Source organism: Sciurus vulgaris, assembly GCF_902686455.1.
Source record: "Sciurus vulgaris genome assembly, chromosome: 17".
Classification (NCBI taxonomy): domain Eukaryota; kingdom Metazoa; phylum Chordata; class Mammalia; order Rodentia; family Sciuridae; genus Sciurus; species Sciurus vulgaris.
Window position 1 is genome coordinate 41,034,252 of NC_136478.1, and position 72,089 is coordinate 41,106,340.

The 72,089-nt window shown below is 47.2% G+C and overlaps 1 long non-coding RNA gene across 2 annotated transcripts; it reads right to left on the minus strand.

The window, feature by feature from the left end:
- Window positions 1-8,540: 8,540 nt before the first annotated feature.
- Window positions 8,541-41,485, minus strand: LOC306648034. Of its 2 annotated transcripts, none has more exons than XR_013760253.1 (3): window positions 41,384-41,485; window positions 19,686-19,788; window positions 8,541-9,254 (listed from the first exon to the last, which is right to left on the minus strand). It is a non-coding gene; the product is annotated as an uncharacterized lncRNA (long non-coding RNA). The 2 variants fall into 2 exon arrangements; XR_013760254.1 differs by lacking the exon at window positions 41,384-41,485 and adding an exon at window positions 24,879-25,057.
- Between the last annotated feature and the right edge of the window lie 30,604 nt (window positions 41,486-72,089).

Below are 72,089 nucleotides of genomic sequence, written 5' to 3' on the forward strand. Positions count from 1 at the left end.
GTCACAGAAAGATGGCAGGGCAGCAGTCCCATGAGGAGGAAAGTCCACACAGGGCACATTGTGCCAGCACTCATCCCGAGCTATTTCTGGAAATAGGAACAAACGCACACTATGGCAAAGACACTCTGTATGTTTTGCATGTCCAGTAGAAACAAAGTCCCGTCAGGGACACAGTGCCATATATTTCCTAAATCGACTTTGTGACACCAGCCGGTAAAACAGAACCTAGAGTTGCAGGCGGTGATGTCAAAATGAGCCAGGACCACCCACTGGAGGCAGAAGAGAGTGGTGGGCTAAAGGCTTCAGCTCAGCCATAGATTTTGGAGACCAAACCACGGCTCTGCCACACCCTTGCTGGGTCACCCTGGGCAAGTGACTCAACAACTCCTAGTCTGACTTTCTTCATTGTGACAAAAGGGATAGGGATTCAATAACAGCCCCTGCCTGTCAGGATTTTTGTGAGGTTTAAAGGAGCCAGTACATGCAGATCAACACTTTCTCATTTTCTCTCTCTCTCTCTCTCTCTCTCTCTCTCTCTCTCTCTCTCTCTCTCTCCCCTCTTTTCTTTTTAGTTGTATATAATAGTAGAATCCATCAGAAGTAAATGGAGGAACAAAAGTTAACCAACATCATGAAAGCAGAAAAGAAATTCTGAGTGAGCTATTTCCCAAAATCTTTCCCATAGAACCATAAGGATGTTAATAAGTGTTCCAGAAAAGGAATAAAAAGTGACCTGGTCCGTGAAGAAAGGGATGAGCTGGGCAGGGGCATAAATAAAGTTGACCTGGCCTCTATTTCTCTTCAACTTTAATAGGTTAAAGAGTGTGTGACTATCTCATGACCGACTAGGGTTTTGTGAACTCAATTTGGAAATGCTGAGCTAAACAAGCCTACAAATGAAATGTCTAGCACATTCCAGAAGCTTCTGAGGATGGACTTTTGTCAAGAGCTTTGGCATGAGGCTCAAACAGAAGCAGGAAGATGTCCAAGATAGAACTGACGCCACCTCCGAATTCTAAAGGTATCGTCAGAAAAAGCACAGGGTTTTGCTTAGAGGAAGAAACAAACTCAAAAAGGAAGTTTGAGTTCAAGGGAAATACCTCCAGAGACTGCTAAGGATGTCAAGTGAGGCATGGAAATGGTAAATCCTTGACATTTGTTTTGACCTCTCATAGGAAGTATGAGTTTAATGGGAATGGAAGCTAATGATGATTTCTTTTTTAAAGTTGTGGCTTTTCCAAGATGGCCCTAAAACAAAGCTCCTAAGGGAATCTTCCAGATGACTCCTGAGGCCCAGGAGATCTTCCACCAAATTCTAAATGGAGATCCCAATGACTAGGTCTTTAGCTCAATAGTTAGGTCTCCACCTTCACCCTCGGGTCCCAAACATCAGTCATTTTTCCCTCTGGGACCCAAACATCAGTCATTTTTCCCTGTGGAACTCCTAGAACAAGTGTTCAGTTTCTGGGATGGGCAAAGGACAAGCATTTCTACCCACCGTCTCCCACTTCACTTCTCCCGGAAGCTATTTCTCACCCAAAGTGAACAACCCACATTGACCATCAGCGTGAGTGAGGCTCAGCATGATTTCTGGCCATTCCAAACCCCACTTCATATCTTCCATAATGAAATCCTACCAGTAAAAACAAACACGTTCCTAAAGCGGGAATGCAGAGGACAGAGTCTAAAATTGCTGGTGGCGATAATAGCTTCACTTTGAGAAGTACATGGAGTTGAGGACTATTTCAGGAGGACGAGTCTCATCGACTGGTTTTAGAGCATCAGTCTTGTCATGTCACAAAAGTGCATGGAGTTCCAAATGTGATACACCATGCTGTCTCATTAATTTCTATCAAACAGCCTCGGTTTCTTTTCAAATTGTATTGGAAAGTCAAAACGGGTGTAGGGAAACAGACTTTCCATCAGAGTCTCCCAGCGCGTCCTTTCTCTCTGGGATCCCCCAAGTGCACCTAAATCAGCATCGAAGGAACTCCTGGAATGAGCTGGTTTTAAAGTCAGCCCCTTCCCCTCCAAGAAGCTATGACAGTCTTACATTGAAGTTTTAAATAATGAGCAGGGCAAATCCTGATGTGCAGAAAAGGTGACCAACTTCAGTGTTTCCCCAGATGAAGCCGATAAGACTCTAAGGAGGCCTTTTCTTCACAAAGAAACGTGTCTTCCTGAAGAGGGAACCGTGCAGCGATTAAGACATCCCCAAGCATCAGCTAACCTACTTACAGGCATCATTGCTCCCTTGGGCCTTGGGACCCCTCCACCTTCCTGAACGGAGTAGCTGAATAGGTAAATGGGTTATATCAGGCCAGGAAATCAATGTGTATACTGTGTTCTCAGCCACAGATGAGCATGTCGAAGCCATTTTATTATAGCTCTAGGAGCTGTATTGATCCAGCTGTAACTACTCGGAGGTGGCCGGCAATCCAATGGGGCTGCATCCTTCTGTCCATCCAGCCGCCTCTTTTCCCCCGTAGTGCTCAGAGACTAAGCGTTTGCAGATTGGATTAATTTAATGTTTGCTTAATCAAAACTGACTACCCTGGAACTTAAATGCTATTAATTACTAAGAGAATCCAGAACTAATCCTCTAACACTGTGAGGCCAGGGAGGAGCGGCAGCGATGCAGAGAAAGGGGGCACTCTTAAGGAGATTCTGTTTGTCTTTCTCTCCAGATGTTCGTTTTGTTTCCTTCTCCTCGTCCATGGCCACCCCTTTCCCGCACAGCCTTAAAAAAAAAAAAAAAAAAAAAAAACACTTGCTACCTTTGTTTTTGCTCTTTGTAGCAGATATGCTGAGTGCATTTGAATGTGCTGGCTGGAAAAAAACAGCTCAGACCCCTGATGTCCTGGCAGAATGCTCTAGACAGTCTGCTCTGATTAAATAGCACCCTGTGCTGTAGATGGCTTTTTTCTAGAATGCTAAGAGCTCCTTAAGAACAAGGGTTGTGCCTTATCCTCATCTGCATTGTCCCCAGCATCTACCTCTGAGCTTGCCACATAGATGGCATCAGCAAGTGTTTGCTGGATTGAATTTTGGGAAGAGACAATAGCCAGCACCAAAGGTCCCATGTTTACAAAGCTCTCTGTTATATTGACACCCCTCCAGGGACAGTGTCTCCTGGGCATCAGTTCACCTGCCACCTCCATCAAATCCACCACCTTCCCTGTCCTTGGGAAAACAGAAAACTGTTCTTAGAACCAAGATCCAAATGCCTATCTTGCTTATGGATTAAATGCCAGCGCAGGAGAGACATGAGAAGGTGTATCTGCCTCCAAATCTATTGCACTGCTTAGCCAAAGGGTCACCCAAGACTACAAAATGACATGCAGTTCAGTCAGGAGGCTACTGGGAGCCAGGAGGGATACTGCTGAAGTCTAAAATGTGTGCTTCGTCCTGGCAATGCCAGGGACTCTTAGTAAAATGTCTATGCCTCTGTGGTATGGCCAGGAGCACATGCCAGGTCTCCATTAACAGTGAGTGGTCCCCCTCCCCACCACAGCTGTGGATTGTGCACAAGAAGCTTTCAAAGGACCTTCACACCACAGGGCAGGGAGCTCCTGTGATGTACAATGGTAACGGCAGAGTCCTGCAGTGCTTCTCAGTCCCCACTGACCAGTCACAAACTCAAATGCAAACCAAATGGCCAAGCCAAGTAAGGTGTGTGTCAATAGGGAGTGGCGAGGACCACAGTCAACTAGGCTGCACAGGTTGCTCCTCCAGGGGCCGCTGTCCTTGGCTCTCCACTGTCTCCCTGCAGAACGCAGGCTCGGTCTGAACAAATCTTACTTCTGCATGACGTCACCCTGATGGGAAATGCTGGCGGTCAACTCAATCATCAGAACATATACGTGTCATTCAAAGAAGGTCTATAGTGTAGTCAATAATATCATCCCAGTGTCAATTTTCTGGTTTTGATCGTGTGCCGAGATGGTCACCTTGGTGTTATCACTTGGGAGGGGTCCGGGGCTGGGGAAGAAACACATGTGAAGTTTTGGTGCTAGTTTTGCAACTTTTTGTGAGTCTTAAATTACCCAAAGTGAAAAGTTAAATGTACAGACACACACACACACACACAGAGTACAGGGTGAACTACAGACCTCAGCAAGTCAGAGATAGCCTCCTCTGTTTGTTGACACCCCTTGCTACATGCATCCAAAGGGGCTGGTCACAACTATCCCTCACAGACCAAGTGGACAAGGACCTCAAGACCTGAGCCAAAACCCTTCATATATGGCCAGGCTCACCTGTTGACCCTTTTCTGGAATCTCTCCCTTGAAGGCGACACCTGCCACAGATTTAGTTCACTGAATTCCCACCTTTTCCAGATTTCTGAAATCAGATGTCCACAGAACCACATAATACCTATTAATTCATATGCATTTCGCACCATAACTCTCGCTTGATGAATAGAGCGCCAGACTTACAATTCAGTCGTGGCCGTGGCGTGGTAAATTACACTGGCCAGATTAACTATGTAAAGAACACGTCTCAAAACAATGATTTCACTTCAAGCTAAGGAGGAGGGAGCGCCCTTTCTTTCATTTCTAAATTACATTTTCAATCATAAATATTGAAAATTACATTTCTGATCACCGCTGTCACCTGGTGAGTAGTGGCACAAGAGCACCGCGGACGCATTGGTTTTTACAACAGGAAAGCCAGGGCCATTAGAAGACCCAAACCACTTTGAGTTTTAAAGGGCTTGTTCCCCCAGCCTACAGATTATAAAGATGGCGCCCTTCGGAGTTTGTCGTGGCAGGAAGTGGCGGCCCTGTTGGCATGTGGGTTGTTACACATGTGAAATTATTGCTTGTGGGTGCATTACACCACCTTTATGTGTGAGCTGTTCCAAGTGCTTATAGGCAGGTGTGGCCACTACCTAGAGATAGAGCCACTGCCCTAGAGATATGGAGATGGACAGAGAACATCCTTCTGCCTGGTAGCGCCCTGAAGCATCTCAGATTTTGAGTTTATGCAAATGAACCTTTTTTAATGCCTAAGGTGGGCTACAAGCTCATCTTCCTCTCAGAGAATAACCAAAGTCAAAGCTATTGAGATGGGCCTTCAAAGGAAAAAGAAAGGCATAACAGGAAAGAGTCAAAGGCCCATCATCCTGGCTGGGAGGAAGGAGGGATGGAAGAATCTACAGAAAAGTGTGACTGGAAGGCAGTGTCAGTCTGGAAGACTTAGATGTCCATCCACATCCCCCCACCCCGAGGTCTCCAGGTATAACCCCCACTAGCTCTAACTCCTCTCTGGACACTCACATATTGCATTAATCTCTCCATCTACCCACTTACATCAAGGACCTCTCTACCACCCCAAACCAAGGCAAAACCAAGCCATGGCAAAGTTACACGTGGAATATCCCATAGTGTAAAGATAAAGCTCACGATATAGTCCTATAAATCTGCATGGCAGAACCTCCCTTCTCCAAACATATAGGCTTACAGTTTCCGATGACAAAGTGTTATTTTTTAAGTATAGAGTCTTGCAGACCCTAACATGAAAGTATTTTTATGTCACCACCCATCCCTGTCCACTTCCCCTCAGCACTCCCCCTCAAGTGTATATCCAAGGGTGTTCCTCCTGCAAGAATGCACCAGAGTCGGTACCCCAGGCAGCCCTCTACCGGTGGCAGATAGGAGCGGTGGATTAGCATCAGGCATCTCCTTCAGGCAGAATGATTCAGTCTGGATTTACACTCTTCCTAGGTCCTCAGTCACTGAGCAGAAAACTTCTTTTTCTTCCATTTCCAGAAGATCAGACAGGACAGGGTCTTAAAGACTGGCTAAATGAGCCAGTGTTCTCCAGAGAAACAGAACAAATAGGATGTACATATAGAGAAAGGTTTTGTTGTTGTTGTTATTGTTGTTTTTTAAGGAATCAGTCCACTTGATTAGGGAGGCTGGCAAGTCCAAAATTCACAGGGTGGGCCTACAAGACTGCAGAACCAGGGAAGAGCCACATAACTGAGTGTTTTAGTTAGCTTTTGCACCACTGTGACCAAAAGACCTGGGAAGAACAACATAGAGGAGGATAAGTTGGAATTGGCTCACAGTTTCAGAGGTCCAGTTCACGGCCGGCTGACTCCATAGCTCTAGGTCTGCAGCGAGGCAGAATGTAAAGGTTAAAGGTCATGACAGAGGAAAGCAGCTCAGGACAGGGCGACCAGGAAGCAGAGAGAGAAAGAGAGAGAGAGAGAGAGAGAGGAACAAAATATTAACCCCAAAGGCATACCCAATGACTTACCACCCAGTTGATTCATTTCAATGGATTGATCCATGAAATGGATCTAAATCTACTCATTTCACATCATACTATCCTTGCATTGTCTGACAAATGGGTTTTGGGGGGATACTTCATATCTAAATCACACCATACTATTATAGTCAAGGTGTGGAGGTTGTCTGCTGGCAGAATTACCCCTTGCTTGGGAGAGGTCCACCCCCTGTACTTTTAAGTCTTTGACTGATTAGACAAGGCTCACCTACAGGGTAATCTGCTTTACTCAAAACTCATCCATTTAAATGTCAGTCTCATCCAAAAACAGGCAAAGGCAACTCAAAGAAACATCCAGAATAATTTGGAACAAATATCTGGGGACTGTGGCCCAGGCAAGTTGACATAATAAAATTAACTATCATACCTCCCTTCCTGGTCCACTACCAATTTGTCCTGAGATCGCCACTCAAAGAAACAACTTGCTCTCCATCCCTGTAACAAGGTTTGCTTCTGGGGAACCTAACTTAAAGACACTGTATTTTAATATAGTTCTGATTGGGAAAATAAGTGCAAACATCCAAGTTGTCATTTGTCTTTCAAAAGCCCACTGGCCCAAGAAAGAATTTGGCCCCCAGTTTGGGAACTGCTGTATCACAGGTGCTGGCGTTTAATGCCTGGAAAAGCCCACACAATCTCTGAGGCAATGTAAACACAGATGTTTCCAAAGTCATCAATCATGATTTTTAGAAAGACCACAGCATTCCTAAAATGACAGATATTGGGACCCTGCTGCCAAAGAAGTCCCTCTGCTTTCCTTTGCACATCCTACCCTGAAAGTTAGAAATATCCTGGGTAGATAAAGACTCTTCTCTGAACCCATCATGGTGCCTAAAGCAGCAACAATTCCACTTTACAACAACACCTTTATCCAAGGGCTTAGAAGATGTTCACAAAAGAAAAGGCATTTTTTTTTTTTTTTGACATCCCTAAAAATACATGGTCAGATCTGATGTGGCAAGACGGAACCAAGTGACTCATCGAAGTCACAAAGACTGTCAGTTGCAGCATTGTGGTCTTTGAATGGAAATTGCCAGAAGACTCATGTTTGGTTGTATCTCAAGAATCCTACGCAGTCATTTGCCGCATCACGAGACAGAATCTTCTGAAGTTGAAGATCATCGCCTCCTCTTTGTATTTCATTAGCAGAGATCAGGTTAATAAAAAGTTTAAAAGTTGACTGCCTTCCCCTGGAGATTTATTAGGCCTCCTCCGTGGAGCTGAGCTGGGAATGGCAGCCGACACTCTCATTTCTCCAGAGCTCGGCTCTGTCATCTCCCTCTGTGGTCCCTGAAGTCTGCCAATTAAAAACCTCGGAGATGACATTCCGCTGCTCGAGTTATGCACACATAAATCATTGTAATAAGAGAAGATTGTTATGTTAACCTTCGTCGTACAACCCTTTTCCTTTTGTGAGAAATATGAAAAACATTCATTTGTCTGGCACCAAAGAAGCGATTTCCCAGCAGATGCCTGGGAGGCCCCTGGGGTGTTGCCCCTTCCTTGCGGTTACGTAGGCGGTGCCTCGTGCACCGGCAGGCATTACTCAACCCGAAATGCGCAGCAACCAGGCCATAAACCAGGCAGCATTACGTCAGAGACAGGATGCTCTGAAATAAATGGGGAGATGGTTCGATCTAGAGGAACATTTTTCCATGTTTAACCAAGCAAAACTAGACACATTACTGAGCACACAGTCTCAAAGGTCAATTCGTAAGGAGACCAGTTCTGGGGAGGGGGAGACCTGCACTTCAACGCCGGCGGAAGGAACCACCGAGGTGGCTGAAGATGCACTGTCAGGACGAGGGGCTGGTGTGCAGCCACTGTGACTTCTACTCAGACGTGAAAGATGACATCCTGGGGCCGAGTCCCTTCAAGTAGGCAACCGAGGCAGAGGACTGGAGGCTCAAGGTGGCTACCCCAGTGTGGTCCCTTATCCTACTGCAAATCTTCATGGGCCGGTCACGAAATTCCGTAGAGATTTATCTTAAGCCAAAAGCAAGTTAAAAAAACAGAAAGGGAATTCTTTATCAACAACGGAATTAACAATATGTTAATTACTTATATCTACACGTTAACTTTTGAAGATGAGGTATATCATGGAAAGCCTTTTTTTTTTAAATCTAGTTATGAATGAGCCGCTTCTCACTATATTCAATCATTTGAGATTAGCTAAGCCAAGGTAAGCTGAGGAGACAGCTCAACCGAAAAACTAGAATCCAGTTGTCATGGAATGTCCAAGTGATGTCGCCAGCCTTGGTCAAAAAAAAAAAAAACCCAAAAAAACAAATCTGACAGAGCTGCAAGTCAAAGACATCTACCTTTGTGGGCCAACAGCTAAAAATAAATTAAAATTAAGACACAATCCTGGTTATTTATTCTCAAATCACATTAATCTAAAGGGGTCAAATATCTCAAAAAAAAAATGAAATAATGTGTTGAAGAGGTTGGTGGAGTGGGGACAGAACACAATTTCACAGTCAGAATGAAATTTTAGTCTTGTTCCCTCCAGAGCAAGCCACTTGCCCTTAGAATATCGATATGTCCTATAAAGAATGTTCTAAAATAACAAACAAGCACCTGTTCCACTGAACTCTCGGCACGGAATCATTTTTTTTACATTTCAACCTCTTGTTTCCTGTTTTTATCCCCCTACAAAATATGAAGGCCTGAGATGCCTTTCTCTTTAAACTTGGATGTCCATCCCCTCCCCCCGATGTGCTTGGGACATGGAACTTTCAGTGCTAAAACCTATGATGTCCCAGGCAAAGGGAGAGCCAGTCACTTCCTCGAAGCGATTGAAATCTTAGTTTGAGCCCGCCAAAACATGACCTATCAGCAGAGTTGCAGTTTTGCAGCGTCAGCCATGATGGCATGTTCCCAGGCAGTGGGACGTACATCTGCTGAGCAGAGGTGAGGCCTAGTCGGTCTTCATTGAGAGCGATTTCCACCTCCTGCTGGAGGAAAAAAATGGAAGTCTTTCAGCGGCTACTGCACTAGTCCAAAGCAATAAGTGATACAGGCTTGTGGGAGGTTGTTGCAAAGCAAGGGGCAGAGGAAGCAGGCCCTCCCTGCAGAGGCCTTGCAATGGAGACAATGTTCCCAGTTGCCACCAGCCCCCATCAGATGCTATGTTTTACATGTGTGTGCAACATGGCATGCCACTCCCGTCCCTGGCATATGCAACCTGAGCACTGCCTTATTGTAGTCTCTTTATTCTTTAGTCAAAATATATGGGAACAATTCAGAGAATAGGACCAATATATCTTATGGACTCTTCATAAGGCAAAAAAAAAAAAAATCCAAGTTTAGGATTTCATGAGCTCTATGCACAAAGAATCAATAGGTGTGCAATCTTTTAAATACCTAGAATGTAATGCGCCTCTACCCACAAATCCAGTGGAATGCCATGGTGTGTGCAGCCCACAGCCCCCATTCGCCCTCTGGGGCCTTCAAAGGGAGACTTCCATAGGGCTCCTTGGGGGCATCACCTTTTATAAATTATGTTCTTCATTAAATCCTTGTTCTTTTTTTTTTTTTTTTTCTTTATGCTTTAAGTTGATATTAACTGAATACCTGGTTCTTTTTTTTTTTTTTTTTTTTCACTAATCTCTGATCCAAATTAGACTTTTCATTCTATAAATGTTGGGCTAGAGGATGGAAATAACCGTGCGGAGAAGGAGGAGAAACCACTAATACTGCCCTGCACCAGTCGTTACCCTAGGTGCCTGTGCCCCGCGTAAAGAGCTTCTGTGGGTGCAAGTTTTGTTGCAAGCTGGTACTTCGTCTCCCGTTGTTCCTCCAGCAAGTGCACCAGTACCGTCGGATATCGCCCTCCTCCCACACGGGTACCCTGAGGTTCTAGAAGAGCCTAGTTCCAGCGTGTGCCAGAGCCCAGCTTGCTCCAGGTCTAATTCCAGAGACTGTTCTCAACTATTCCCCCTCAAGTGACCCTTTAGGACTCAATGCCTTGGCCCTTTGGTGTTCTCCCTACCTTTCTCCAAGCCACATGCCGCTAACTGCAAGACAAGCTAAGAGGATCCAGAAGATGGTACTGTGCCTATATCCACACGCACAGGCGACGGTGTGGACTGACCACCTGGGAGAGTTGTGCCTCTTCCCTGCTGAGGTGGGAAGCTGGAGCTTATGAACATGAGCGTACAGGGACATTCTGTGCAGAGCCAGGCAGGGCTCCTCGGGGAAACACTTGTCCCATGAAAACATCCACACATCTGGACCAAAGATGAAGCCTGGGAAGGACACGCCATAGCCTCGTGTCCTCTCTTTCCTTCCAGGCAGCCATGGCCAACCACCCCAGCCCAGTAAAGCCCAGAAGCCCTTTCACTGAGAAAATCCTGATGCGCATCACCATCTCACCACCGCAGGGTGGGTCCATGGGCCGACCGTCTTCTCCTTGCACTTGTTTAAGTTTGTTTAACAGTTTGGACCTTGCCTGTTCAACCTTGAAACTATCCCAGCTATGTATATACTGTGTTCTGAAGAGCTTCCTCAGACACTATTTATTAAGTCACTTTGATCTAATTCATCACACACAAAAATCTCAAACAAGTACCAAGTGTCCTTTTGGTGTGTGTGTGCCAGGGGGTGCGGGATCATGTGAAGGCAATAAAAGGATGCATAAGCCCCCATTTCCCGTGGCTTGAGCTGTTGGTGCCACGGGTTCAAAAATGTAATTAAAAGAAGACTGTCAATTTCACCGTTGTCAAAACTCCACGTCACCCCTCGAAGGAGAGGCACGCTTTGGTCAATTTCCCCATCCTTGCCAAAGTTTCGGAGAGACCCTTCACTTTATAAATCAACTCACAGCTTAGAACATCCTGGCAGCCCCTTCAAGGAACCGATCGGAATGACAGGGAAAGAGAGGATAACCATCATAGCTTGACTGGATACAGGTGTTTGCGTTTACAGACGAACCACAAACGCCTGGATCTTTGACAGGCGTTGATGCTATCAGTGAATCGCAGCTATTATTGGCTCTGGTCGCCAAGGGCTGGGGGGCCCTTCCCTTAGCAACATCTCCGAGGCTGATAACATTTGGCTGAACTTTTCAGATCGTAACCTCCCTTCTGACTTTCCGCAGTCAAACCCGCCTAAACTGATCAGAAGAAGAGACACGCAGTGAGAAGACAAGTAAAATATTATTGACTGCACTGTTTCATGTCTATTAGGAAGAAAGAGCAAAGAAGGGAGGGAGAACCTTACAGCTTGACAGGCTTCAAGATAATCAGGGGAGGAATCAAGGCTGCACAGTAACCCTCAGTGAGGCTGGAAAACCACTGGCTTACAAGAGGTCATTGTTCTGTGCCGGGAACAAACAGGGCACCGGGCACACAGGCCAAAATTGCATTTCTCCACGGGAGCCCCGCTCCACCTCGCAGGCAACCCCCTCTTCCTGCAGCAAAGTAGGGGGTGGGAGACAACAACGGGGAACCATGTGGTTCAAGGAAGAGGAGGGTCCTCCTCATCCTTGCCCCGAAGGCTTTGGTTTCTGGATGCAGCAACAGATCCTGGCCTCTCTGCGTACCCACTGCATCTTTGCGCAGGGCAGAGATGGGACCTGTAGGAACAGGCAAACCTGCTCTTGAAGAATTTGGCTTTGGCAATGGGTACTTTCAATTTGCATTTTATTCCCTTGCTCTTTGCCCTGTTGCCCCAGAGCCAACCTTCTTCCTTCCTCAAGTGCATGTCCTGGGTATGTGTGCCCAGGCTCCAGTGTGTGTTGGAGAGATGGTAACTGGGAGGGGGTCCACTGCCCTGAATGACCTGAGGTCAATTGCCAATACCTCCTGGGATTCCACAAATGAGACATTTGGTAGGAGACATGCTTTCCATTGTCCCAAGCCCACTGGGGATGACCATACACCCTACTTGAAAACCAAGTTGCCAGATAAAGCTCATTATCTGGGGCAGAGGTCAAGGTCTCAGACCTTGACTCAGAAAACGAGAGCGCAAGGCCATGCCCAGCACTGGCCATGTGTCCTTCCCCAGTCCCACACCCATTTATACCCAGCCCCTGGGTTCATCGTAAGAGCACTAACACAGAGATACTGCTCAAGGAGACCCCAGGAAATCCGCACCACCCTCCCATCACCCTGGGGGCATCATGCACCTTGGAGCTCCCTCTTTGAGGGCAGAGCCTATTTGCTTCCTCCAAGCCGCTCCACACTGTATTTCAACAGCCCTGATGTGGGTCAACACTTTCCTAGTGGTTGTCCACAAAGCACCATCCTTTAGGAAAGGGAAGCCCCCCATGTCCCTAGAACCATGTGGCTTTGTCAACTGGAGCTTCCTAGCCTGCAGGAAGAATGGGTGGAGTGGCATTTCCAGAGAGACCTGGACTCAGAAGATGGCAATATTGGGAAGAACTAAGTCATCGTTTCTGATTCTTTATCCCACAGATGGGGAAACAGAGGCACCAGGCAAGGCAGAAATGATTGAGCCTACAGAGGCATGGTAAATTCCCCTGTGGCCCACCCCTGCCTCATCCACACCACTGCCTCCCAATACATTTAGGTATGCACCCATGCTCCAGACACCCCAAGACAGGACCCCACCCAGCAGGAGCATTCACCAGCTGCCTAAGACCTGACCAGGCTCTACTAGCTGGACCTGGGTCAGAAACTCTAGGCCAAAGAAGCTCCATCTCTCTAACACACAGTGTCAGCAGGCTCTGGGGTTCTCTTCCTCATGCCCTGACCCCTAAACCCACTCCCATTCCTATGTACTTATCAACCTGCACGTCCTCATTCCTAATTTTTCCCCTGCTTATCACCCTCCCAATCCTTACCAAAGAGCCTTCTAGAACCCTGGTTCTGTGACATCAAGCAGTGATGATGAAGGAGATAATAATCATTAATTAGGCATTATCCTGCCTAAGGCTCCACTTGGATCATCCAATCCCCAACCCTTCCACTTTGCCTGATGGTACTAGCCACCCGGTCATGGAAGCAACATGATTATTTCCATTTGCATAGGAAACACAGAAAGGTGAAGCAACACACTCAAGTTCACACAAGAGAGTTAAGATTTGGACTAGTCTAGTTCAACCACCCTTGCCCATAACTGCCTCGGGATGGTGTCACTCCAGGGGTAGCTGGTCTCTGAATTCTTATATCCCGTGACCAGCTCTCTGTCCACAGTGGCCTCTCTTCCCAGTCTCCAGGCATCCAGCTTTCTTACTGGAGACCTGCAAGAACATGATCCAACTCCCTGCCCCTCACAGGAGCCCCCTCTTCTCTGCTCCCCTTTCCCATTCATGATGATGAAGGAGATAATAATCATTAATTAGGCATTATCCTGCCTAAGGCTCCACTTGGATCATCCAATCCCCAACCCTTCCACTTTGCCTGATGGTACTAGCCACCCGGTCATGGAAGCAACATGATTATTTCCATTTGCAGAGGAAACACAGAAAGGTGAAGCAACACACTCAAGTTCACACAAGAGAGTTAAGATTTGGACTAGTCTAGTTCAACCACCCTTGCCCATAACTGCCTCGGGATGGTGTCACTCCAGGGGTAGCTGGTCTCTGAATTCTTATATCCCGTGACCACCTCTCTGTCCACAGTGGCCTCTCTTCCCAGTCTCCAGGCATCCAGCTTTCTTACTGGAGACCTGCAAGAACATGATCCAACTCCCTGCCCCTCACAGGAGCCCCCTCTTTTCTGCTCCCCTTTCCCATTCAATCCAGAATCCACATTGATGCATCCGAACTCACCGCTACCCATTGGACACTCAGTTCTCTGGCCTTCTCCATCTTTTCCCAATCCTTAACCTACAATTTTAACCCTGCTCAATCCTCCTTCTCCCAGCCTCAATCCATGAGACCTCAGTGTCTCATGGCAACCCAACAGCAAAAGACCCTGTCCCTTTTGGGGGTCCTCAGCTACACTCTTAGTCCCCCCCATCAGGTCTCTCTTCATTCCTCCCTGTGACTCTTCCCTGCCCCATGTTTCCACCTACAAACTTAGCAGCCTTCCCAGCAATCCCTCCCTCCCCGGTCTCACCAACAGTCCTGTCGAAGACCAACCTTCCTACTCTGCTCTATCCTGACTCCCACGGTTTTCTCTTTCCTCTACTTTGGCATCTCCATCACCACTGACTCAAGGCTCTCCCACTCCAAGACCACAGACAAAGCACCCTTCACACACAACCCTGAGCCCCTCGCTTGCTTGCATCATCAATGATCATCCCCTAGCCAGATCGAATGGATTCTCCTCAGTCATCCTGATGGACATCTCTGCTACATGTATCACCTGTGACCATTCCCGCCATCTTGAAACTGTCTATTTCCTGGGCCTCTGGTTTTCTTCTTTCCTCCTTCAGTTCCATCCATTTCTTCAATTCAGGCTTAATTCCATCCATTTCTTCCTCATTCTCCACCTGTCCCTTGATGAGGGTGTCCCCCAGGCTTCCGCTGACAATCCACCATTTCCCTCCACACACTCTTCCTGCTCACAGTGTTAACTGCCACCCCAGGCGCCAGCCCAAACTCTTCCCACAGACTCCAGGCTTCTATCCAAATGGGTTGGACATCGCCAGTTGCCTTCAGCCAAAGAATGTGTCATGATAAGGGCCCCAGTGTCTATGATTTTCTTCATGGTGATTTGATAATGTGGTTTCAGATTACAGCCTGGCTTCCTGGGGTGATTGACCATGAGGATGAAGTGTGCTGATAATGCCAATGGGTGCATTTCCAGGTCAAGGTCATTACATTTCTCATAGCAAATTAATGGGTAATTCCCCCAGCACCTGCAGGTGATGAGAGTCTGTCTCTGCTCCGATAACCCAGGCTCTGCCAAGGATGTGACCAGAGGATTTTCTTTTTTCTTTTTTTTTTGGTTGCTGATGGACCTTTATTCTACTCATTTATTTATGTGCAGTGCTAAGGATCGAACCCAATGCCTCACGCACGCTAGGGTAAGCGCTCCACCACTGAGCCACAACCCCAGCCCTGACCTTAGAATTTTGAGGGAAGAAAAAAATCAGCCACCTCCTCTCCTATGATGCTGTGCAGTCATGTCTGTCTGTCGGTGCTCTAAGCTGATTTCCCCTGTGGCCATTCTCAACCTGAGCCCTTGATTTAAAGAGGAGAAGAGGATAGATGAGTGACCAGAGCCAGCCCCCAGCTTTTCTGGCTCAGCATTTCCAGTGTACTTAGAAGCACATGTGAGCCATGCATTATTCCACTTATGCTGCTGCCCCTCATTTTCACAGACTTCACTGGGAATGGGGTGACCAGCAACTCCTGTTATTCGGCACCACAGCCTGGGAGAGTGGTGATGGGCAGCCATTGAAGGAACACCTCCTCAAGCAGGTTTGATGCTGCTCAGCTCTCAACTTCACTGTCCCTAATTCGTGTCATGCGCAGCCATTACTTCTCGCTGCTAGGCCTCTTGGAAGCTCCATCCAGGTCTGAAAACACAGAGGGCCATTGAAGGAAGGATAACCAGGAAGCCTCCATTCAGAAGTCCTTCCCCTCTGTCACTCACTGGCTGGATGACTTTGGGAAAGTGACTAAGTTTGTCTAAATCTCAGAATCCTTATCTAAAAAAATTTTATCACAATCCCACCCAGCATCTCACCTGGTTGATTCAAGGCCCTAATTTGGCTTTCCTCAGGGGTCAAGAGCCAAGGGACAGATGATGTAGCCTGCAGGGATGGAGTCTTTCCAATCCTTACCTCAGCTGTCCTGACATGATTGCCTGTGCTGGTCACTCATCCATTGCCAGCTCTTTCTCATCCTCCGGACTTGAACTCATGAGTCTCCTCCTCAGAAAGGACATCCTGCCACCCACTCTAGGTCGCCCTTACCTTCTCATTTATTGCTCCTTTGCATTTTCTGAAGAAAACAGGAACAGCAATTTATCAACTAGAATTTTAAAACTCATTATATTTCTTACTTGTTTATTAGCTGGTCGTTTGTGAGCCGAAGTTCATCTTAAGCACTGAAGTAGAAGCTGACTGGCGCATAGTAAGTTCTCAATAAACATTCAGTGAATAGCTAATGAAGGAATGATTGAGCCCACATCCTGTGCCTGAGGCTAAATATCAGGGTGTAGAACCTGATTTCTAGTTTCAGGGGGTTCTGCTTCTTGTCACCTTCTCCCCAGTCACTAAAGTCCATGTTCCTTTTCTTTTTTTTTATAGGAACCCAAGGCAGCTTCAATCCTACTCTGGGCTCTTAGCCCCTTCAGAAGAGCCAGATCTGAGTATAGTCCCCCAAGACTCCACTGTCAGTCTGTCCCCTATATAAAGTGATAAGTCCTCCATTGCAGATATGAACACACCTTGTCCCTGAAGGAAGTTTCTTGATTACCTTCTTGAAATAGTGGACTCACTACCAAACAGAGCCGAGACTTTTGTTCCCTAAAGCCAATTCTACATAGCAGGAACAGACACTCATTCCTTCCCAAAGCCCTTCATTCCACCTCAAACTGGTGAGGAAACAGTTACTATGGTTTACCCCAAAGCTCCCTTGTTAATACAAAAATGTCCCAGAAGTAAAATGATTAGATTATAAGAATTATACCCTTTATCAGTAGATTAATCCATTTTGATGGATTCATAATTTGAAAGGATTACTGAATAGGGTAGTAGGTCTAGGCAGGTGGGATATGGTGCCTCGAGAAAGTAAGTCTCTGAGGGTGTGTCCTTGGGGATTATATCTTGTCCCCCTGGCTCCTCTCTCTGTTTCCGGGCTACCATGCAGTGAGCAAATGTCCACCACGCCTTTCCACCATGATGATCTCTCACCTTGCGCAGAGCAATGGAGTCAGCTAACCATGGCCTTAACCTCTGAAAGTATGAGCCCCAAAATAAATTTCTCCACCCCGAAGTTGTTCTTGTCAGGTGTTTGTTCACAGCAATGAAGGACTAACTAACATGACAGGGATCCAACATGTTATTTGACACGTGCAACAAATGCAATTAGTGTCCGGTGTCATTGCTCCCATCTCTGAACATCGCATGGAGTTATGCCCAAATTCCTGGCTGGAGAGAGCTCTAGACTGTCCTTCCTGTGTCCTTCCTGTCACCCTTTCTCTCCTTTGGACTGTGACCCCTTAGTGGTTTAAGTTTGGGCTGTCTCCTTCAGCTTCTTGGGTATAACTTGCTTATAGTAAGTAGACCAATGAGCCACTTTATTTGACTAAAATCTATATTTGTTCTGCAATTTGGCCATCTAGAGGAAGGAAGAAAGAAGAGTGATTGAGAAAAACACAAGAGATAGACAAACTGGAATGAAGGAGACACACACCCAGGAGTGGAGAAAAGGCATGGGAAAAAGAAAACTGGAAAGTTAGTTTAAGAGCGTCACCATCCCCATGAGCTACATCCTCTGTCCCTTGGCTTACTACCCTGTAGTATCCCTGAGATGCAGAGAAAAGAAGCATTTTGTCCTTCCAGATACCACTAGGCTTTTGGAGCAAAGGACTGGATTTGAATTCTGGTGTGGTCCATGGAGACGGCTGCGGACCCTTAGAGCCTATTCTGCTGTCCCCACACACAGCCTTCCTTAAACTTCTGAGTGATGTGAAGAGTGGATCAGCCACACTCGAGGCTTGAATCAAGCAGGTAAGATGCAGGGTAGGACTGTGATATGAGTTCTATAGATAAGGATTTTGAAATTCAGACAAACTTTCCCAAAGTCACCCAGCTAGTGAGTGACAGAGGGGCTTCTGAATGGAGGCTTCCTTGTGGTTCCTCTTCCTCCATGGCTCTCTGTGTTTTCAGACCTGGATGGAGCTTCCAAGAGGTACAGTAGGGAGAAGCTATGGCTATGCATCACCTCCATGTCATGACGTAAACCCAGGGCAGCATTGTTGAGAGCTGTGCAAAAAGAGTCATCAAAGGAGCAGAGGAAGATTAAGGGAGGAAATTCACCAATATCTTTCCAGAAAGGCTATTTTTTAACCTGAGGGAGGGAGGGGATATGAACTGAAGGCTAAATGGCATTGTCCAATTGGTCTGAAGGGTCTACAGTCTTAAAAGCACCCTGCCATCTGCCATCTGCTTTGCTCTGTGCTATAAACTCTATGAAGCTTCATTCTACTCTGATGACCCAGAAGCACAAAAGTAGAAAAATTGTCCTCAGATGCAATGACTGTTGTCAGAGCAATGTCACCTTGAATCTTGAAGAAACTCAGGTTTGCCTAGAAGAAACTTGAACTGTCCTCGTCACTGGCCAGAAATTTACCAGGCTATCAGAGGAGTTACCATTGCCAGGAAGCCAGAACAAAGCTCTCCTTTTCCTTTGCACTGACCCAACCCCACCCTGGCCTGAGGAGAAGCCAGAGACTTGAAGTCACAGAGAGAAGCCCCATGCCTCACACCTGAGGGGTGGGCGCAGGAGTTCTCTGATTTCCCTCGCTTCACATCACTCAGAAGTCTAAGGACGGATGTGTGTGAGGAGCAGCAGAATGGGACTCCAAGGGTCCACGGCCACCTACGTGGACCACACCGGATTTCAAATCCAAACCTTTGCTCCAAAAGCTCAGTGATATCTGGAAGGTCCCCATGTTTGTCCCCTCTGCACCAAGAGCCTGCCCTTTTCTGCACGTTTGAAAAGGACTTTTCATAAACACGGACTCCTTCAACAGCAAGTTTGAATTTATAAACAGTTACTCTTATTCAGAAAAGCAGCGAGGAGCAGTTTTATATAAAAGTTACATCTCCATTTAAGAAAGAATATATAATTCCACATTCCACTGTCCCTCGAACTTTATTCCCGTTTATGTAGATCTTAATACAGTTATATAGTCGCGGGGCTAACGTCCCCTCCGGATGGTAATGAGGTCCTCTCGAACCCTTTAGCTGCTATAAAGTATGCAGAAGTTAAATGCACAGATGGAAAAAAATTTGTCTCAATTTTATACTTCTGCAAAATGGTAATTTTGTACTTAAAATGTACAAGATGGATGTTCAGAAATATAGGCTGATAGCCTAAATTATATTTGGTCATAATTTATGTAGTACAGTCCCAAAGAGATACAAAAAGGCAGAGCATAATTTATCTGCTGGAATCAGTGATAGCTTTGCTAAAACTCCCATTTATTCCATCCCCCATAGTTTTAAGCAGCCTCTGTCCTCAGGGCTCACTCTATTTAAGTTTCCCATACTGCTGTTTGATCACATATTGTAGTCTATAATTTGCCTATCATCTGAAGCAAATTTAGGTCCCAGAAGTTATGATCTCTACATAGCAACCACTTTATTTGGTAAATGCAAAATATTTATAGCAATATAAAAACCAGATGAAAATAAAATTTCTATAATCATTGGAACATACACACTTTATCATTGGGGCTCATAAGACCATTAGTGTAGGAATAGCATGTTGCCTAACACAATTACCTTTGGACACTCACTTGAATTTGCTGATGCTTAAGAACCAGAGAAACTTTTTCTCCAGCATCCCTTCCATCTTGTCAATGGGAGGAAACATCCGGCACAGGCTCCAGATGAGTTGCCCTAAGGAAAATCAGATGGAAGACAATGGCCAGGTGAGAAGCCACTGTGCTCAGTTGTGGGAAGGAATTTCCAAGGAGAAAGAAACCACTCGGTGAGGGCACGTCCCTGGAGTGGTTCACTCCTTATATCCCAAAGCGGTAGACCAGACCAAGGGATGCCAAACATCAGCCACCTTTGAGCCAATGTCAGTGAATTCCTGCATTTATCAGATGCTGCGGCACCTTCTTTGAGCCTCCCTCTACTGCTAGACTCCAAATTATGTCTCATACCGCCAAATTATGTCTCCAAAATAATCCTCAGAGATGCTAGGCTATTGCGAGATGTGGTCCATCAACGGCTCCTCTGTAAAGCAACTTGCTTTTCAAAAAAGTGTGGGGAGGGACAAAAGAGGTGGGGAATGGGCCCAAAATGAAATGACCTGTTGAGCAACAGAGGGGGTGATATTCCATATGGTCCATTATGAGCTCTTGTGAAGCAGTGGTTCCACATATTTTGTATTCCCCCTTCCTCATCCCTACAGGATAGAGCTCATCATATGATCTACATCCAAAAAAGGAAACTGAGGGTCTGAGAGGCCACCCAGCAGAGTAAGTGGTAGAGGTGAGACTAACACCCAGGACAGGCACTATTCAAGCCAGCAGTCTCCCCTATTGCATTGTGCCATGAGAATGCAGGATGCTGACGTTTTCAAGGCATCTCCGTGGAGATATGGCTCCTTTATCCTCAGACCTCTCTCCACCCACCTCGGCCCCCTTCCATCCAGCCCTCAAGGCTGCCTTCAGCTCACTGAAGATGAAATAAAGCCTCAGATACATCTCTCTGATAAAAACTTCAACTGAAGCCTCATATATTTTGCAGATACTAAAGATCTCATGGCTCTTTGAAGACGAGTGTTAGTATTAATCATCGTGGTTGTTCAGATTATTTTCTCATTTTTAACATTGTCCAAACCCTACTACCAAGGAGCCGCCATTTCTGTGTCCTAGGCAGCCAGACCCCATGCGATGCCCTCATGTCTTCAGTTAACTTCTTTCTTTGCAACTGAGTTCCAACTCCTACTCCCAAAGTTTAAGAGATTTTCCCTATTTCAAAAAATTTTCCCTAAACATGCTTAATCAGAAATCACCTGAGCACCTATTTGAACAAACGCTGCTGAAATCCAAATATTATCCTACTATGTCTGCTTTGACCATTGTTTTATATACATCACACTGGAAGGAGAGAGGAAAAGAAAGACAGAAATGGAGACAGAGAAAGAATAGTATGACCCAAAATGAGCTGGTAAAAAGAAAACAAAAAATCAGAGAGGACATAAGAGCAGAGGAAATACCTGGGTCTCCATCTTCTCCTGACTGTGATTATTTCAAGACGAGTTAGAGTCTCATGAAGTATCAGAGTAGGAAGGAAGCTCGACGCATAAGAACTGTTCATTTTACAGTGAGGGAAACTGAGGATAAGACAGAGAAGTCAAATGGCAGTAAGGAGAACAGGGAGGTCTTTGTCTGGATCTCTGTTGTGACATGTAAGCAAGGGGTATGTCACCCAAAGGCACCGATTACTGTGATCAGTTGGGATTTCAAAGCTATCAGACTTAGAGAACCTTCATGACTGGTCCCGGCTGCTCCTCCGGCCTTGGAGATACAGATATTCAGGCAAGCCTAAGGGGAGGGATGTAGCTTTCATTTGCCTGTGGCCTGTCAGTCAACATCTTTCTCCATACCTAGGTGGAGAGAGCACGTGCCCTGCCCTGCACACCCATGCTGGGCACTTGGTTTGCACTCTCCCCTTACCCTCAGACAGCTCTGTGTGTGGCTCCACTGAGGTTCAGTAAAGGCCAGTTACTTTCCCAAGGACACACACAACCCAACAGAGCACTCTAATATATAATGTTACCAAAGAGATGACTTCAGAGGGAGGAACTTCTAATGGTACCTGGGGGAGTAGAAGGCAGTGTTCCAGCTTACTCTTGCAGTGTGAGGTGGTATTTGCATGCCACAGACAGTTTCCAAAGACTCTAATAAATATTTGCTCAAAGACCATGGTCCAGGGAGGGGACAGATGTGCACAGGCCCAGAGGAGAGAGACTTTAAAATCTACAGGAAGCTCCTCTCCAAGTGTTTAGCAAAGAGGAATGGCATTCATCACATTCTCAGGACACATGCAAACCAGCCCTTCCTCCCCGCCACCCGCAGCCAGGAGCTCTTGATGGGCAATATTACAGAGTGCTGGAGTGAAAGGCACCACATAAAATCAAATTCTCTTCTATTTTAAGTTGAGTGGTGCACCAGTTCAGCTTTAAAACCTAATTTCTTAAAAGTTTCAGAGGGGAAAAAAAATGTTCCTTTGCAATTGGAATCGAGTCCACATAAATTAACAAGCCAGCTATACGTATCCATCTTTCAGAACTTTCCTTGATTGTTCATTTTAATCAAGCGGCCCACATTCTTTGACTTTTCATCCTTCACTGCCCAGAATGATGCACTGCGGCTACTGATGACACACAAATGTTAATTTTGTTCAAGTTCAAATATCAGCCAAAAAGGGCCTATTTTAAAGACTGCTTGGCAAACACCAGCTGAAAATGAGGACGGACCGAATCAAACACCACCAAAGAAATTCAGGGGAGGGAAAGTTGCAGCCTTAAACTCGGAAACTCGCAAGCTTTCATCTCTAGGTCCTCAATCTTTCCAAGGCCAAGAGTAGAATCAGTGATTTCAACAGCTGGAAGGGAACTCAGACATCATCTCAGCCCTGCCCAAGGTCATGCAGCCTGGTAGTGAAGGAACTAGTTAATCCACACAACAACCATCAGCCGCAGAGGTTTCAGAAAATGCAAAACAACACCTTGAGTCTTTCTGTCATGTACCAGGTTTCAGAAATAGCAGGGCATATATCTCACACACTTGTGCGCACGCCTACACACACACACACACACACACACACACACACACACACAATTTTTAACTAAGGGGCTTATTTTAGAATCCTGGCCACCCTTTCACCAACCACTCACTATCCCTCCCCTGTCCCCTACAGGGGACAAGACTGCCCCATGAGGGCACAGAGTGACAGGTAGTGGAGTTCCAACAGGACTTGTGCACTTAAATGAAGAGAAACTATCCAAGTTCGTATGTCTTCATAGCTGCAATTAACTGAAACTTGTCACTGTTTATTTGTTTGCCTTCCCACTAAGGAAAATGTCATCCAAAAAAGGACCTCATCTGTATTAATCACTGCTGCATCCCCAGATCTACAATAGCTCCTGTGTGACCAGTAAGCACACAAAGAATATTTTGATATGAATGAAAGAATAAAAGAATTCTGCTCTATTTCTCACCAGGATTTTCCAAAGCAGGTTTGAAATATGTAAAGTCTCTGAGCAAAGAGGTCAAGGGTCTGAGGGTCTCCAAAACTTTAAGAACCATCTCACAGAAATATGGCCCCAGAGAATAAATCCAGCTGAAGATAGTTCCAGAGATCTCAGTGATTTTGCCCCTAAAACACCAGCATCATGTAAACAAGCCATCAGCAATGACGATCACCAGTTTCTGGAGTCCATCAGACTAAACCATTTGCTGTGGCAGCCCATCTTTGGGAAGAACAGATGACTTCAAAAAAAATATGACTGTAGCTATTCCCTGAGCGATGTCTCTCGATCTTGAAAAGCAGAACATGTTTCATTTGACTTATAATAATTGCATTCTGTCTTTTAGCCCTCAACGTGTTAAGTATCATCATTTCCTCTGGGGATGGAAAGATCTGGGGTTAACAACTTTCTCTTTTAAAAATTCATAAAGGTGCAAACAAACAGTATTACATCCAGTGGCTACACATCGCAAGAAGCCAAGGGAGAAAGAAGGAAAAAAAAAAAAAAAGGCAACAACAACAACATTACCCCCCACAGGATACTTGGCAATTAACTCCAGCTATGTCAGCAATTTTTTGAAAAATTTCCTAAACATGGAGAAGGCTCATCTCACCATATGAAAAACAAAGCTACTGCAGTGACTCTCCCATGCATTACAATGTGTGTGTCTTACTTCTTAACCAAGCCGCTAATCACGCAAATTATTGCAACTAATTACATCTGAAGGTCTAATTAATTCTTTCAGTACCACATCATTTAGTACGCATTCACAACACAGCACCTGTTTTGAAAATCCTTGCAGTTAATTTGTTTATAAACAAACACTATTTGCATAAAATGTTTAATGAATGGTTTAACCGTTAGTACAATACTCCAGTTTTGTCTTAGTAGATTTGAGGTCACCAAAGGCCACGATAAATTAATTTTAAACTATACAAATTAATTTAAATAGAATGTGTGAATTTCTCATTAATAAAGAAAACATTTCCAACATGTTAATTAATATCTCTGTAACAGGCTAATTACTCTCTGCACAACAAGTACATCTTGCAAGCAAACCTTGAAGATTTGGGGGGCAAAGGAGTGGGACTGTTTTTATGCTGGGGAAAAAAAGGGCAATTCAGAAAAAAAAAAAAAAAAAAAAACAGCACAAGGCCCATTGACAGTGGGCCATTCACCATTTAGGACCAGGAAAGGAAGCCATTCCCTTATTTTAAGGATACAACACATTACAGTCATCCAGAATGAGAGAATTGAAAAACATTTCTTTTGCAGGTGCAGTTCTCGGCAAAAATGTTTAGAGGATGCCTGCCTTCTGGTAGAAACACACAATTAATGAAAATATTAGTTCTTCTGAAAGTAAAGTTCCCTCCTATGAATTTAGGGCATATTAGCTGTATTTGTGCTCCAATGGTAAATATGGATTTCATTAAACAAATCTGCATCTTAACACCAGAGTCTGAGACTCAGCCATTATCATTCTCCCTGTGGCAGACCATGGAAAGACACCTCACTCGGAAAGTAAAGAGGAACAACGTTATTGCTCAGCAGTGAACACAGCCCCTGCAAAAGCCATCTCTGAAATATGTTCCCAGCCCTAAAGTTTGTTTCTGATTTGCAAGCATTTTCACATTTGATAAGCACCTGTTGTAAATTTACATCCACTCAGGAAGTATTCTTATGATAGGGAGCCGAGCGTTGTAAAGCATATTTATATTCTTACCCTTGTGTGGCGTTGCCCCTTAATGCACAGGCTGATGAAGTGACTAGCTACCCAGGACCCAGAGGGACCTGCTATACCACCTGCTTCTCTAGGAATCCGCCCCTGCAGAGCCACTAGTTCCCTCCTCATGGAGAGGGTTTTGTCAGCATTGATCAGCAAGCACTTGGTTTCGTTTTAAATCTGTTCAATTTGGGGGCGGGGAGAGAGAGAGAAGGGTGTAGGGTAGAACAACAGAGAGACAAAGAAGCACAAATACAGACTTCACACTTCCCTGGAAATGCCCATATATTCCCAAGAAAACAATGGAAAAACTAAGTAAAAGTCCCATCCAAATAGCACTAGAGAAAAACAGGAACTCGCCCGGCCTCTGATTGGACCCAGATTTGCAGGGTGGTGCTGCAGTCCATTGAGGAACACACTGACCCTCTTGTCCCTCCGTCCCAATGCCCCTTTGGAGGGGCTAAAGAACGAAACTGTCCCAAGCAATCGTCCTTGCGAGGAGCCCAGTAGAGTAGGAAAACCTTTTTGCTTTGCTGTTTGGACACATAAATACCAGGCACTGTCATTGTCCCTGAGAGCCTCGAGGGGGTGGGGGTTCAGCACACCTGGGTTCCACTGGCCCTTGGCTCTACAACAAGGCCAAACATTTCTTATAAACCTCCAGCTCCACAGGAGACTCATGGAATGTTCGACTTCAGAAAGGGCAGGCACTTCCCACTCTTTTTTAAAATTCTTTTTAATTCTTTCCAAGTTTCCCACCACCAGCCCTGCTGTAAAAAATTCAGTGCTTAAGGGACAAACGTTTTATGAGTACAAACTGTGATGAATAAGCCATTGAACCTATGTCCGGACACAGATGTATGCCTCTTTACCCTGAAAATGTGGAAAAAATAAATAGATAGATAGATGATAGGTAGGTAGGTAGGTACATAGATATTGACTGTTGGCACGGCATTCCCGAACACAGGCCCATTTCCACATTGACTTGTTTGGGGAAAGATAGTTAGGAGAGAAGTGAGAGGACTTATTCCAGGTTCCAGCCCCATGGATCAGACATGGAGTGCAGGGTGTCCCCTGACCTGGCCACAGGGTGGGGGCTGGGATGAGAGGGGATAGTTTTAGACAAAAAAATCTTCCCTCCCAGAACAAGCAGGAAGAGGCACTCCACTCTGAAATACCAGGGTCAGAAAGCCCTGCAGTATGGCTGGAACCCGGAAAACCTGCCCCACCAAGCAGCCGCTGGCGCAGAGGCCTTGTTTACACCCAACTTGGTTCCTAACTCATTCCTAAAGTCGCTGGAGGCGCCCCACCAAAAGCATCCAGATTACACACTCCTGCCACCCCTCTGGCACGAAATCATTCCCAGATCCAGAGCCTGGCTTTCTCTCTGCCTATTAAAAATCACTAGCATTGCGCAAATAAAGGCGATCACCATGTGAAAAATTATCTTTTAAAATAGAGTTTAATTTGCATATAAGGAACGAGAGATTTATGACGAGCAACATCGTCCAGTACTGCATCTGCCTAGTATCAGTCGTAATTTAGATTGTTTGTGACTGATCTTAAATTCTAAAGCTGGGAGAAGATGAAGTGCTCTGTTGCTGTATTATTGTCAGGAGTCTAAGACTTACCAGAGATTTATTAGTAATCTTATCACAAACATGTCTCAAGTTTTTGCTTTTAATATGTGCCAAGCTCCTCTGAGGAATTGTCCTACTGCAATTATACTCCTCAATGCATGCATTCCAAAGCGTAGTTGATTTCCTTCCCAAAATAAAGCGACCTATCATTACACCACACCAGCTCTTGTACATTTTTCCTCTGCTACTTAATAATCAATGTATTCATCATTAAAATCTGAGCCCTGAAGCAATGGTTTTTAGCATATTCTAATGACTAGCGACTTGCAAATTACAATGACCTTTCATGTACATTCTGTAAGCACCTTGTTCTAATGTGTACTGTATTTATAGTTTGCCAATACAAACTAGCCAAAGATTGGATAATTACTGTAATCTATTAGCTCGATTGCTTTCCCTGCTCATTTATAGCATGTGCCACGCAGGCCATTTTCAAAAGCTGGCCTATCTTTCATCTCCCGCAAGCTCAGAAAGTAAGAGATAGTTCATCTTCACAATATACACACTTAGTAATGTCTTCAAGAGCAGCCCATCTCAGCTCAAGGAGGTTTCAAAAATAAAGAATCATCCTTCCTATTAGTGTCATAATGCTATTTGTGACTGACAAAAACCACCACTCCAAGAGTGTAAACTTTTGTTGAAGAATGTCAAGGCCAGTCCCATTTTCTGCCCATGACTCTGACCTCCCAATAGCGTTTAATAAGATCTGCTTGTTTCCTTGCTTTGAGAGAGAGAGAGAAAAAAAAAGATCAAGGCACTTCTCTTAAACAAGAAACCTCTTTTTTTTTCTCTCTCTCTCTCTCTAAGTCAATGTTTCAAGTAAAGCATTAAACTTTTTCTCTCTCTCTCTTTTTTTTTTTTTTTTTTTTTTTTTTGTTAGAATGTTCCTGTGACCTGGGAACCGATAAGAGCTATGTATGTGTGGAAGTATAAGTGCAGGTCGCCTTCTGACCCTCGGTGACGGTCTATTTCAGGCAGTTATGGATAGATAACATTACAGACACTGGTAATTAAAACAACACTAATTTTGTCTCCGTGGCCACGCTTTGTTGTTAGAAGCCATCTATCATGGCCTTCACGCATCACACAATGAGAAGACATTTGTCCACGTACATTGTGCTTGGTCAACGGTTTTGCAGATCCCCCATGTACCTGGACACCAAGGCACTTAAAGACATAGAGCTCTCATTTTTACTCTATTGCTCTGATTAAGAAAACATTTTGCATGCTTAGTCAAAACACGCAGCAATCTTTTCACTACGTAGATTCATGGGGGAAAAAAACAATGCTAATTCCTTTCCTTTTGAAAGAAAATAACAACAAAAAAAAAAAAAAAGAAAAGAAAAAAATTCTCTTTTGGATCGAAAGAGAAAGAAAAGAATCAAACATGGAAATATTTGCCTTCTCTGTAAAACAGAAAGCAGCCTAATGGAAAACATAATATTAGAACACACACATAATACAAAGCAGCCCCTTTAAGACTATGTATGTTTTTAACTCTACGTATTGTTGATTCTTTTTCATGCGTCCATTTGTTTGATTTATGGACACTCGATTTCACTTCACCTTCTGCTGCAAGAGCCACAGTTACATTAAGAGTGATAACAAGTCAAATGTTTTTATATTTGGGTAATAAAAAAGGAAAAAAATCCATTCCATAGACCCTTATAGGAAATTAGGGGTAGTCGAAATGCAAGATGACTAGTTTAGTTCTGTTGTAATAAACTAAAAGGAAACTGTAATGGTGCATTTCAAGGGATCTTTAACAAGTGACACAAACAAGAAAAGAAGCAGACAGGACCATTTAACTTCAAACTCCACCGAAGAGAGCTGAATCGCAGGCTTCCCCCAGCAAGCCCGCTGGCTGTTATGTGGCAGTCTTCATTTCTCAGCGGAAAAGACACCCCCTTGAGACTCTCCAGGCACCCCCAACTGCATTTTTTATCAAATGTCTAAAAGGTGGGAGCTGTTAGAATCCTTTTCTCTATTCACAGATGATCACAGCCCTTTTTCCCCCTTTAGCTGCAGACACACATGTAGTTTCAAATATTAGCTAGAACTCCAGCCCTTACCAGTCCCTAATTGCTCTCTCAGGGAAGGTATCATAAACGCAGGTATGGATGACACAGATGTAACTTCAACTTTATGCAGGCAGGAGTGCTACATCAAAGCTATTTGCAAAGTGACATAACTAGTTATTAAAAAGTACATTTTTATTATATTCCTTGGAATTTGCATTCTTTCAGAAAACCATGTATTTTTTAACGTAGTCACAGAAATGTTGGGGTAATAGACCGTTAATGGCATCTGCAAAGGAAAGGCACCTAAATGTTTTTAAAGCCAGTTTAATAAATTTGAGTGTTTCTGTCATGCAAGTAGCTCAATCATTTCAATAAGTTAATATTAGCAAGTCTCTTCTGCCGGCTGCTAGAGCAGTCCAGCTGCTGTCATTAAGCAAAAAGGCCAAGACAATGTGAGTTTATCTGGTCCAACCTGCATTTCTACTCCTGATTCTACTGAAACAAATGGGAAAGAAAAACTTACTGACTTTTGGCAAACTACAAAGGTTAACTCTATTCATCATGGAAGAACCCATGCTAAGTGCTTTCTATCTGTCCATATATTTTAAAGATTTAGAAGCACCTGGTAGTGTTCTTAGGAGGGGGGAAGGCAGGAGCTTTGGTCTCTGGCACCGTATGCGGAGGATTTCTGGTAGTTTCCTCTTTGTATCGCTGGTACTTAGGAAATCCTTCCTGGACTATAGAATTTGGGAAACAAGGTTATTTTTCAATGAGATAAAAAGCCAAAGCGTTTCCTTCTTAATACCTTTCCTGAGTCCTTTAAGGTTAGTGGCAAGGTCTGAAGATACTGTTAACCCTTGGAGGAGAAATAGGTCGATAGTTTCAGTGGTAGGAGAATGCAATTCTCATCACCCATATTGTAAGAGAAGGCTCCTCTCCCAATACCGATAAAACCTACCCCGAGAAGATTTCCAGAGACTGTCCGAAGCTAATGAAAGGTAAACCCACAGGAAACACCAGGTGAAAACAAACAGGCGACCTGGTTCTTACGTCTTAAAGCAACAGCTCCAAAGTTGAGAGCCCAAACTGCAATCTACAGCATAGCCTGACAGGGGAAGGGGCGAGGAAGTTAAGAATCTGACAACTGCCAAAACAATCCGAGTGTTTCCCAGCATCGGGTCGCACAGCGCACCGCACCAAACAAATCTTTTCACTTTTTATAACTCATTTGCATGAATTTACTTTTTTGCCTTAAGAGGTTGTTGTAATGTGTGTTAAAACACACAGTGCAATTTTATCTCCATAATATCACGAAAGAAATATTATGTTAGTATAAAGTTAAAAAAAAAAAAAAAAAAAAAAAAAAAACAAGAAAAAAGAATGCTGCGAGATCTGCAGCGCGACTGGCGGCAAAGCGTTGCTCAAAAGCGCCACCCAAAGGCGGCAGCGGGTAAAGGCATTCGGGGAGTGATCGCTTTTGTTAATTTCAGCAATCCGAATGTAAAAAATGACAGCGCCACGCAAGTTGACGGAGGCTTTTGATTGAATTGACTGATTGCCTCAGCTGCACCTGCGGAAAATTGATGGCAATGCTGTCTAAACCATTCATTAGGATTTGGAACTTTACGCAGATGAATGCTGGATTCATAAATTTGCTAGACATGTGTTGTAGATAATTTGACAAAGCACTGTTTTCAAATGAACATTTCTTTGACCTAATTTTATCAAAATCATGCAAAGGAATGAAAGAACATTTGTGCCTGAACTCTTTGGAAACAGCTGCAAGTGAGCGCTCTCTCTCTCTCTCTCTCTCTCTCCCTCTCTCTCTCTCTCTCTCTCTGCCCCCTCCCTTCTCCCTCCTTCTCATTTTTGTCTTTCAAATACATTTAAGTGAAATACATTATTTGGAATACCTCCGCTGGTACGATGTGAAATATTTGTTAGAATGATAATGCATTTTTTTTTTTTTACTGATTACAATGTTTCTCTCTGCCAGCTGAAGGAAAATTATTTTGAGGTTCCCCGAGCCCCACATTTGCTAAATTGAACACAAGTGGAAAATAGATTTTAAAAATAATAATAACGTCCTCTCCACAGACATCTTGGGAGGAACCATTTCAGTACCAACTGGCCATGCATTTCTGTGAGAATTATACTGCCTGCAGGCTTCGAAGGGAAATGAAATCCCTTTAAAATATTGACTCTTCTGGTCAAAAACGGTGGAACCAGAGAAAAAAATGATGTCTATACACATTTTATATAAGATTCCTGACTTGCTCTTGATTTTAATGTATCAAAGCACAATCAATATTGAATGAAGCTTTTTCTATGTGTCCAGAAAAAAAATAAATAAAAAGGTAGCTGGGAAGGTGGAGAGAGTACTGTTTTTATACCTGGCTTTGCTTAGCTGTGCGGAGGAAGAAGCTCCTGGGGCCGAAGCTGTCTCTTGGAGCAGCTATCACACTGGAGGTTTGAATTGTTAGGAAAGAGTTACATTTTTAGAAAAGAATACCTGGAACTTAAGATTATTTGAAATTCTTGCTTTAGAAATAGATCTTACTTCTCCAAGAAGGACTCTCTGCCTAGTACTTGGACTCTCCCCCAAAAAACCAAAATGAATATTTATTAACGTAAGAAGAACCTGGCGCAGGTTTGTCCGTGCTTCCCAATCTGCCAAAATGCTTCCAGATCTCTTCCCTGGCATTTAAAGGAAATCTATTTTTATACATTCACATGCATTTGGGTTTTACTACCAATAAGGTAATTTCTGATTAGGCATCTTGTGGTTTTTTTTTTTTTTTTTTCTCATTTTTTTTTTTCCTTTAAGAAACCCTACAAATACCTCAGGTTCTTATGTTAACCCCACACCTGGTGGAGAGAAAATACAGGTGTTAAACTAGGCTAATAGGTCTGATTTTTGCCAAGCATTTTTTTCTTTTCTTTTTTTTTTTTTTTTTTTTTTTTTTACTGTTCTAGTAGTTACATTGAACTGGAAAGCATTATCCAGACAAATCCAAGCAAGGCACTTTAAGGATGCTATGCCCAAGTTGCACAGAAAGAAAATTACCAAGTAGATATGTGAAAACCCCTAAATACAGAACAATCCCGGTTGTCTTCTAATTGCCACGTTTCATTGTCTAATGGGGAAAATGTGTAAAACAAATAACTGGTTATCAGGAGCTCTGAGCAATAAAACCAGAACATTCTTGCATTTCTGTAAATCACGTAACTCTACAGCCAGATTTGGAAAGCCTGAAGCTCCAACCACCCCAAGCTTTTTTGGATCCAATGTTTGCTTCAAATTCAGGGCAATGTGTTTAAAGAAAGTTCCTAGTTTGTTTTAGATGGCATTTGCAATGAGAATCCCAGGCCCGTAAAACCACTGAAGTCAAATATTCATTGACCTCACCAGCCCACCAACAAAGAGAGATACGGGCGCCGGATGGGCTGCACCGTCCAGGGGGCTGTGGGGGAAGCATGAGATTCAGCTCCCTCCTGTAAGATGTTACAATCTGATCTGTATTTGTGTGGGTGCAGGGAGAGGAGTGGGGGCTAAAATACACATACATTCCTGGTCACTCAGAAAATGCTCATGTCTAGAGTGACAATGACTTTAGGTTAACTCCTAGCTTAGCAGAATAGCGGGACTTGGACACAGTCAAGAAGCAAAAGCTCTGGGGACAAGGGTCTTTGTGAGCCTCTGATCACTTGTGCCTGATTCTTCCTCCCTTAGTGTCTGCCCTTCCAGTACCTCTGGAGTGGTTCAGTCAGGAAAGACAAGGAGAGTAACCCAAGGGCCACTCAGCCTGCAGAACTCACCCACGCAGGTCCCCTGCCTGCTCTGAGTAAAATCACGTAAGCCTGTGACCCTTGATGGAGATATACCCTCTTTCTTTTCTGTCGCCTTTACAGGACGCCTTTAGTGTCTACAATGAGAAAAAGGATTTCCTTTCCCGAGATGTTCAGCTAAGAATCACTTCGGCTAAGAATCATTTCACGGGGCAGCCTATGATTCTGGTCATTTCCTTTATTCCGATTGTTTTCAGAAGTCCTGCTTTGTGGTTATGTTTAAAGAATCTACACTTCTTCCACCTACAGCCCCTAAACCAGAGGAGCTTTTCGTTCCTTTGTCCCAAATGCTCAGTTAGAATCTATTTCCCCTTAGAAACTAGAATTTTTGAATAGGAATTCCCAGTAAAACAGAGCCCAGCACGGGTCAGGCGCCCCTTTCATGTGACTACCATCCTAGCAAACACTTGCCAGCTGCGGACTTTTATAGTGGTGCCCTGAAGCCCAGCCCACAGAGGAACTTCAGCCTCCTCCAGGAGCAAGGTCCTAGCTCCATCAATGCCTGCAACCTGTGGTAGGGCTACTTCATGGAGAATGCAGGAAAAGAAGGGCATGCACCCCACTTCAGGAGGGCAAGTTCTCATTGACAATGAAGGCTTTGCAGCATCCACTGCCCACTAATAGGTATATCATGTTCCCTCCAGCTCAGAGCAGTCAAGGTCTAAAGGAGGCCCTGAAGAAAACTGCGTTCCAAAAATAAAGATTTTGAGACAACAGCCAGGCCCCGTAGGACCCCTGGCCGGCCGGACTGACTGAGCCCCATCTCCAGGATCCCTTAGCCCGACCGATCACTCCCTGCCTCTGGGGCCCTCACATCGACTGACTGCTCCCTGCTGCCAGGACCCCCAGACCAACTGACTGCGCCCTATCACCGGGACCCCAGACCGACTGATTGCACCCGGACTCCAGTATCCCACAACCACACCAAACACACGGGACTTCCAGGACCCCTGGGCAGACCAACTGCATCCCATCTCCAGGACCTCCAGCTGACCACGTCCACCCCTGAGCTGCAGCTCCCCATTTGCCAACACATTTGGAAGCCAGAGCGGCCATCTTGGATTATCCTGGAAGCCGTAGCTCCGATCTTCAGGTGGGGCAAATCCCATCCTGAGTCACCTGCTGTAGGCTTGAAGCTCATTGTCAGGTACCTCTCATACATCAGGCTACTGAACACTGGGAGGTTTCATTAGTATATGACTGCTATACAGTAGATTTTCTTTTTTTTCTCCTTTTCAAAAATAAATAAGTACATACATAAATAAATACATTCATACACATTCATACATACATACCTACATACTTGCGGGGTTCCAGGGACGGGTCTGGCAGGTGTATGGTGCAGACAACACAGGTGGTGGGGAAAGAGTAAGGGAATGAAGAGATTCACCTTGAAAATCTGGCCCCACCTCCTCAGAGAAGCAAATGGCTGAGAAGTGGTAAAGGTCAAGGCTAGGATCTGGGCCCCATGGGCCTTGTTGGCCTTGTCCAGGCTAAGCTGCTTCTCAAACTATGTGACAGCTGTGCTCCATTGCAACAGCTGGGGTGGTTTATCCATTTCCCATTCCAGGTGCATGAAGAAGACGGAACCAATTCTCCATGAGTCTGTCATCTGGGGGTTAGTTAGCACCCATTACTGGGTTTGTACTGGAAATAAGAAGATAAAAATGACAGAGCTTCTGTCCTCAAGGAGCACCCAGTTGAACAGAAAGAGTGACAGTGAACGGGCCCTGGAGCTGTCTGTGTGTCAGCTATGGGGATGGCCTTGTGCGGGACCACCCACACTCTGGTAGCCCCTCCCTTTGTGCCAGACAAGAATGGCATTAACAGAGACCCCCACCTGGACTTTCTTGGCCTAGGGCTGTACTGTGTCGTGCCCTGCATAGACACACAGACACACATTTCTTACCACTCCCGAAAGAGAAAGAAAGGGAAAATAAATCACTGAGAACAACAGCCTCATGAGGTCCCAAATCTCACCCAGTTCCATTTTCAGAGGCGTTCGGCATCTCTGAATGCCACAGGAGCGCACTCCTAGCTGAGGCAGGTGCATGGATCTAACTTTCCACTCCAGCTGTCGCAGACTGTGAGGGCGCTGTGCCGTGGACCCTTAACACATCAACCTCCAGGGACTGGGATTTTTTGCACCTGGTGGTCCTTCCAGAAGACTGAAAGGATCGTGTTCTCAGGAGCAGGACTGCATCCGTGCTGAAAGAACAAGGCCCGTGGGTAATACAAAAGATCCCACCTCTGAGCACCGTAGCTGACATTCTGCAGCCCAGTTGTCACTTGTAACAAACCCCAGCTGGCCACACAGTGAGGGGTGGCCAGGCTGTCCAAGGCAATGGCCAAAACAGCCCAGGAAACAGGGAACATTGTCCCCCAGCAGACAGCAGGGTTGTGTCGACACCAGCAGTGCAGGAAGTGTTTGTAAAGTCAGATGCGTACCAGACCAGGCAGAGAGCCCAGGTGGAGAGGGCTGCCAATGGCTGGGGGCTGCGGAGGCCTGGGGAGGTCTGCACCATCTAGAGATCCTTGATTCTGCATGGACCTGAGACCTGGGCTCCCAGCACTTCCCATCATCCAAAGTCAGAAATCCAGATAATTATGTGAACTCTCCCAATTATTAAACCTTAGCTACAAATTCCTATTTCTTTTAAATAATAAGACAACCATTTAATAAATAACTATATATATATGATGCATAAATATACATATTTACATATGTTTTATAGGGATAGATTGGGCTTCCCCCTCCCAGACACCCATTTTATGTCTCTGGAACAACTAGGTCCTGGAGGGTCCTCTCCTTTCCCCCAAGCCAGGGACTACCACCTTAAGCAGATGGGACTGTTGAGCCAAGGGAAAGACCTTGGGAAGCATTCAGAATGATGCTTGCCACGGGCCACAGGACTTGTCTGCAGGACCAGGTCCTTTTTTCAGAGTGCAAAGGTTTCTTGGTGGAACTGATTCTCTGACATCCGGGGCCTGTTTTCTGGGCAGAGGCCCCAGGCATTCGGTAGAGAAGACAGATCCGCCTAGCTCCCATGGTGTGCCACGGCCTCTCAGGACAAAATGGCCTGCGGGAGATTCCCTTGTATGCCCCTGATTTCTACTCATCGTTTCTCTGTGGAAGGAGGAAGTTTTAGCCCTCTGCACAGCAGCCTCTAACAGGGTGATACCTGGGTGATGTGAGCTTCAGTCTCTGACAACATTAGCTTTCATCAGATTGTCCTTAGTATGGACTTACCTATTGATATTTATAAGTAGAGAGTGAATTAAATATATTGAAGTATTTTGATATATATATTGTTCTTTTTATATATTACAAATGTATTTATACATAGATATTCAATAGATACAAACAAATTTATATATCAAGTTCATATTCTTTAATTTATTATGTATTTATTTATATTTTACATATTCAATAGATATAAATATAAATAAATGTATTTAAATATACATTATTCTTATGTATTGTGTATTTAACAGATATTTATAGAGTTATGAAATAGATATAGATATATTAAAAATAGCATTTAAGTACATCTTACTATTTTTATATATTTTATATTTATTTATACTTATACATAGACATTATATAGATATAATATAAATGCATTTAAATACATGCATTTAAGATATGCATATGTCTTTTCTATATTACATTTGATCATGAGCATACATAGATATTAAATAAATATGAGGATAAATATATTTAAGTATATGTATTTCTATATTATATATTATTTAAATATACTCTCTTTTTTTTTTTTTGGTCTCTTCTATTTTCTTGTTAACATCTACAGATTTAGCCCAATGTAATAACTAAAATATCACATTTCTCCAAATGGATTTTCACGTATGGAAATGTGATCACTGGGGCTTGGAGGGAATCTGTGTGCTCTTGAGTTCCCTGATTCATTGACCTCCGATCTCAGCAAGGGAAGCAAGAAGCTGGAGACATGGTACCTCCAAATCCTTCACAAAAGGAGGAACACCAAACAAATTCTTTCTTATTCTCTGGTGAGTATCTGTTAGTGTGCACATCCGGGAGGGTCTGGCATCGTGTGTATGTGCAGATCCTGTTTGAGAATGCCAAGGTCCACGTAGTGTCATTAAAAGAAATGAGTGTAGCCCTTTGGCCGTCGAGGTGAGAGCATTTTGTCGGTTTTTTTTCAAATTGCTATTGCTATATATAAACGTAACATATAGCAATAACCATAGAAAGATACTGTGCCCTTGTGTATGGATAATTAAAATAGGAACATCTCCGGACTAAATTAAAATGTGTAAAAACCAAATCCTTATAGCATCCATGAAATTACAGAAGCTACAAGTGAATCACTAACCCAGGGACGAAGCATTCCTCTCATTACTTCATGAACCTCTTCCGTGATCACAGTTTTACATTTTCACAAATCTACATGGTTCTTTTTATGTCACCAAATATCTCAGCTCACTTTTACTGCCCTTCTTATATATAGATGCTAGTTGGTAACAGCATGCAAACCATCTCCATCATTTAAGAGAAACCAACACTTCCAGTGTTTCTGATTGACGCTTAGGACTACAAATTATGAACCGAAAAATTTGAACAGGATATAAAGAGATAAATTATACCTTTGTGAACAGAAAGAAAGAAAAGGGCATGTTTTCCAGTATCAGAAAACCACAACCCACAGATCACAATCTGTGAATTAAGAAGACCCGCATACCAGAGAGCCTGTACACAGATTTTTGCCTTAACCCATGACCTGCACAGTTGTGTGATTTCCCTCCACAGAGAGCTCCGATATGCCCTTTTCTCCTCTGTACTTTGAGCGTAAGAGGTGTTATTACCCATAACTTTTTATTTAAAGGAATTGTGCAGCTGGGAAAATGAATGAATTTAATTATCAATGCAGTGTGAAAAAAATCATTAGAGCAAAAGCCCGGAACGCTACATATTAAAAATAAACAAAGGCTATTAAAAAACAGTTCCAAAAAAGAATGTCAGTTTTTCTTCAATTCTTAAAATGTAAATACCAAAAAGAAAACCATATGTAAACATCCATAGTTATAGAAGAAATTACTCTTTAAGAAAATGTTAAATGACTGACTGGATCATTTAACTTTAAATCTATACTTTATGTGGCAGTATAGGAAGGTCATTTGATTGCTATGCATAGAAAAATGAGAATTCTAATATGTTCTCAAAGTTTCACCTTCATAAGACAAAATTTTCATTATAAAATTTTATTTAATGGTGAGCACACAGAACTTCTTCCTCGACTGTACAGAATGGCACTTCCAGACAGGAAGCTTGTCTTGGATTTTTGAAAGGTGATGGAGCTATGTCTTTTAACTAATTTTTTTTAGTAATAACTATATTTAAATTCCCTCCATGACTGGTTAGTGGAAACTCTGATTTAGCCAGAGTACAGGGGAGAAATACTCAGCAAGCCTCCCTGGTTGGTGATGGCTGTCACAAAGCAGGATCTCCAAGCAAACAGAGATGTTATTTGAAGTTCAGGATTTTCTTTTTGGGAACCAAATTGGACCTGTAGCTGCCCAAACTCCCATGGGGTATTTACAGCAGGGCCATTTGCAAATGTCAATCAGGAGAAACCCAGGCAGGATGGGTGGGAGTTTAACTGCTTTGCACAGAGAGAGGCCATGGAAAGATAGATCCATCCAAAACAGAGTGTAGTTCAGCACCAGTCTATCTCCAGTAAAACAGAGAGCAGGAGGCAAATCCCATAGAAGTGAGCTCCTGGAAGCCAGGATGACCCACTGGGAGGGAAGAAAGAGCAGGGTGCCTTCTTCTCCACCAACGAGGTAGCCCCACTTTCTGACCATAGTCACAAGAGCTGGGACACTAAAGAGAAGCAAAACTGTTGAAGAGTGTGTAAAGATGCCCACTGTCACTGAAACAAGGTTATTTCTGGGCAGTAAAGAATCCTCTATAGCCAGTGAGAGAATGGCCAGGAGATGCCAGGTGTCCTCAGCTCTACTCCAGCCCTTTGTGGACCACGGTCACCATTTTGTGGCTGGAAAAGAGATATGCGGGTTGAAACCCACATCAGACAATGGTCACCGGTCAGCATCATGAAGTTGCCCCTGCTTTTGTCAAAAGCTTTGGTGTGTGCAAGGCGCACATCTCTTCTCTCTGTTGGGCTCCTCTGGATATCAGGTTCCAAAAGAAGGTCCGATGGAACTTAATTGTGTCTCCCAGCCTCTTTTTACTTGGCTGCCTGACTGGATCACTGTCAGAATTTGCACAGCACCTACGAATCTCCTCTCTGAGCTTCAGTAGTCCCCTCTGTAAAGCCCAGAGCATTGGATCTGAGGTGCACATGGCCCAGGTCCTGTAAATGAGATCTTAGCCCCTGACAGATGAGAGCCCTTTGGGAACTCAATGAAAGCTATGGAATTTTCTCCTCTGGGGGAAAAAATGCAATGTGGCTTACAATTTTAAGAGGTTTGTGGACCACCCAAAGCTCACACATGGACCCTATTAAGAGTCCCTGAACTGGCTCACCCATGAGTTTAGTAGCAAGGAAACTGAGGCCCAGGATAGAGGACAGAGTTTCCCAAAGTCACCCTGAGGTTAATTTGCAAACTGGGGCGAGAGAGCTGTTTTCGTACCTCCGTGGTGGAGCCTCTACCTGGGCTCTGTTGCTTACGGTACCCGTCCCCCCAGTGAACAGTTTTCGCACTCCCCAGGTACGGCTACCTTTCTGATTCCCCAGGTGGGAGTTTGCTATCTAGCCCCGCAGGTCATGCCCATTCCAGAGCTCACCTCCCCAAGCCAGTAGGGATGCGGGAAAGACAGGTAGAATATGGAGCCATAAAAGGTGCCATGCATGGGTTGTTCCCCAAAGATAGGTGCCATCAGGTAATCCCTAGGTGGCCACATCTGGGAAAGGGGAGCAAGTGAGGGATGACAGGCAGAAAGGGGTCACCTGTCCCTCCCCCACAGAATAAGTGGCCCTAAACTGTTGTTTCAAAATATACATTCTCTGTCTTTAAAATAAAAAAAAAAAAATGTGGAGGAGGAGGAGGAGGAAGAGGGGAAAAAAAAAAGGATGCTCAGGCTAGATAAATTCAGAATGATTTGAATACATTACTGTAGTTAAGTTTAGTACATAAAGTACCAGGGAATGGCTCTGCCGTGCATTTCAATGAAGCCCAAAATAATGAGGCTCGAGCTGGGCTGTTGCAGCTTCGTCAGAGCGATTCTGCCCTAATAAGTGGGAAGGAGGTGTCCACGGCTCCCTGCCTATGAATTGTCCTCATGAGATTTGGTCCAACCTCCGAAGGGAAGGTGGACTTCAAAGAGGCGAAAAGCAGGGCAATCGAGATGAGAGGTTTGCACACACCTGTAGGGAAGGATGAGCTATGTAGGTCATTTCCTGTCTGAACCAACCTTCGAGTCCCTCGAGGTGCAGCCAGAATCTGTCCCCTACCCCCTCCAGGTCTTGCAGAGCAGGGGCTGGTGTGGACACAGAGTCGGAGCAGCAGGAGGGCAGCCTCTGACCTGCTTCTCCCAGTTCCCCCTTCTCTCCTCCCTGGACTACCTTTCCACCCCAGCCTGGGATCACAGGGAACACCTAACAGTGAAATTAACAAAGGGACTCAGAGAGCTCCAGTTAATTCCTTCCAGGACCCAAGAGAGGAAGGAGATTAAGGAGAGAAGGCAGGAAGGCATGAGAAGAAAAGGGAAGGACAAGAGAGAAGGGAGAGGAAGAAAAAGAGAGCCCAAGTCTCCCAGCTGTGGCCGCCCAGGCCCTCTGAATAGAAGATGGGATGTGTGGCTATCTCCAGCATTTCCGGGACCCAAATGGCTAAATCTGCAAGAGCTAGGTGAGAAAAGACTGACTCAACAGCTTCTGGATGAGTCATGTGTTCCAGAAAACATCCCCAGAGTCGACATCCAGGTTGTAAGGACAGACATGTCTCAGAAAAGGAATGCTAGAAAAAACGGTGCCCATCTGTGAGAACTCATAGCCACCCAGTCTCTGACTCCATGAGCATTTGATACCCAGAAAACTGGAACAGAAAGAGCCGTGAAGCCCGACCTGATCCCTAGCCGGTGACAGAGCCAGGTTCCCTGCCCAATCTGTCCCCAGCCAGGGGAGCTCAGATTGTCTCTCAAGTGAGCCCAGCAGATGTTATTGAGCTTGCAAATAAAGGGCAAGAGTTCCCAGCTCCTGTGTAAAGGGAAACCCACAGACTGGGGGCCAACCTCTCACGGAGAAAATAAAAATAGTTAAATCCGTAGAATCAGCCTCCTTTTCTGTTCTCTGGATATAACTTGCTCCTGGACTTCTGTGAATAGTTAACTGAAAAGCTGTCGGAGTGGACATCTGTTGTTTTTGCCTGCCCAGCCGCTTTCCTCCTTTTACTGGAAATAGCATCCCAATTTTCCTTGAGGAATCACTCCTCCCCCATGCTCCATCCATGTGGTCTTGGGTGGAGCTGAACCCCCACCCCCAGCTCCAAGGATAGGCAAGTGACCCAGACCAGGACAATGAGGACATCACATCCCACTGACTGGCTCTAGGTGGGGATAGGACCTAAATCAGGAACAGCCTGACTCAATACCAGGTCTTTGTGTAGAGACAGAATCATTTCACTAGAGTTTCTGAGAAGATAGATGAGTGTTTGGAGCTGCTGGCAGCCATCTTGTTACCACAAAGAGAAAGTCCAAACTGCCTGGAAATGAAGTCAAGGCAGAGGACGCTGAAGCTAAATCCCGCTGACAGCACTCTTGCCCCTAGATCTAGCCATTCCTAAAACTCTCTACACCCTGATATTTTAGTTACAAGAGCTAAAATCATCTGTAATTTGATAAGCCTATCTGATATGGGCTTCTGTACAAGGACTTGACTAAGATTGTTGCTTACTGATGGACCGATAGACACATAATACATCTTAGTCCATTTGCGCTGCTATAACAAAATACCCAAGACTGGAAAATTTATAAAGAACAGAAATTTTTTCTCACAGTTCTGGAGCCTGGGACCTTCAAGATCATGTCTTCAGCAGATTTGATTAGTGAAGGCTGCTCTCTGCTTCCCAGATGGTTGGTTCCTTGTCGCTCCATCCTAGGGAGTAGAAGAAGATCCAGTCTTCACAAGGTGGAAGGAAGAAGGACTAAGGAGCTAAACACTGTGTGAAGTCTTTTTTTTTTCTTTTCTTTTTTTTTTTTTTTTTTTGAATGAAAACCTCAATCCCATTCCCAAGGGAGGAGCCCTCGAGGCTCAATCACCTCTTAAAGGTCCCACCTGTTAAAATTAGCTCACTGGCTGCTAAGTTTTACTACCTAAGGAGGGGACACTTTCAAACCACAGCATAACGATTCCTATGAAGTCAGAGGACCAACAGGATGCAGAAGAGTCCTCTCTAGCAGGTTCCCAAGGTCTCCAAAAAGAAGTATATGCTGGCTCAATTGCATTTTGAGGATGCATTGTGACTGAAGGACTCTTTCCCCAGGATTATATCAAGCTGTGAAGTATTCACAGTTTTAAAATTACTCATCAAGAGCTGGATTTTTTTTTTCTCCTCTGCTACCTTAGTTACTGATTATTTCCAGATCCATCAGATACACAAACTCTTGTTTTTAAAATGCAATCAGCACACCCACGCGCCCATCTATAGATAGTAAAGAATAGGTAGCTGAAGCCCCTGGAAGGTAATGCTATCACACAGGATGAAATGGAGAGCATTACAAATGTACACTCAGCAGGAAAATACTATTTAGCTGGTAATTCAAGCTGGGGATGAATAATCAGCTCATTTTGAATAATGAACCAGGAAAGCACTGCCATTTGGAAAACTTGGGGTCCATTCTTGCCTTTGAAAGCCTGGTGTGTCTGTGTCACTCTGATGCACAAGGTCACCCCTCCTTGCAGAGAGCCCAGGCCGCTGTCTCCAGTCAGCCAGCCGTAACCAATCGGAGACCACCCAGGCAGACTCCCTGTGCTCCAGGTCCTCCTCTGGCTCCAGTAGTTTGGGGACCCACACTCAGACCTCTCATTTCTCCAAATGCTGGCTCTGCAAAAGGGCAGGAAAGTGCACAACTCTGTGGTCTCTGGCTAGGTTTAAAAGCCCCACATGTTGACTTCTTCTTTTCTCCTCTGTGCATTGGGTCCCCTCATTGGGATGCTCATGGCCAGGAACTACAGGATCCTTCCAATTTGTCCTGGCATGGCTCCAGAAAATGTCGGGGTGGATTGTGGACAACGTAAACTTAAGACCTGCAACCAGCTACTTTAAGCATATACCGGGATTGCATTAGTACAGGAAAACATTTCAGAAGAGAAAGGCGTGCAGGACTCAGTCATAGCTGCTCCTGACCTATTTTGAAGAAAATCACTCCTTTGTAGGTACGAAAGTGATCTGTTGCATGTGGTATACCTTGTCTTCTTTTTTAGGCCAGCATGGAGATATTCTACATACTTAACATCACCCTTACTGTACTACCTGGCTGGCTGAGTCACCAGCCTCTTTAAGCACGAGTCCTGTAACCTCCTCATAGCTGTTGACTCTCTTGAGCCAGAAGCATCCCAGACCTAATGCCTGCCAGACCAAGGAGTCCAAAAAATCCATGCATCTGGGCTGCGGCCCTGGGCTGAAGCCATGCCCATCCAAGAGCAAGAATCTCAGCCTCCAAAGGAAGATCTGGAATTTTATTCCCATGAAGCACTGACCTAATCTTTGCATTGAGACTGCTATTTACATTAAAATTGGTCACATAATGAAAAAAAAAAGTAGTTCATTAATATGCTAAGAAGTGCTAATTTGAACATTGCTGAAAAGCAATTGCAAATTCCATTTTGCAACTTGCAAATGTGATGCAGTGCAAATTAGGGCTGATGGACCCATCTTCAGCTACTCAAACTTCATCTGATGTTTCTGAGCTCCCCAAGCCTCAGTCGCAGAGATTGGCTTCAAGATCGGTGGGGTGATTTGTCCTTCATAAGGAAGAAAGCCCCTGCCTCCTCCTGGTAATGGGTGGCCAACCTCTAACCACACTATGCAGACATGGGGGAGTCAGAGGAAGGCCATCACAAAGGGGTGTGTGGAAATAACTTGAAAGAAAAGAACAGGAATGACTCAAACTGTTCCCACTTGTCTTCTGGAAGATGCAGCTGGACTAGATCCACAACTTTCATCCAAGACAACCCACTCCCCACTCCCAGTCTGAACCTCACTCACAGTGGTGACCCCCAATGTTCTATGGACTCAAGTTGGTTTGAGGTGCAGCCTGAGCCACCTTGTCTTAGTAGGAATCAGAGGCAGCTTTGGTAGAGGTTGGCCATTGGACTTCCAGGTGCAGATCTTTTCAAGGAAAATGGAACCCTGGGGATTGTGCTGGACTCAACTCTCCCTTCCGCCCTCCCATGAACCTCACTTTGCCTACACAGAACTTGTGTGAAATTAGTTCCCAAAGTCAACACATACCAAGAAGTTGATGTGGAGTCAAAAAAATACCCTTGAAAGTCTCTTAGTCTAGCACAGCAGTGGAGACCAACACACCATCTCTTGGTAAGAGCATGTGGTCAGCTTTTCTTCCATCTTGGTTGGCCATTCTTTCTTTGGTTGAGTACCAGATGAAGGAGTTGGCCTGCCTATGGGATCGTACTGGTTTTTTTTTTTTTTTTATTTTAAGTGTGTATCTAAGAATCCATGACTCACAGCAAGATGCCCCACCTCTGGGAGGCACCTACCAGAGGTGCCAAGGGCCATTGCCACGGTCATCCAGCTGCAAGGCCTACAAAGCAGCAGCTTCCCCAAGGCTTCACAGCCTTCACACCACTCCAGGCTGCTCTCCCGGTGAGCAGCTCCCCCACCTGGCTCCCACTTTCAGGGCAGGAATGCCTTACCCATGACCAAGTACTTATCAAGGGTTTCCTTCCTTCCTCTTCCCAAAACAAAAGGAACAAGTAAAGAGACAGAAGAAACTGATTGGTGTGTCTCTCTTAGGAAACACCTCCAGGGGCAGAAACAAGGTCGACTCATAGTCACATGATCATGCAATGTCCTGAAAGGCATCATGTTATGAGGCATCCCCCAAAGCTCATGTGTGAGACAATGCAAGACAGTTCAAAGGAGAAAAGATTGAATCATGAGAGATGGAACCTAATTGGTGGTTTAATCCACTGATGGATTAACGGGTAGTAATTGTAGCAGGCAGGGTATGACTGGAGGAGGCAGGTCACTGGGGGTATGACTTTGGGGTTTATATTTTCTCCCTGGTGAGCAATCCCTTCTGTCTCCTGATCAGCATGTCTGAGCTCCTTTCCTCTGCCACACCCTCCCACCATGATGTTCTGTCTCACCTTAGGCCCAGAGCTGTAGGGTTGACTGACCAGGCCTGAGCCTCTGAATTCATGAGCCAAAGTAAACTTTTCCTCCTCTACGTTGGTCTTTTCAGGTCGTTTGGTCACAGCAACCAAAAAAACTAACTAAAACACATTGAAAATCTGGCCCTGATGTTCCCGTGGGGCCAAAGCAAAGAGGAAAACAAACACATTAAGAAGGACTTTTCCATAAAACTGAAAAGGTAATGGGTCTGCTTTTCCTGCAGCTGCAGCTTAAGAGAACTGTCTCTGGTGGGTCCCCTCCAAGGGAATGGACTGTCCTCAGCCATAGGACTATGAGAGATTTAAAATAATGCATTTGTCAGAAAGGTTTCCTGAAGTGTCACTTCACAGAAGCCTGTGACAATATGGGAAAGAAATTCCATGAGGTAGCTCCCCGCCCCAAGGCAGGGCTTCACATGGACTCAGCTCTCTCAAGTACCTGTTGGCTGGTGGGTATTTCTACTCAAAGACAAAAAAGGAAGGAAGGTACACAGGCCCGTCCCCACGTCTGCCTTCCAGTGGCCTCTGGGACTCCAGGTGCCTCTCCAGCATTCATAGTGATCTCAGTCCCCCAACGGGGCTTTAGCACCTGGACAACTCTTTCAAATCACTCAGGTCTCTTCTCATTATGTCCCCTGGCAAAGAGGCTTTCTGTGACTCTAAAGCTATCCGTTTCATGGTGTTTACAATAACCTGAAATCACTTTTCTTACAGTTCTACATAGAATATATACTTCATGTGGGCACACACTGAATATCAAGTACTAAAAATTTCGCCAGACATGTGATAAATTTTTAGTAAATATTCGTGGAAGAAATGAATTGGTACCAAATCCTGTTATGGCATGTCCTATGGGCCAACCACTTCTAAGCACTTTGAAAGCATTAATCCTTATTTAACTCTCAGGGCAGCCCTTGTATGTAGACTCCATCACTAACCCATTTCACAGGTGAGGAAACTGGGGCACAGAGAGGCTAAATGATTTGTCTGAAGTCACGTAGCTACTGAGTCATAGGACTAGGGTACAGAGTCAGACCTCTTGATCACCACGGCCAATGTTTGATTGAGGAAGGTTACCCAATGCCTGGTGAGCAAAGTTTTAATCTCTTTCCTGAGTCCATAAATCCAGACCCAATGTTCCTCTCATTATTGCTGAACACATTGTCTGAATCTGGAGATAAGCAGCCTAATTCACTTAAATTCTTTCTTTAACGTTGTTGGTTTTAGCTGAAATGCAAAGTGCAATGCAGAGGAGCCCAAGCAGCGTCGCTGGAGAGCCTGGGATTAGTTCATTAATGGGTTTGGCAGCCACCCATGAGGGAGCCTAGCACTAGGAGCTAACTGCTTCCGGCCACGTGCCACTTACAACCATGCATTTCCAAACCAGCCCAACATGCGTGTCACCATGAGAGATGGCAGCGTTGAAGAAATGCATTTTTCATTTATGTATTAGTAATACCTAATATTGAATACCATCACTGTAAACAATGCAAAAAATAACAGCATTTCTCATGTGTGTTCTAAACCAGCCAACTACCCCAAGACCCGCTTTGCTCTGTAGCCAGCTGCTGACTGTGGGCACCTCATGGAAACAGACAGGCCTGTCTGGGCTGGCCTGGCCCGGCCTCCGTCAGCCCTCCCAGAGCCCACCATGCCCCAAGCCTAGAGCAGGGACTATTGAAAACCTCTCCAGTCCACTAAGAACTCCTGAAAACGGAATGCAGACCCTGGGGAACGCCCTGCGTGAGGTCCCAAAGCAGTCCGCTTATCCCTAAGACACGTGCTCTGCTGTGACGGTTTTGAGTTTGTTGTGGAACAAACTCTCCAGAATGACATCCAAGATGCAGTGTCACTGACTCATTGGCAAATAGAACTCAAAGGAAAGGGGTAAGGAGACAAGTGCCCCGGCGTCCATCATCTGCTCTGTGCACATCAGCTCTGGCCTCCTGAGACTCCCTCTCTCCCCAAAGCTACCTGGAGCATTTGTGTGCCTTCTCTGCCAGCTGGCTTCGGCTTCTTCCAAGGATCAGAAACGACCTCCTTAGGAGGAGAGTAGATAATGCTGTCGTAAGAAAACATCTCGGCCTGAGAGAAATCAGCTCAGGCTAACACCAGAAGTCGAGTTTCCACACCGTATTCTGTCCCGCCATGCCATAAGGCATCAGTCTCGTAACCTTGACTCAGGTGAGTTCACAGCTAAAAGACAGATCCACTTTCATCATCTCAGAATAAAATCCGGTTTCTAGATTTACAAGCTTGAGAATCAAAATTCAAGCTGAGACAAGGTTATCTCTAACAAATGCCACCTTATAGAGACAGCCTCTGGGAAGTACCCTCCTTCCTCACCCATCCTCAGGAGGGGCCACCTTGAGGGGAGAAGGTGGGCAAGGATAGCATCAGACACAGCCTAACAGCGAGGATTCTCCACCCTCGCTGCATAGTGGAGTCAGCCAGGTCTCACCCCAGCTATTCCTATTTAATTGGTCTGAGGTGCCACCTGGGCACCAGGGATTTCTAAAGCTATGCAACCAAGGTCGAGAACCACAGAGTAGGCTTGGAAGCCCTCCATCTAAATCAAGGCCCCAGGGTAGAGAGAAAAAGCAACTCACAAGGGCAGATCAGAGGCCTGTGGAGACGGGAGATTGACTTCCACCAGGGAATCCCCCTATATCCTGCTCCACCACTTCCTCCCTGAGTCCCCCCGGAGGATGGCACCTCCTCGTAAGTCAGACGCTTGTGTCAGCTACCAAGAATAACTGCTTGCCCTCACTGAAGTTCGTAACTGCCTTCCGATGCCAGTTGGAGCCTGTAATTAGAATTCACTGCAACTCCGGGGACGCACAGCCCATCCACAGCCAGGACTCCGGTGGCCTCGGTGTGAGCCGGGTGATTTAAAACCTCGGTGGACAGATTCGCCCCACCTAACATGCATCTCCTGGTGGGCTGCCCCCTCTGATGTCCACTGGGGAGGAAATGAATTACAGTCTCGGATACAAGACGGAGAAGTTGCAGGAGGAAGTCACAATTATGCACCGACCTGGATGGGCAATTTGAGAAGAAGGTGACAAGGGAAACTAAATCTGTCTCCCTTTTGTCCTTCAAGTCTCCTTCCAGAAACCTCTCCCAGCACCCACCGGGCCCCCTTGCAGCCTGCACGGCAGGACAGGCTTACTTACAAACCTCTCTCAGAACGCCAGGATGGAGACAGCATAATTAGTCTTCACTTTCACAAGTAATAAATACACACAAATTAAAAATACATTTGTACCACTCATTTTACCCGCACATAGATCATAACATGTAAATACACATTCCACTTGTCTTTCGCTAATCATTTACTTTATATTCTCATGTTGGCCAACAGGGCACACAGCCACCTTCCTATCTCAATATCATGAGAATGCTTGAAAACAAAAGTTTTCATTTAAGATTAAATGAGGGGCAATTGCCGAAAACAGTGGAAACCATTGGAAAAATCTGTGAATCCCATGCCTGGTTTCCTCCTATTTGCCAAGCTAAATATTTAAGGAAGTTTCCTTGTCATGAACAATCAAAAGTTTTTGGAAAGTTGAATCATCCCATGAGGAGAACTGTACAAATAAGAACCAAATTTGGAAACTGAAGACTCGTTTGAGTTCCAGCTGATGTACCAAACTCTGCTGTGACTTGGGTCATCCATCAGCCTCTCCCTGGGATTTGGTTTCCTCTGTGAACCGGGAAGATTCTGACCTCAACCGTTGTTGCTACTAGCGCTATTCTTGGGTGCCCTACTAGGCAGAAGAGGCTGCTTGAGGCAGCAGGAAACAAAAGACGTCCAGAGGTGGCCAGAGAGCAGTGTGGGCTTGGTTGAGGGAGGAAATGAGGGACAAGGAAGAAGCAGAGTTCCCTGAGTGGGAGGAGCCCAGGAGCTTCAGAGGGAGGACCCCCTGACAAGAGCTGACAGATGCTGCCGACACATGGCCCCAAAACAAGAAAGGAGATTGAGACAGCACACCCACCTTCTTTTCTGATTTCTTTTGGGGGTTCCCAATGGCCACATCCAGTTGGAACAGGCTATCAAGGGCAGCTTGCTGGCCAACCTCCTGGGACATGGGGAAATGGGAGGAGGTAGGGCAGTAACCAGCACAGAGGCCTCTGTAGCGTTAAACTCCCCACACTACCCCAGGGATGGGAAGTGTGCCTCTTCCCTGCTGGGAATCTTCAATTCCATCACTGAGCTAACAAGGGGAGCCCCTGATGCCAAATGAGAAGGGAAATGCAGCTTTTAGGGAAAGCAATTAATAAAACCCACCTTGAGAACGTTCTAGAACTAAGAAAGCAAAGGTCCACCTCAGATGAGAGAAGGGTTATTTGCCTTCAAAGGGTTCTCCACGTCCTCTGCACAAGGATCCCTGCCAGAGCTCATGGAGAAGCCCCCACCTTGTCCCCTCCCCACTGGGGTCAAGACTGGCAAGGGCTGGAAGAGAGCAGGCCTCAGGGCAGCCGGGGAGGGAGAGGCTTGCCTGGAGGAGTTAGAAACCGGCCATGCCACAGCCCAACCCTCCAACAGTTCAGTGTGGATGAAGAAATACGACACCAGGGCAGTTTTGCAACACAAGAGAAGCAACCGGGACACATCTGAACACTTGTCTAGCCCTGAAAGCCCTCTGTACCTTTCATTTCAGGCCGACATCTGATCTGGCACCGGGGTGGATCTTGGAGGTTAATCCAGTCCCAATCTCTATTTGACAGATAAGGAAATTGAGACTCCAAGAGAGGGCGTGATTTGCTCAAGATCACAGAGATCCTGATCCGGGACACTTAACCTGCCAGCTAAGCAAGGTCCGTGTCAAATACATGGGGACAAGGTCTTTGTCATAACGTAGGCTGAGAGCACAAGCATGGAACCAGACAGCTGGAGTTCAAACCCTTTTTCCCTAGTACTGCGAATTTGAGTAAGATTTTTATTTCATCACCAAAGCTTAGTTTCTTCTTCTGTAAAATGGATCCTAAAATTTTTTTATGTATCTCCAAGAGTCATTAAAAGATTGACATAGAGCACACTAAAGTGCTCAGGACAGACATTTCTGTTTTTTACTTATTCATTAGAATATCACTCAATAGAACAGCTCTATGTTTTCTCAACCAGACTGAGCATCTGACCCTTGCTGGGACATGGGATCCAACTGGGTTAGAAAATTCACTGGAGTCAGCTCAAAGCAGAGTTTCTACCATCATTTCATGGAGAGTGAAAGTAACTCTGGTTGCCATCTTGGGGATGTGGGGATCCCTGGGCATGGAGGCAGGACAGAAAGAGAAGCACAAATGGGCTGCTCCAGCTACTGGCCTCGACTTGGGCAAAGCTGTGAAACCAGCAGATCCACATGTCACTGGCATCCAGGAGCCTGCAATGAGGTCACATTTATTTTAAATACCAAACTACAAAGACCACTCCTCTTGCCCTCTCCAGAGCACCCCCATTTATGCCTAGGAGTCCTCGATGGGAGCTTTTCAAACACTCACAAATGTCTCCATGAACCCACAACAGAACCCACACACAGTAGTCACCATGTTCTTCCCCTCACTTCTGCTCCCCTGGCCCTAGGACTGTTACCAAGGAAACTATCTCTGCACCACCCAAGGAGCTGTCTCCAGGCCTCCAGGGGGCGCTAGAGCAGAGCCTCTAATGGGTGAGGGAGACAGGGTCTCAGCCACTCCCTTTCAGAAAGCCCACCAGTCAGTATTTTCTTGCTTCTCCTCACCCTTCCACACTCTCCAGATCATCCCCAACCCTTCCTGCCCTGCCCCCAAAGGGGTAAAGGTCCTCCACTATCCAGCTACACTTTGGGATCCATTCCTACACAGGACATAGTCACACAGGGCTCAGCGGCCTGAACTGGTATGGATTCAGGCGCTCCGGCACCCACTGAGGCCAGGGCGAGTGAGCCCCACTGGCCAGAGGACACAGACTTAAAAAATTAAAGAAGAGAAATAAAATTACTATGGCCTCTGGATGAAATATCCTGATAATCATGGAAAGAGAGCTTGAAGCCATAATCATAATCATCTTTGGTCTTTGCCTGTGTAGACCTGGCCTAAGGCTTAAATTTAAACCCATAGTGACTCTAAAAGCTGCATGAATAGTTCATTTCCCAACAAAACTGCCATACGGGGAGGCAAATAATTTAAGTAGGGACAATGCTTCACCAGTATGCACATATTAAAAGTTTAAAAATCACAACCCAGGGAAAGCCAAGGAGAGAAAGAAGGAAAAACAAAACTTTTGCTTCATTTCTTCTCGCCGGAAAGTGTGCTCCATGCTGAAGCTGTCCACAGAGCCCCAGAGAGGAGTCATGCTTTCCCTTCAAGAGAGCGGGGTGGGGGTTCCTGCCACAGATGAAGTGTCGAGGTGGGAGCCCCTCCTCAGAGGGGCGGGGGATGGGGAAGTTTAGAGGACCGAGTCCCAGCCACAGATTCACAACTGGAAATTTACTTTACAGCAGATGCGTTTGTTCTCCCGGAAAAACAATCATGCTTATTGACATCAGCCTCCTCTGCCTGGGGTCTCATTTCTAACACCAGGAGCACGTCAGCGTTTGCACATGCCCACGTTAAATTTTCCGAGTGTTTCACCAAATGCTCCCCCAGTCCAAAGATCAATGTATGGGTTATAGATTATTGATCACTCAGGACCCAGACCACAACCTCTCTTTCAATGTCAGAATGAGAGTCATCGTTCCCCTTCCCAGGCTTTTAACCATGAGTCACCATACATTTTGAGACACAGAGCCATTATTCATCGTCAAGTTATCCCACTCAAGCTTATCAAGAATTTAAACTGGAAAATATGTATATGAGCCCTCCTGGGACAGCAATGTAGATACATGAAGATAGTCCAAAAAAATGTTATTGGTCCAAAAAAGAACTCCGAACCTTTGCTTTCAATTCTCTTTCTAATATATAGCAATTCCAATGAGATTAATATTGCCATTCTTTGAACCTGCCAGCAGATAGAAGTTACCACATTATTGTGGTCTGTTTCCGAGGACAAATAAAGTATGTTGCTGCTCTCCAGTGTTCTGCAGAGCACGCCACGCTATAGACAGAAGTGTTTCAAGTCAACACAATATGAAAAAATTCAAAATAAAATGAAAAGTGTCTGAAAACAAACCAACATAAATATACAGCAGTCCTGTTAATTATGATTATTTATGATCATAAGAACTGGCATCATTACTGTGTTTTCCTTTCCAAAATCTCACAAACTTGTTACTATACCACAGTTTCGGAGCCCTATAGGCTTAAAAAGGTGGCATGCTGGAGGAAAAAGTCATTTTTTTGGCAGAGAGGAGGCAGACCCCGGATGTGAGGGCTCCCTTGCACACGCGGACACACGTGGGTGATGCCAACACAATAAAACCTGCCTGGACCTTCCAGCATCCTCCAGCATTAAACCACTGCTAATGCATTACAGATGTCTCTGATGAGCACCACCAATCTATTAAACATAGTGCTCCAGTTGCGGCGAGGGGCCTGAAGAATGATCTAGAAACCCATCCCTGTGGGGGAAACAGCCTATGGAACATCACCGACAGCACTGAATATTTCATCAGGGATGACAAGACTTTCCTCTCCCCGTCCCTCCCCCTCCACCGCCCTGCCTGCCACTTCCTCCCCCCCTTCCAGATCTTTCCTCCACTCACTTGACAACTAGTCACGGCCACATCACTGCCATCCCGCTGTCCTTGCGAGCTGACCTCTGTAGTGCGCGGTGCCCAGTGGTCATGCTGTCCTCGTCTCTTGCCAACCACATCTGACAGCAGACGCGGAGCGCACGGCACCTGAGACGCCCTGGGACTACACAGGTAAACCAGGGGAGGCCGTGTTGTCTCCGGACTAACGGCGGCGGGAAAGACATGACATCTCCAGCCAGGAGCCCACGTCCGAATATTCAAAAGGTTCATCATGCGGGTGATGAAGGCGGCAGCCCCCTCTGCCTTCCAGGATGAGGCCTGCAGGAGGCGGGAGCGGGGATGGGAAGGAGCGCCTGTCCCCGGCCTCCCTGGGGGAGAAGAACACAGGTGTAACACAGCAGCAAGGGCACCTCGGGGACACCGGGGCAGAGCACTGTCCCCTCCCCGCTCCCGGAGCCCCTCCCAGGCAGACTCCAGACCCCCAAGGCAAGGGCACCCTGAGCATGCGGCTCTGCCCAGAGCCACACCCGCCCACGGGCAGCACCCAGGACCGAGGAAGGTTTATTAATGGAGAAAGAAAAGAGATAGTTTAAAAATCACATGGTAGTTTTGAGTTGCTATACTCTTCTGCAACTCCTTTTTAGTGAAATGTCGGAGTGGAGAAAAACATGAAGTATTTTGACTGAAATAAATGCTTTCATGAAAAACAGAGAGCCCCAGAGAGTATTCTAAGACTTGAAGAACGTCATACTGTTTTAAGCAGGTGACAGTAATGTCACTGTCTGAGGGGTTAGGGTGTTTTTTTTTTTTTTTTCTCGACTTACAAGAGGAAAAAAAAAAAAATAAGTTTGCTTGAAATGGAGAAAGTTAAGTAAAGAAACACACTTCCCAGTCACATGGATAATTCATAGACTGCAGTGACATATTTCCCTGCTCTTAGTCTTAGACAAAACTAACCAGTACTATTAGGGAGAGAATGTTTGCTAGCTCCAAGCAGAAAATGAAACAGTACAAACACACTGTTCCAATCACTCTGATTTTTCCAACTTTTATTATTACCACCCACATCAACATGGCTGTGATATGTTGGTTCAAAAACCCACCCCAACCTTCCCTCCGCTTATCATGCACAAGGTCTCGGGCGAATGCAGGCAGTGTGCATCAGCCAGTCTTGAGCTTGACATTTACTTTAGGCTACCCCTCCTCCTTATTTGCCTCTACTTCCTTGGTATTCCTGAATGCTCAATAAAAACATAGACAGCATTTTGAGGCCCCCTCCTAGCATCACGGGTATTTATGAAAATCTTTCCTTTGCTTAAGTAGAAAACACTGAAATATATAGAAAAGAGCCCTGTAGAAATCTTGTTAGGAGACCGCACTAAGACTACATCTGCTTCCTAGATTCACTTCCCCACGTGGCTTACTTCTTCATGCCATTTTGTGGCTACTTGAGAATGTCCCTTGGAAGGGTAAGGCCAGTCATGTGACATTTGGGGTTTCATGGTGAGTCTCCTCCTGCTCCAGGAGCTTCAGGGGGTAAAGACACAGCTCCAAGGTCTCTGCAGTGAAGACTCCACCCCCATTGTCTCCATCTCTCCTCCTCCCATGCTCAAGTTCAGCCTATCTCACGCCAGAGAATGTCCTCCACTCCCAGAGCTATGCATGCACCTGGAGAGTCACCAGGAGGAAAAGAGAGAGAAAAAAGGGAAATGACTTCCCTGGGTCCCTCATGCCTCCGAGCTCAGGTCCTCCAGAAGATAAGATAACAGGGACAGAAAAAGAGAGGGGTCCAAGAAGACACCTCTGCCCGCCAAGCCGCTGCTGTTGCATTAGAACATGACATTTCTTTGAGCTAGACCAACCTTCTCCAGTTGAAGCCCAGTAACTAGTCTCCCTGAAGCACCTGGCTCTCTGCTAGATGCTCTCACCCAAGCCAGCCCAACCCCTCTTTGCAGATGAAACCACTGAGGTTGACAGGATGTACCTCCGAAATCCCAGAAAGCGTTGTTGCTAACCAGGAAGTACACACATGGTAACCTGGAAATAAGCACTCACATGCACGCACACACACACACACACACACACACACACACGTGCCTTCTCCACTTGGGCCTCTACTGCATTGATACCACTCCATGCCTAACACTTCACAACCACAGACAGGCTTTTCCTTTGAAGCAAACTCACCTCCCACCTCACTGATGAAGTAAGAAAAACGCTGTGACGACCCATCTGGTGTCTTAAAGCTAGGCCACACAAGGTAACAGTGTGCAAAGAAGATGTAGCCCTGGTGGCATTGAGAAGTCAGAGAACCATGTTATCCTGCTGAGGTAGCATCCTGACTCCCACTAACGTAGGAGTCATGGTGTCCTCGGCCATGTACCCAGATCATCAGCCTGGGAAGAGAGCAATCCTCAGAGCTGAGGTCCAAAGGAGCAGCGCTGGGAAGCCTGCAGCCCAGCAGGGATCCAGCAAGCTGGAGCCAGGGCCAGCAGCATTAAGCCTAGAATGTGGGGGAAGTTTCAGATTTACCTGGAAAAGAATTCCAAGGCCAGGCCCATGCTCAGCATCAGAATGTCTCTCCAGGGCTGACAGGAAGCCCCCTCCTCCGTCCCCTCCCCACTTCCCTGGCCAGCCAGATGTCCATGCTGGGTCACTAGCTCCAGAGAGGCCATCCAGAGGATGTTCAGAGCACCACACTCAGGACTTTTCTCTGTGTGTGGCCAGCTGCTTAATTGGGTTTTACCCAAATTATTGGGAACATCCTTCTGGATCATGTTCCAGTCTCAGAAGATACTGCAAATCAGGTTGAGCTGCAAGCAGATGTTAGAAACAATGTGCATCTGAGACTGGAAGGAGAGAGCATCCCACTAATGTGGTGGGGCCACCCAGGCCTCTCTAAGGGGGAGACAGACATTTGAACAGAGGTACCAGTGGCAAAGAGGAGGCAGCAAGTGCTAAATCCCTGAAGCAGTACCCAAGATTCATGTGCTCAAAGGACAGAAAGAAGATCCTGTAGCTTTAGTAAGTAAGAAGGGGTAAGAACAGTAAGAGCAGAGGGTGGAGAAAGGCACAAAAATGAAGTCATATGAGACCTTCTAGGCCACAATCAAGAGGCAATATTTCATTTTAAATAAATCAAAAGTCATTATAAGGTATTAAGAAAGTAAGCAAAATTCTCCTTTGCCAAAAAGACCACTAGGACTTCAGTGAGGCTCATAAGCTACGAATGGGAAAGACAGAGTGCATGACCTCCTGTCCTAGGTGAGCAAGTATGACAGCTTGGGCAAGGGATGTTTGGAGACTGTGTTAGTCGGCATTCTGTGCTATGACAAAACACCTGAGATAATCAACTTATAAGGAAGAAAGGTTTGTTTCAGCTAACAGTTTAAGAGGTTTCACTCCATAGTCACTTGGCCCTGTCACTTTGGACCTGCAGCAACACAGTACATCATGGTGGGAACACATGGTGGAGGAGTCTCGTTCACTTCATGGCTGCCAGGAATCAGGGAGAAAGGAAGCAGGTAAGGTCCTAATATCCCCTTCAAAGGCACACCCACAGTGACCTAACTTCCTTCCCATAGGCCACGCCTCTTGTAAGGTTCCACCGCCTCTGAATAGTACCATGAGCTGGGGACCAAATCTGAATACATGGGCCTTTGGGGAATGTTTCATATGTAAAAGATAGCGAGATGGAACCAACCGGATGTGGCATTGAATGGGTACATGCATGTGAGGAGGCTTGCCAGGAAGAGAGGAATCAAGGGTACACTTCAGCCATCTGTCCACCGTGATAATACTGCATGAAAAACATACCAAACTCAGGGGCTTGAACTTTGCTACTTAGACTGAGCCTGGGCTGCTCAGGTTTGGGCAGCGCTTGCTCACACACTGGCAGGAAATCCGCTGTGGACCAGGAGGAGGGGCCACTGGGCACCTGGCTCTCATCCTCCAACAGGCTAGCCCAAGCACATTCTCATGGTGAAGGCCAAGGTGCAAGGGCAGAAGAGCCCAAGTGCAAAGCATTTTTCATGTTCATTAACACCCCATAGCCCAAGCAAGTCACAGGCGAGATCCCTGAGTCAGAGCAGATGGCACCAAAAGAGAGCAGACAGAGATCGCAGACCCAGATCGCTTATGCAGTATCTGCCGGTGATGGTCCTAGGTGTTTGGCTTGAATTAGCAGGTGGAGGGAGGTGCCTTTATCAGGTGGGGAGGATGCACTGGGGATTTCAGGAGTCGGGAATTCTATTTTGACTTACAGAGAGGGTTCATGGGAACTACCATGCCTTAACCAAAATTCACCCAGCTGGAGTTCCAAAGTTCCAAGACCACAGAACCTTGGATGACAAATGCTTATGAGGTTCATTCGAGGTGACAAGATGGCAGGGAACAGTTTCTGCCCAGTCCCAAGGTGACACCAGTCAGCTGTAGAGTTGCGGACATTTGTCATTTGCAAACAGGCTCCCTCTGTCTCCCACCTCCACTCTCCTGTCTCCACTGCAGAAGGAGTTGGAGCCTCCATTGACTCCTTGAGACTCTCTGATTTTATGCTGATCGTTAACTAAGAATATTTCCCTCCAGAGATTTATTACATTAATGAGCTCTGAAATTACTCATAGCAATTAAGTATATTGTTTTTAAACTCTTCAGAAATCATCAAAACACATTGGTTGTTTTTCAGAGAAACATAAATAAAGGGTACAGCTTGTCTCCAAACAAACCCAGCAGCCAGCTCCCTTCACGCTGATTTGGGGAGTTTTGGGTCTCCGAGGTACAAGTGTCCCTGCCCAGCTGAGGGACGCTCTGCATTCCTAGGCTGAAACTGTCATTCTCCAGAGGGGACTGGATGCTGAGTCTGAGCAGCACGGCTCTGTGCCTGAGGTCGCTGGAAGGACTGGGGGCTTGTCCTGCAAACTGTCCTCCTCTCTCTCAAACAAGAAGCAGAGAGCGAGCAGGAGCCCCCAACATCCTCATTAAGGAGGCCACCCATTCCTATTCCTGGGGCTTCTCCCAGAACCTTCCCGTATGAGATCCTGTCCCCAACCTCCCCACAGCACAGAGCTGTAAGGCAGCAATCTGGGATCTTCGGGTGGATCCCAGACTCACATGCACGCCTCACCCAACCTGGACAAGACCAGCACCACAGGGATTCCACAGAAACACAGTGTGTGGACCAGTAGGTGGTCCTCCTACACAAACAGGAACTGCTGCAAAACAGTCCAGGGACCCGCCCACTTCCTGTCATTGCATTTTCACAACTGCGAGGTGGAACTCTCATTAGTGCTCACTTTGCAAAGAGGGAAACTGAGGCCCGCGGGGAGCAAGTGACTTGGGGTTTGTGCAAGAGGCTGGGGTGTGCGCCTCTGAGGGACCCCTCTGTGGGCAGGGAGGCAGCCTCGCGGACTGCGACATGGGCTCCCTGGCGAGGGAATGGGAGCCCCAGTAAGAGGCGGGATGGAGTGGGGCGGCACCTGGTAAGGGCAGCCTCGGGCCCCAGGTTACTCTCTCCCAGTGCGCCCTGGGCTCCCGCGCCCACCTGCCGCGTTGTAAAGGATCCCTCCTGAGATGCTGCTCGGCTTGTCCCCTTTGAGCTCTGCGCGCTCTGGGCTTCCTGCAGGAGCCTCCTCTCCCAAAGCCGCACTCCAGCCGCTAGGTCACACGGTCTGGGCCCTGAAATTAAGAAGTTCCACCCAGGACAGACATAAAAGTCCTGGGCACGTTCCCTGTCCTCTCGAAGTCAAAGTAAAGCCTTCGGAGCCCTCGTGTCCTCTCTGGCCGGGCTTCGCGCAGCTCGTGACCGTGATGGAGGAGTGTCGTCATGATCGCCAACGGGGACCCCGGAGGGCCACAGACACCTGCAGCACCATTATTTAAATGCAGCTGAGGACAGTCACAGTTCTGTAAGCCATGAGGTCCAGGAAGAGTGCCACGGGGTAGGCAGAGGACAAGGAGGACATCCAAAGCTCCAGAGCTCTCACAAGCCCTTCCTGGAACCACCACGCTCCCACCCCCAGCCTCCAACCTCCACCCCAAGGAAACTGGCTTACCCTTCCACAGGAGCCTTTCCACATTCCACTGAGCGCAGCCCGTAGCCCTGGTCATTCCAGGCCCCGGATGGCCAGAGGGAGCTGGTCTTAAACGGGGAGAGCCTTTTCCCCGTCCCGGCTCCTCAATCCCTACTCTCAGCACAGTGGGGAGGGTCTCCCTCCAAAGCTCATGGGGACAGCAATATCCTGAGGGACATCAGTGAACCTGGGGGCAACAGGATGGGAAGACTCCTGCTAACCTATGTGTCTTGGTTTCCCCTCTGCCCTACAGAGCCCTCTCCATCACCCTCTGGTGCGACATTCACGTGGACATAAAGTATCTCAAGGCATACAGTTGCCAGGGGCGCGGAGGCCCCGATCAAGTCCCCTTTCTTCCATGAAGCTGAGCTACAGGGGTCCTGACTGAGCCCTGCTTGGTCTTAGGAATACGCCTCTTGCTGCATTGACCCAGAGGGGACTCTCCGAGGGCAGAGACTCGGCCTCAAGGCCTCCGGTCTCTCCCCACCCCACTGCCCCAGGCTCGGGGCCCGGATGCACAGCCCACACTCTAGAAACACTTGACAGTGGTTCAAAAGCAGCAAAACAAAGACAACTGCAGATTTCTGGGTCTAGGAGGGGCATCAGAGACCATCTGGGCCATTTTAGAGATGGGAAAACTGACATTTCCAGTGACTTTTAGGTAAAGCCTGGTTGCAAAGCCAGGAGGTCTGACACCCAGCCCAGGTGCCCCGACTGTTAGTGTTCCACCCAGCTTCTTTGCCTCCACTTTCTAAATGACCCCAGAGCTGGTAGCTACCCCAGGAAAAGCCAACCCAAATAAGGGCCAGATGTGGGGAGGCACGCTCTGTGCCATTCACGCCGTGGCCCGGGGAAGTTTCATTAAGGTAAATAATATTCAATGCCTGCTGCCACTGTTGCCGCAAGGACAGTCACCCAGGGACTTCTGCAAGTCAGGGCGAGGTGCCATTGGACCGTGTTGGTATACGGGTGAATATGAGAGGCGGTGTCTTCAAGATCATCTGTAAAAATGAAAGCGTTCTAGGAGCTGGATGACAAATGCAGATTCCACCACCTCACTCCTGCCAGGCATTCGGTGCCAGTAGAGTGTAACAGTCTCAATACACCTTCAGATGGGCGCAGAACAAGGCGTCCACATTAAAGAGGCGCTAAATCACCCCTCGAAAAATAAACCCACCAAAGAACCAGGGACACCGGTCCTGTCACTCATCCCTGAATCCCAGACTTGGAAGAGTTGTTTGGGTAGCTATCAAGATGAAAGAGGGTTATTTTCACTTTCCAAAATGAGACCTTCATATTTGGATATTGAAAAAAAAAAAAAAAAAAAAAAAAACAGGGAGGCTTCTGATGCCTCGTCACAAAGATCCCACTGAAATCCCAGCTCAAGTCACTGCCTCTGAAATAAGCTGCTGTAAAAAGCCATCAAAATGAATCTGTGAACAGCAGCCTATGCAGTGAACCAGGAAGAGGAGTATTGAGGAAAAGAGGGATTTGCCCACCCACAGGCTCAGCCTGAGCCCCTCACCCACCTCCCTAGAGGGCATGAAACCCAAGATTCTGAACTGCATCCATCCCCCTCACCCCTGCCCCTATCACCTCCCACCTCAAAGTAGGTATGCCTTCATTGAGATGGTCTATTGGATCCACATAGCTAAAACCAACCAGAAGCAAGGATCAACCTAGGGATGACTCAGACCCATATGATCAGGTTGGGCCAGAGTGATGTGTCCAACAGAACCCCTGGCTAAGAGGAGCTAATGGTGGCGCCACAGAGAGACCCTTAGCCATGGCCAGGCTCACGGGCACCATGATATGACAGAAATAAAACTAAATTATATCACTTGTCATCATTAAGGAAAATTTTCATCTCCGTTCTTCATTTGAAAAGCACTATAGTTAATGAATGAGTACTGAGTCATGACACGTGAATGACTAAAACACAGGAATTATACTGAGGTCAACTCACGTCTTTTAAAACCATGAAATTAAGGGACCCATCTATGCCTGCCGAGGACGCCACTCCCCGTCATTACGATGCTCCGCAGGGCTGCGGGTGAGCGCTGGGGGCCGGGGAACACCGCCATCCCAGGGAGACCAAGCTTCCCATGCAAAGCAAGGGCTCTTGTGAAAGTGAGATTGGGGTCCCTAGGGGCTCGGAGGGGCGGGGCAAGGGCCTGGGGAGGTTGGGCGATGGGCACCCACACAGAGAGGAGGAATTAAATCCGCACAGTCTGCCTCCAAAGACCTGCCACTACTGTGTCAACTAAAAAAATTCAAGAAATAAAAATAACTCTAGTGACGCAGTTGCAGAAACCTCACTGACCTGTTGGATCTGCGAGCCCTGAGTCCCCGGGCTCTCCGCGCATGCCCAGTGAAGTCATCGCTGGTCTGCAAAGCAAGCCCCTGGCCCGGGAAGCAGCCTGCCAATCTAACCCTGAAGAAAGATGGCGCTTCTGCTCCTCCGGAGCTCCCACGTGGTGGTCAACTACGTTCACCTTTCCTTTCTCCCAAAGAGTTGAAATGCCTCGAGGTTCAAACTTTACAAAACTCTGGAAGAAAAATGGTAAAGAAAAAAAAAAAAAAAACAAGATCAAAGATGCCAAGATCCCCCAGTAAAGCTCAGAGGGTTCCTAGTGGGAAACCATCTTCTGAGAACTGGACACGTTTGGATTGAAGTGGGCACCGTTCAGCTTTTTCAATCTGCTGGGGTCAGCTCTTCCTTGACAGTTTTCTAGGGGGAAGCCCCGACCCCTCCGTCCTCAGTCATGAAGGTTTCCATCAGGCTGGCCTCTCACACAGCACCACCGCTGGATACCAATTGTCATCAATCAATCAATAGATGCCTTTACTCCTACCCCAGGAATTAATGACCCAGTTCTAGCTCACTAGCTGATGATTGTGTAGACCCAAAGATTGCCACTACCAGAAGCATATGCGTTCAAGAAAGGAGGGCTTAGAGCCACTGAAAGGTAAAGGTACCAACTACAGGGAAGCTGATGCTGAAGCCACTATCAACAAGGTCCATGGCAACATCTTTTCATCTGCTGGATCACACCTCACCTGAAGCAGACATGACATCAAACTCTTTGGTATACAGAATTCAAAAAATTTCCCCTCTTGCTCAATCCAGTAGGGGTTGCGTGGTTCTCATGACATGGAGCGTTTCCGGAATGTGGAAGGTCCTGTCTAGAATCCTGTACCCTAGAGTACAGGGAAGCTTTGCAGTCCCCTCCTTCCAAAACACACAGCAGCGCTAGACAAGGACCGGCAGCTGGGGCACAGAGAGTCACTCCGGTCTGGCAAGAGCAGGGAGCCCCCATCTTCCTGAGGACGCAGGTCAGGCTAAGAAGTCCCTCCCCCACGTACACACCCTGCCCTCCCCGCTGGGCTCTGGCTGACCTCTTTCCTTATTTGTCAAGTTCCAGGCCAGACCAGCCTTTAACACTTGGAAATGGCTAATTAACCACCCCCTGCCAGCCGGGCTCACTGGCTCTCTGGGATTCTGCAGGCGCCATATGACTGAAGGGAGAGAAATATTGAACACGCCTCCCACCCACGAAGGGACGGGGTGGCTCCCTCCGAATCCGGTCACATCCTATGAGGCAGCTGCGCTGTTAAGAGAAGGCCCATGGAATCCGGAGGCGCTCAGTGCCCCGCCAAGGCTGCCGCTCCCGGTGAGGGAGAGAGCGAGGGAAGTCGGCTCCTGTCTTTCCAGCATCTGATCTGAGCACAGCGGTGGAATGCCAAGCTCTGCCTGGGGGGAAGGACCTTGGGTACCATCTCTCCCACCCTCAATCTAATGACTAGCCTCCTCCCCACCCTCTCCCTCCGGTGGCCCTAGAGACTATGTTGAATGCTTCTGGCAATGGGGAGCTCACTTCCCACCTCCAAGTCAATGCCGTTTGGGGCCCATGCTGAAGGGCTCAGGTTTTCCCCTGCTCTGAGCACATATCCACATCTCTGAAGCTCCCCTTCAGGATGTTCAGAGCTCTCTGTCCTGTTCCCCTGGAAACCCTTCAAATAGGGAAAGTTGGAAATCATGGTCTCCTGTGGGCCTCATGTGTCTAAAGTGAATGCTCCCTGTCATTTCTTGTGTATCTAACCCTATCCCAAACTGTGCTGATCGCAACACTTTCCAGTGTGGTCTGGTCTGTGTGGCAGTAGGGCTCCTTCCCATCACCTCCATTGTTCTTTAGTCTATACTCCCATTAATGAAACCACAAGTAGATTTCCGTTAAGAGAGACCCATAGGGATTCACACGAATGGAATTTCTCCTGTTTGTGCTTAAAGGAAATCCACCTTCAAAATGCCATCAGTGACGATAAAGCCCTGTTCCTGGCTTTATTTTACTCTTGTGTCCTCCGCTCTCTGCACTTTGGGCTGGTAAGAAAGCACATCATCTCAGAGCGTTCGGAGCATGCTGGCATCCAGGCCGGGGTGGGGACGGGAATGTTCCTCGGCTTCCCAGATGAATGCGTAAGTGGAAGTGAAGGCTACCAAATTGAAACTGATCCATGCAGGCCACCATCACTAATTGCCACCCAGCGATTTTGCTCCCAGTCGTCACGTGGGTGGGTGACAGCCACAGACATTGATGGATTCTGACCCAGACTAGAAATCCAGTTTCTAAAAAACGAGAGGAAAGGGAGAAAAAAAGACAATGAAGTCAGCGGCCTCCACGGCCTCCACACAAGGAGACGCGAATGGGAACGAGGGGTCTGGAGCTGAGGAGGAAAATCAGAAAAGAAAGTCTGCCCCACCAGCATGCGGGTCGAAGAAATATCGCCAACCCGAGTCCCCGGCAGGATGGTGATACATGCCTGCGAACGGCTATCAATAACCCTGCGTGATTAATGCTAATGATTTATGTTAATTTTGCCATAAGCTTTATTTGTGCCCAGTGTTGAACTTAAGGATGTCAAATCATTCCTTAGGAGGTTGTTAGAGATTTTTAAAAGCAAAGTAAAATATAACGTCTGACGTTCCATAGATCACGGCCCAGCCTCCCAGCCCTCGGGAGCGGAGGGTCACGTGGCCCGTGGAATCGCCTCCCGTCCAGTAGGACCCTCTTGGGAAAGGACCGCCCCTCCGAGGAAGGAGGCTCCCGGGGGCTGGCAGTGTCCCCTCTTTTGGGGGACAGTGGGCGGAGGCGAGGGGTGCATTTCAGAGCAGTGAAGAAGGCAAGGTCCATCCCTGGACCCTGTTCCCCTGGAGGTGGGGTGAGGCGTGGCAAGCTCTCCGAGTCATCGTAGGTGGCTGTCCGGCGGTCACGCCTCTTCTGGGTAGAGGCTCAGCCTTCTCTGCAGAAAAACCAGAGGTTGACATTTTCTCACACCATGAGAATGCTGTGTACCCCACAGCACCCCCCAAACATCGGCCTGCCTCCTCCAGGTCTCCTGAGAGTGTCCTGTTGATTGCCCAGGATCAGACAGCCGGCTGGGAGCACCTGCTCCCGGCTGTGGCCATGCGGACCTGTGGTTGATCCGGTGGCCCCTCTAGCACCTCTTCTATGCACCCCCAGGATCCCAGGTAACGCCCTCTGGACCACAGGCCCTGCACAGGTACGGGGGACCCTGGGGAAGAAGAAAGACAGGCCAAAAGGCAGACCTCAAAGACTCACCCCTCCCAGAGCAGAGCGCTAGTGGTGCTGGAGCCAAGGCTGGGTGCTTCCAACAGAGGATGAAAGGGGACCAGCTCAGACAGACCGCGGAAAGACCGCGGAAATGGAAAGAGGATGTCCGTAGCTAGCCCAGTGCAGAGCCACAGGGTGCAACAAGACCCCGTGGTGACAAGCCTCCATCGTTCCTTGGAGCCACATTCAGGTCAGAGGTCCTGGGAGCTCCAGCAATGCCCAACTGCCCTGGCTGTCCCCAGCTCCTCTCCTGAAGTTCCATGCAGGGTCGGCACCAGCCCCTGCTCCGCTGGCCTCCCGAGTCGACTCTTGGCTACGGGAGTCAGGATTCCTTCAGAGGCGCCTTAGAGGCCTGGAACCCTGGAGGCTTTTCCACCTGCAAACCAGTCTCCCCATGGCACTGTCCTGCCCACCACAAGAATCCTTTCATGATCTCCCCTGAGCCGGTACCCGACCAGAAACCCAAACCATGGGGAAAGTAAAGCCCAGAGCCTCCCGGCCTCCCTCCCCAGCCTCCCTCCATCTCTCACTGGAAACTCATTATCTGTAGCTTAAAAGCAACAATTTCTATATGGGTTTGCACCAAAAAGGAAATATTCTACCCGCTCTCTTGGCTTCCTGTGATGGAGCTCCGTGAGACGCGCGTGGTCCAGGCTGCTCGGTGAACACCTGTCAAAACGTATGGACCATGCCATTTATCAAATAATCTGCTCCGAGAGCAGATAGGCACTATCAGCAATCTGGTATTGATCTCTACAGGCCCCTGCTATTGTTTATCCCCGCATCCCGAATGGCAGCAGGAATTAATGAAAGAAACAAAACAATGCGTTCCAATCACTCAGCCACACAACTTTGTTGGGCGCTCTCATTAAGTTGGGCGAAGTTTCCCCCCAGTTAACTCGACAGGCGACTTGGGAGCCCTGGGCCCAGGAGGGTGACCCTCTTAGGGGTTCTGGGACCTCTGCTGTGCTCTCCCTCCTCCTGAAGCACCTGCTCCTCCGAAGGCTTTGGCAGTGACCTGCTAATGGCAGGCAAGAATCCCACCCGAGTCTCTCCCGGGGTCTGGGCAGAAATCGTCTCTACTTTGGCAGCCCCTCGGTGAGTGCGTCTAAGCCGCCCTTTTCTAGAACCTTCTCCGGCACGCCGCCTGTTTGCCTTCCGAAAGTGGAGACTGGCGCCGGGGGGAGGGACAGATCAGCAGACAGCACCTGGAGGTCACCCAGGGGAGCCAGGCACTGATGGAGGGCAGGACAGGTCAAAACCCGGCCTAACACCTGCCAGCCCTCATCTCTGGGCCTCCCACTAATGTAAACTCCTACACACACGTGCACACACACACACACTCACAAACACACACACACTCCTGCCTTACCGTCACTCCGTCCACACCCAAGCAAGCTTCGGGCTCAGTTTCTGAAGGCCTCTCTAAGCCATCTACCCAGAACTGACCTCTCCTTCCCCTGAGCACTACTTGAGCTGAAAAATCATAAACGCTGTTCTCCTCCCAAAGGACTCAGAAGGAGTGGGCAGCCCGACAGACAAAGCACTTGATCATGATCCCCGTCCTCAGAGGGCACAGTTTGCAGTCATCTTTACAGCCTGATACTGTGGAGGGTGGATGGAAGGCGGGTGGAGGATGGATGACAGACAGGCAGATGGACAATAGATGATGGACAAATGGATGACGGTGGAAATTCTGAACCAAGCACAATGAGAACTCCGGTGTACTACGGTCTCACGTCCAGGAGCCCACAGTGAAAGGATCTGGCGTTCGGCAACACTGTGGGTTTCTCATACTCTACCCACAATGCCAGCGAGTTTTCTACCCTGATGGAACAGGAGGACCTCACCCTGAGGTCCAGAGACGAGGATGGAGCTTGGATCCCACAGAGCCAGCCCTCAAAGAACAGACAGAAAGAAAAGAAATGTACCAACCATGTGGTATGAAGACCCCAGCCTCCAGATTCCCAAGACCAACAAACATCCCGACCTCATCCCCTGGGCGTCTCAAGGCCGTGGTGGGATTAAACCACCACCCTAGGCCAACCAAGCTGACGGGGGCAGCTGGGGCCACACCACACCTGAGGGACCCAACGCCTTGTTGTCCTTGGACAAGCCCCTTGCTGAGCGGGCTTGGTGGGGAAAGACGGGGACCAGTGTGTCCCCCATGCTGGAATAGCAGGGCCATCCCTCTCCCTTTACCTTTTTCCTCCCTCCTCAGCTCAGAGGAAACCTCAGCAGGAAAGAGTGGAGCTTTCTGCTCGTCTGGAGCTTTGCAGGAAAGACAGCTGGGCCCCTGTCCAGGAGATGAAGCAGAGACACAAGTGGCAGCGACCGAGGCCTCGCTCAGCTGAGCAGGGCCTCCAGAGGGGCAGGAGACACTTCCAGTCTGCACAAGCAGGACCGAGGGGTCGGCCTGGGCCAGCCAGGCGTGTGACACGCCGTTCTCCAAGGGCAGATGGCAAATCTTCTACTTGTGTACCTGTGCAGAGCCCTGAGAGGTGGACCAGGTGTGGGGGACGCTCCCTTCACTCAGGCCCTGCGCAGGCCCTGGACCTGGGCCCCTCCTCAAGGCCACCTCACATGTCTGCTCCGCTCGGGAGGTAAGAGCAGCAGCCCCTTCTATTCCCAACTAAGGAGGGCACGTTGGATGGCGAGGTTAGGGCCAGCTGGGTGGGGAAAGGAAGAAGGAGCAGAAAGAAGCCCGCCACAGGAGGACAGACAAAACTACTGCCGCCCAAAGGTGGTATCGTCAAACCAAGGGCCCTGGGCTCAGGAGCATCTCTTCTCTGGGAATTCTGGGGGTGTGCAGAATGTCAGATGAGATCCCCCAAAATCCCTCCACCTGGGGCTTGGTTATGGTTTGAGTGTCTCCCCAAAGATTCATGTGCTGGAAGCTTGGACCCCAGGGTAGAAGTGTTAAGAGGTGGTAGGAAGGTCACCAGGGTCACTGCCTTTGAAAGGGTAGCCGTTCTCATGGGACCCTGAGTTAGTTCTCAGAGAGCAAGTCCTTAAAAAAGAGCCATTCCCTGCTATCTGGCTTCTTAGTACTGTATGATCCCTCCACATGAGCTTCTGCCATGATGTCATGTGGCCAAACGGGCCCGCAAGAAATCATATCAGTGGGGCTACCTGATCTTAGACTTACTGCCTCCAAAACTAAAAGTTGAATAAACTTCTTTTCTTTATAAAGTACCAAACCTTGTGTATTTGTTATAGCAATGGAAAACAGACTAATACATCCTCCTTTCTGAATTTCCAAATATCTCTTGCCCTATGCTTACCAGCAGGCAGGGAAGGGCTTGTGAGAAAATGTTTGTGCTCCTGAATTCCTAGAGGCAAATGCTACAATGAACAGAGAAGGTGTCTACCCACAGTTCAACTGGTCTTAGTAAAGGACTTTTCTGCAAAGTCTAATCCATTCCCAACCTCTCTACTACTACCATTTAGGTATAGAAATCCAGTACCTCTGAGCAGACTGATTCTGCTGGGACCCAAGGAGACTGGAATAAAGGACAGACCCTACCTCGTGACTCCTGTCCCATTCGTTACAGCAAAGTCCTCCAAAAATGTGCTGGAGACAGGGGATTCAGAAGGCAGAGAAGGGACCTCAGAAGCGGGAGCGCCACATACAGGCAGAAGGAAGAAGAATGTGTTGAGCGGAGGAAGACAATGACCATTCCCAAGGAATTCCCCCGGATTTCCACAGAAGCACGAGTGGAAAAGATCCCAGTCACCGTGCTGGGCACATCCCATGAATGCTCGGGCCCACCGTGGTCCGGTGTCCTAGTTAGCCCTCGGAGCACAGGGCCCTCCAGGTGAAGCCCCACTCTGTGAGTGCAGCCCTGATTGCTCTGGGAGCCGGCAATGGTAGCAATACCGCTCAGTGTTCCAGAGAAAGCCATTAGGCCTGGTCCCCATGCTGTCATCAGCCACCGAGGGTTGACACTGTGCAGAACCCAGAGCCAACCAGCACAGCCTGGCTATGCAGCTGCTGACGTCACCTGTGGAAGCAGAGGCCATGGGAATGGGACAGAGCACACCGTGGGCTCAGCATCAGGTTCTCACATTTACCCTGGTAACAGTTCTGCCCACAACCCCTACAGGCCAGGCCCTGACCCTCCAGCATTCACCCGCACCTCTGGGCAGCTGCCCCTGTCCCTTGGAGTCCTGACACTCTGACATTCTCAGAGTCCTTGGTTCTGGTGAGCACAGGCCGTCTCTTCTGTGTCAGCAGCAGGACTGGATTCATGACACCTGAACGGCAGCACCAGGCTGGCCCTAGACAGCCCTACTGAGCCAGGAGCCCCCCGGACCAGCACGCTGGGGTCAGCTCTCTGTGGGAGGATATTGCCGCCCATGCCCACCTCGAACCCAGTGGGACGGTTGCCCAGTGGATCCTTCTCAGGACCCTGAGAACTAAAGTCTCCATCCTGCCCTCCGTACCATGGGCGTGGGTCACTTTTGCCTCATACAGGAATGGCCGGTTCCCTGGGCACACTGCGCGGAGGGGCGGGTCTCTCCCGTCTTCTCTCTCACACCCAGGGGTCATCAACGCGCATCTCCCTAGGAAAGTAGCAGCTGCAATCAGATATCAGGCTGGTCCAGAGCCCAGAGCAAGCCACAGAGCAGGGAGAAACAAAGCCAGCCCTGGTCCTGCCCTGCAGGATCTCAGAGTGGAACTAAGAAGGAGGAGAGTCATAGGGTCACATGTCAGGCAAGGACGAGGAACCAAACCAAACCACAGCCCCGCAGCCCCCAGCAACATTGATTGGGGAACCCAAAGCTGGGGTCTGGGAAGTGGCCCTGGGGCAGAACATTTGCAAGCAGCGCGGGGGAGGAAGGCGAGCTCGGGCCGGACTTGCCAGTCCTTGCTAGTGGCAGCGATATCCTGGGAATGGGGGCCGCTTCTTGATAACAGGGACATTGCCTATTGCTCCATCCCAGACTGCCTCAAGGTCCTTGAGAACCCACTGGAGAAAGGCTGGACAAGCCGGTACCCAAGCAGTTCACGGCAAGCCTAGGATGCCAGAGAGGGTGAGGAGTGGAGAGCGGCAGCCTCGCGGTCACCTCGGTTGGTTTGGCATTCACATATTCCTTTCTACTTTAAATTAGTCAACGATTAAAAGTCTGGTTTTACTTTTTTTTTCAAGTCTGCACTGTCACTTCCATGAAAACAATGGAGGACCAGACATTACTGAGTCACGTTCCCACCTGGACACGTCAACTGAGACAAAGAAGCAGCGGCCCTCTCTGGACCATCCCAAGGGTGTCAGCTCCCTGCCTGGTCCACACAGGTGTCTGGTTTGTGAGCAGTCATGAGATAGAGCTTGTCCCCTAGATCAAAGCACAGTAAGAGGGGTTCCAAAGGACCAAGGGGGCTGGAAATGTAGCTCAGTGGTAGAGCATTTGCCTAGCATGTGCCAGGCCCTGAGTTCCATGCCCAGGACCACGGAGAGAGAGAGAGAGAGAGAGAGAGAGAGAGAGAGAGAGAGAGAGAGAGAGAGAGAGAGAGAGAGAGAAACAGACCAGGTACTCTAGGGAAATGGTTGGCTAGAGCAAGCCCCACCTCCTGGTAACCCTAAAATTGTGTGACCTTGGAGAATTAATTCTCCTTTGATGATGTTCTCTTGGGCCTCATCAGGTAACCTTGAAGCTGGTTGAACTTGGCTGACTCAGGGAGTAAAATTTTCCGAGAGAGGCAAGGCCAGGTCCCTATGGGTCCCTTTGAAATAAGACCAGCATCCTGCCTGGCTCTCCCAGCCTAACAGCAAGTATTTCCTCCACTGTTTCCAAGAGGCAGGCAGGCTTGCTTTAAATGCAAAGAGGGCTGTGATTGACTGCTGAGATCCCGTAAACAAAGAGGGTTAAAAAAATAAAGCTAGGCTTCCTGTCTGCCCTTTGCACACTAACAGCCGCTGTTTGCTCGGGCTTCCACATGAGTAACACGGGCGCGCTGATTTCTATTACACAGAACATTAATAAGAGGAAGCACTGACCCTCGCTTGCAGAGAACCAGGTAAATGACGGGGAGGGAAAGGGGCCGAGAAATGGTAGGCATTTTACACGGCCCGACTTGAAGGGGAATGCGTTGACTATAAAGATGACGGCTGTTGTAGCACTGAGGGAAAAAACATAATTTTTCATTGATGTACGGCAGCAGGGCTGGAAGGAACACAAATACTACAGTAGATCCATTAACGGGATGACAAGAAACAGTGTTCACATCCACTCACTAAACTGTTTTTGATTCTTTAGTACCAACATGCAGAATGATCCTTACATTATGTTGCCAGGAAAAAAAAAAAAAACTTAAAATGCATTTATTTTGTAATGCAACTTTCTTGTATTATCATAATAGAGCCATAACGGTTGTTGCAAACACTATGGGGTCTAAAAAACACCTAAGTACAGTTATTAAATTGGAAATTGTTTTAAAGGGAGGAATTTGGAGTGTCTACAAAAGGAAGGTTGCCTGTGGGGACAGGGAAGATGGCCCGTCGTGTCTCATCTTTGGCCTCTCCTTCTGGTCATTGAACTCCAAGTCAGCAGCAACACCGGTCACTGCCAGACAGGACCTGGAGTAGCTGGAAGAGGCAGGTGGGAGGACAGGAGGCCACTGGTGTCCAGCTACTGTGAGAAGTTTGATTGGCGGGTGGTGGGACAGTCACGGCACTCATCTTTACTTCTGACTTCTCCATTCCCACCCTTCATTCATTCCTCTTCTTCTTTACCTACTGCTTGTGCCAGAGTCCACATGTCCCGTCTACACAATGGAAACAAAAGTGGCCATTCATGGGATGTGCCCAGCACAGTGACTGGGCAAGAGCTGGGTGGTAAATGGAGGGCCCTAAGCCATATGACTGTCTCCCCTTCTAAGGCCACCTTGCTCTGATCCCATGCTCAGTGACTAACATAGAAAGGGTTTTGAAGGAGTCAGTCCCCAGGCCACAATCTTGACCCTGTTATATATTTAGAACCTCCAAATTGGTAGTTATTATTCATATTATAATTGCAGCCAATGCATTCTATTTTAGGCACTGAAAAGTGTAAGGAGTGTTATAAGGGAATGGCCAGTCCCACCTGGAAGGACCCGGCAAGTGGTCAGGGAGGGAAATCTGGAGGGCTACAGGAGAAGGAGAAACCAAGTGCCAGGAAGTCACAGAGGCAAAAAGGGAAGTTTCTCAGAGAAGGTAGCATTGGGAAACCTGGGACTGAGCAGACGTGGAAAGTGGAAACCACATCACGGCAAAATGAGCGGGAGGACTGAGATGGCACGTGCAGCTGGCAAGTGGGACTGTCTGGGGCAGCAGGCGGCCATGCGTGTGTGGAAAGCAGCAGTCCTGAAGCTGGAGGGAGGAAGGCTGCAGTCCTCAGTGCCTCTGCTGGCAACTCCTGAGCCCTCCCAAGTGCCTCCACGATGGATCGGAGAAGCTTGGTGGGGTGGGAAGGAAAGGGCAGGAGCACCCTTGCAGTTTATTTTCTTCTTTGGATGTCTGAGTGGATTGCATCAACATGGGGAAGAGGAGCCAATTTGGAGGAGATAATGAGCGAATGAGATTGAGGATGATGGCAATACAGGCTTCCTGGACATCGTTGGTCTTTCAGTCCTAAGAATGAAAACACAAAGGACGTGTAGCAACGGCAGCAACCAGCCTTCACCGGGAGCTCGCTGCTGGGCAGGACTGGCGCTGTACCCATTACGTCAAACCCCCTTCCGAGCCCAGGAGGATTGTGCCTCCACATTCCACAGAGATGGCCAAAGCTCAGAGAGGGCAGGTAAGTCATCCCAACAGCACAGCCGGTCAGTAGCAGAACTTGGTTCCCAAACTAGACCTCGCCAGCTCCAAAGTGCGTTCTCTTCATCAAGATTGTTTCCTTGAATCTGGAAAAAGAAAATCTCAACAAATCCAACAGAGTTCATCTGAACGAAGTATGGTTCTCCAACAGTACCGCTCAGAACCAGAAGAG